The 57,933-nt window shown below is 44.4% G+C and overlaps 1 protein-coding gene across 1 annotated transcript; it reads left to right on the forward strand.

Moving 5' to 3' along the window:
* Positions 1-25,992: 25,992 nt before the first annotated feature.
* On the forward strand, positions 25,993-57,668 carry LOC104372582 (ceramide synthase 4). The gene is given in 11 exon segments (XM_086627758.1): positions 25,993-26,165; positions 33,662-33,779; positions 36,320-36,438; positions 38,412-38,469; positions 40,323-40,373; positions 46,997-47,089; positions 47,927-48,055; positions 48,336-48,442; positions 48,866-49,022; positions 57,478-57,493; positions 57,496-57,668. Coding segments are annotated over 11 exon segments (1,194 nt in total).
* Positions 57,669-57,933: the final 265 nt, after the last annotated feature.

The raw sequence follows: 57,933 nt of genomic DNA on the forward strand, positions 1-57,933 counted from the left end.
TTCTGTTCCTAAATCTTCTTCTCTTGTTTCTCTTTTTCCAATTCTTCCTTGTCCTCTTCCTCTTTCTCCTTTTCCTCCTCTTTCTCTTTTTTCCTTCTATTCCTCCTCCTCCTTTTCAACCGTCTCCTCATAATTTTTGTTCTCCTGTTCTCATCTTATTTCTTCTCCTCCTGTTATCTCTCCTCTTTTTCTCCTTCTATTAAATCTCATTTTCTTCTTCCTCCTCCCTTTCCTATTCTTTTCTTTTCCTGTTACTTCTGTTCTTCATCCACCTTTTCTTTCTCCTCCTCTTCATTCTCCTTCTGCTCCTGTTTCTCCTTCTTCTCCTCCGTCCTTTCTTTCCTGCTCCATTTTTGCCAGCTCTTCCTTCGCCTACTGTTCCTCCACCTCATATTCATCCTGTCCCTCTTGTTTGTCTTTGACTGCTCGTCCTTCTTTTCCTCCTCCTCTTCTTCCTCTTGTTTTTTCCTACTCCTATTCTAGATTTTCCTCCTGTTCCACTTCCTAGTCATCCTCCTCTTTTATGTCTTCCTTTCTTTCTTCTTCTTCCTGTTTCTCATCCTCTTTCTCTTCCTGTCCTTCTCCCTCTATTTCCTTATTCTTTTCCTTCTTTATTCTTATCCTCCTTCTCTTCCTATTACTTTTTCCTTCCTCCTTCTCTTCCTTTGCCTTTTCCTCCTGTTTGTCCTTTATTCCTTTTCCTCGATGGCAAGGAAGCTCTGAAACCTCCAACAGGATGAGTCCCAGACTTGTCTCAGCTGTGGCGGACAAATGAGATAAGCATGACTTTGCTGTTGCTACTGCTCTCAGTCACAGAGCATGGAGAGTGGTGAGGGCAGGCAGAAATCAGCAAGACAGATTGTGGTGTCAGCTGCCAGGTGGCCTTAGCGATAACATGGGATCATCGTGGAAGCACACTATAACATCATAGAGGCTTTGGGAGCATGGGTGATGTAATCTGTGCTATTGCACCACCTGGCTGATCTGGAGCAGAGGACATCCAGCAGGGATGATATTGGCACCTGGGGAGATGTACAATGGAGAGTGGAGATTGCACCTCTAACTTAAAGATTTTTTTTTCTTGAAGGTTTTCCACAGGTGTGTATATGTGACTTGAATGAGCTCCTTGCTTCTTCCTGTTCCTTCACACTGTCATGAGACCACCTCCTCCCTCCAACCCTCATACAGCTAATACACTTGAATCATCTAGAACTTGGAAAATTGTCCATTTGTTTCTAATCAAGTAATTTTTTTCCTTCTGATAAAAATATTTGTAAGGCTTTGAGAAATGCACATTAGTTCACATGAGAGTTCTATTCCTGCTATTGTCTACCCTGGGGGTGGTTAACTTTCCTGGCTATGAAGTTGCCAACTGAAATACTCCTGTGGCCAGAAATCAGAAGCCACATTCCATATGCAGTGGCAAGCTGAAACCAGGAGGTGCTCTGGACAGTCATTTGTGTTGGGAGGCAACAGCAGCTTCCACAAGGTGCTAGTGCTCCTGATGGAACAATGCTAATGCTTCATTCTTTCCACTTCCTAGCTATCACCAGTAGTTGTCCTGGTGATGTACAGTGATGCATGTCAGTAGTGATCTGTCTTTCTCTGAGAAAAGAGTCAGTCCACGAAGACAGACTGTGGACTGCTATCCAATGTCTGTGTCCTGGAGACAGACTGTTGGCTGCTTTGAGATTTTTTGATGTTGACCAATGAACCATTTTGGAAATCCCATGCAGCTTTTGGTGCTGAGCACTGAGCTGCCTTCTTCCAGTTCTTCCAGTCTTTCTATTGCAGCAGAAAGCTGAAAAAGGGTTTCCAGGGCTTGAGTTTGGATTGGTTTCTGTAGCATAAGGAAGGGTCCTACCCTGTGCTACATTCTGGAGCATTCCTTCAGCGAGAGATTTGTCTCCCTGCTGCATTCAGAAGTGTTGGCAAGCCTTCCTTTCATTTGGTGCAGGCAGCCACCCATGGTCGGACTCTTGCCTGGCTGTCCAGAGCTGCCATTCTCGGTCTTGGATTTGTTGTGCTGTAGAGCTATCCTCTTACATCCTGCTGTCTTCTCTGTGCTTGCAAGCCTGACACGTGCTTTTCATGAAAAGAGAAATCATATGATGTGAGTAAACATCGCTCAAGTAGTGCAGCCATCTGTGAGCCACGAAAACAGCTGTGAGGTTTTGGGTTTTTTTGGGAGGTCTGTGCTTGTTTTCCAGGTGTAAAAAGGTGTTTTCTCCATCCAAAAGGTTTACAATGCATCATTCCTCGAACACATTGACAGTGTGCTTGAAAAGAAATGCCAGATTACCCTGGCAGGAACGTAAGCCATGTATACAACTGCAATGCCCCTTTGTCTGCTTGGAAGGAGACATTTCACAAAGCAGAATACTCTTCTGGAAGTTATTAGTGTCTGCAGACAATAACTGTTGAGTGCAGATGTCTAAGAATAATCATTGCAATCACTGTGCCTTCTCTTTCTCCTGTGGTAGGAAGAAAGTTCTGGTGGGAAGGTAAGCACGTATTGTGCTCATAACGAGTTGATTGTGCTGAGAACAGTTTTCTGCCACTTCGGTATTGAAATTGCAAAACCAGTTTCTGGTGAAACAAAAAGATCTATTTCTATGCCTGTAGCCTCTGTTTGCCAAAGGGGTTTTCTCAGGCTGTTCCCTAAAGTATGCCAGGATAATTTTTGAGCCTTCTTGATCTCTCTTTAGGTTGTGCAATATCCTGAATATTTGGACCTTGGCGCACACATCTCAAGCAGCTGGAGAACCACTGCTGAATTCCTTGTATGCTATCTTGGTACATGAAGGTTTCAGGTTTCAGGCGTCAGGCAAGGCACTATTACTGCTTCGTGAAGGTAAACATCAACTTGGTTTCCAGCAGTGTGAAAAACAGTGATGGTGAAGAGAATCTTCCATCTGAATGTTTCTCGTAAGCCCGATTTTGGGGAAACAGTCACTGGAGGTGTTAACTTTGATTCATGTTGATGTATTCTGCTTCAGTAGATATCTGTCAGTGTTTTTGTTCAGAAACCCTGCAGTTCATCTAAGGATGTCACTGCCTTTCTTTACAGGTCAATGATGGATTTTGGTACAAGATGAACGATTCCTCTTGTGTTAGGGATTTCAGATGATGGTCCGTGTAGGGCCACAACAGAAAATTAGTAACTGAATTCAGCTGTGAGAAAATGAATTGGAAGGATTGTTATTTAACAGATACAATCACAACCTGGACTCAGCAGTGAGAACACCACTTTGAAAAAGGGAGCTGATTTCTCTGCCCATGGCAGGGGTGTTGGAACTAGATGATCTTTAAGGTTCCTTCCAAAGGAACCATTCTATGATTCTACGATTATATGATCTTGCCAGGCACAGAGGTGAGACTCTAGTTCCCTGGATCTTCCTTTTTTCGCTTTTTAAAAATGGGGGCTATGTTTCCCTTTCTCCAGTTGGTGGAACCGTCACCAAACTGCCATGACTTCTCAAATATGATGGACAGTAGCTTAGCAACTTCATCCGCCAGTTCCCTCAGGACCCGTGGTTGCACCTCCTCAGGTCCCATGGTCTTGTGTACCTTCAGGTTCCTTAGATGGTCTCAGACCTGATCTTCTCCTACAGTGGCTGGTTCTTCATTCTCCCAATCCTTGCCTTTGCCTTCGGTGACTTGGGTGATGTGGTTAGGTCACTTGCCAGTGATGACTGAGGCAAAGGAGTTGTTGAGTACTGCAGCTGTCTTTTATCACTGACATACCTATAGAAGCTTTTCTTGTTGCCCTTGATGTCCCCGACCAGATTTAATACTGTCGGGGATTTAGCTTTCCTAACCTGACCCCTGGCTACTTAGACAATTTCTCTGTATTCCTCCCAGGCTTGGTTCCCTGAGACCATATAGTGACCTATAGCACAGTGGCCAGGAGGAGATTGCTGGGGAAGAAGAGCTTGAGAAGCCAGGGTCTGTGCAAATGCTGCCGTCAGCCCACTGGCGGGAGACAAGTTATCTAGTCTTCTTGGTTGGGCTCAAAATCTGAAGCCTGAACTTCAGATCATCCTGTACTAAATGACTATTGAGTTAAAGAATCTCAACATTTTGATGCTGACTGTGATGAGACAGGCTCTTTCATGTGTCCAAACATGGATCTGACAGATCCGCAAGCAGAGTGAGGCTAGAGGTGAGTTCCCTTGCCATGAGTGCCCCCAGTCTTTAAGTAGGAAGGACTTCAAATGACATGGGATTTATGAGCTAAAACCTATGCTTTGAGTTACGCTTGAGAGTGAACTGGTAGCCAGTGCATTTTAAGACCATACTTTCCACTCTGCATAGGGCCACACAAGGCAAACGAATGCTGACATAGCACATCCTGAAACAATTAGCTTTACTAATTGTGTTCCCGTACTCAGGGGGAACACGGTATAGGAATACAATCCTGTAAATTGGGATCCACAATTTGAAAAGGATGTTAAGGCTTGAACACATCCAGAGGAAGGCAACAAAGCTGATGACAGGACTGGAAGGCATGTCCTCTGAGGACCCTGGTTTTGTCTAGTTTGGAGAGGAGGTTGAGGAGTGACCTTTTTGCTCTTTGTAGCCTCCTGAGGAGGGGACATGGAGAGGAAAGTGCTGATCTCTTCTTGCTAGGATTCAGGAACAGGATGACTGGGAATGGTTCAAAGAATCTTGTCAGATTTCAGGTGTAAATAATTTCATGCTCTTCCCTGAACTATCTATGCAGGGAGTTGGGGTTGTTCAGCCTGGAGAAAAGAAGTCTCCAGGGAGACCTTCTAGCAGCCTTCCAGTACTCAAAGGGGCCTACAAGAAAGGTAGAGAGTGACCTTTTGCAAGGACACGTAGTGATAGGATAAGAGGCAATGGAGTTAAACTGAAAGAGGGGAGATTTTGATGAGATCTAAGGAAGAAATTCTTCCCTCTGAGGGTGGTGAAGCACTGGAACAGATTGCCCAGAGAAGTTGCGTTGTGAATATCCTATCCCTGGAAGTGTTCAAGGCTGGGTCGATGAGGCTTTGAGCAACCTGATCTAGTGGAAGGTGTCCCTGCCCATGGTAGGGGGTTTGGAACTAGATGGTCCTGGAGATCCCTTCCAAACCACACCATTCTATGATTCTATGATTTCAGTTAGAAACTGTCTCACAGCATCCTGTCTTAATCTGAGGAATTGTAATATCTGCTGAAGACAGTCTCCCCATTTTTTCGTAAACTGGGTATATTTCAGGAGTAGATGAACTAATGCCATGGACATGCTGTGTTCTGGTCTTGAATTATAACAGCTTTGGAATCCTTAGGATACAGAAATGCATGAAGAAGATGGTAAGATGAAGTGTAGTGAGAGTTATGACTCAGAGCGACTTGAATTTAAACGTAAGAATCCAACTGTTTTCCACACTACAACTGATGTGGGATTCGGTGATGGAAAGATGGACTAGTAAGGCTGCAGTCCTCAGAAGCTCTGTCCGACACCTGAACCACACCACGCAGGAACGCTCACCTCGCCATCACCGACCCTGGCGCACACCCAGCTCTCCGCTCATCGGCGTTCGTTCATGTTTAGCGTTTGAGTCGGGCTGGGTGAGCAGGGACTTTCTTTTCCCACACGAGGGTGCTGTCCACATTGGCAAAGGCCACAAGTCAGGTTTTCCAGTAGAGCGCGTCATAACCCAGCATCACACCAGATAGATCACAGCCGAACTGACCGTCGGGCCCGGTCAGAGCTTTATTTGAACATGTTGAACACGATTTCAAAGGGTGACTCTTCCATAGACTATAACCGGAAGAGTTTTTTGACATCTAAACACAATATTGTCCTGCTCACAGTGGTGGATAAGTGATTAAATTTTTTAAAAATCTAGTTTTCTTACTCATTAATATATCGTAATATAAACACTAACCTGTCAGGGGTTCAGCAGCCTATGTTCTAAAATAGTAAGTGATTTTTAGGTTCCTCAGGTCCTAATTATTTGAAAACAACTTGAAGAAGCCTGATATTTAGAGACTGTGTGTCTATCTTTGTGTTTCAGACCCCTTTGGATGTCTCAAGGAACATAGCCCCAGAAGACTGGTAACTTTTATGGCTTCAAGGGAGCATGCTCCACAGTGGGAGTGAGGGGCAGTGTTCAGCACTCAGTCATAGTTCAAAATTCATCATGATTTATACAACTGACGAGGCATAGACAGGTCATATCCCTGTGCACCATTCAAGGCTCCTCACCAAAGCTTTGTGTTCTGAGTTGCGCTGCTGTGTGGAGCCCTGCAGGTTTGTGCTGTGCTTTGACGATGCTGCAGGTCTGTGTGCTGGTGATGCTCTGATGATTATGCAGAGTGCTCCTCCTGAGTGGCAGGACTCATTATACTTCTGTAACTGAGTCACAGCTAACCCAAGGAAAAAAAAAAGTCAACACCCTGAATACAGCCCTTTCCTTTGCCCCAGTAGTCTTAAAATGGTTTTCCTTCACCTTCCGCATACACCGAAACAAGCAGATTACTGGTCATGGAAGGCCCAGCCAACACCCTTTGGAAGTCAGTGGGAGTTTTTCATTGACATCAGTGATCAGACCCAGAAAAGCTGGCTTTATAAATACAGACTCTGCAAGTCAAGCAGTGTTTTGAGTTGATTTCAGTGATGCCACACAATGAATTACAGGACCACTACCTGCACACAGCAGAACGGGGGTTCCCCCAAGGGGCTATGTTACAGTCAGAGATTCCTGACATGATTGTAACTGCAGGGCCCTACTACCTCATGCAAATACATTCACTGATATCTTTGCCCAGATACTAATCTGTGTGTGGTAGCCTGGCTACTGGAGCAGAAACTGTTTTCAAGACCTCAGTCTGCTACAAGCTTGACTGTGTATTGCTTGATCGGAACAGAGTATGTGTAAGTGAGAAAACTGTAACGCGTCACTGTATTTGTTTTAAAATTGTTAACGTTTCTGTCTGCACAGGTATTTATAACTGTGTTCCTAGCTGACTACAGCTTTAGAAAAGTCTGGAAATAAAGAGCTGATGGACAGCATTTTAGTACGATGAGAGAAGTCTTAAGTGCTCCAAGAATGCATTATAGCACACTGGCAAACAATAATAGTACACATGATCTGTGCTCTCAAGACTTGAAAGCAAGAATGATGGGGTGGAATTTTTTTTGGCCTACATAACACAGGAGGACAGAATAGATCATTTTAAGGTCCTTTTTTTTGGCCTTAAAATCTACACAGCTGCACTGCAATGATTCCAAAAGTGTGGTCCACAGTATTAGCTCTTTCTCCTTGTTTTGACTGAAATAATATGTAGTATTTTAACCATTGTTTTTCCATGTAAAGAGCAGCTGCGATTTGCTGAAGGACCATATTTTTTGCCTTTTTTTCTTCACTTATGAAGAAAGCACTGGGTTAAACTAAACACATTCATTGTTGACAAAGGATGTAGTGTGGAACTGCAGAAATGGGTTCCAGCATCATCCATTCAATATAGGCTGCTATACGTTCTGCTTGATGCATGATGTTTGGGTTTTTAGAATATAATTTTATATGCATGCAATATACATGCATGCATGTATTTAACACGCATACATGTATTTAAAATTGTATTTTAACACAGGCGACGGAGCAGGTGCTCAGGCATGAAATTAGCAGGTTTGTTGTAAAGAGCTTTAGGAGAGGAACAGAGGTCAAAGAAGAGGTTACAGGAAAAAGAAAAGAGGGGAAGCAGGAGCAACAAGAGAAGGACCAGAAGCTGGTTCAGCAGGGCAGTGGCAGGATGGCTGAAGGCTGTCTCTTTCATCAGACTGCAACAGGACCAAGGGTCTCATGATGAAGATTTCCAGTACACCTTCATCTTTTTATTTGTATTCAGGAAGGTGCATATAAAATAACCATTAGGCTGGTTCATTGGCACTTCATTCTCACTTGGGCAGCTATAAATGGCACTGTGCAAATGGCAGCATTACTGCATACATGGCAGTGATATATGACAGAGAACCGTGTCTTCAGTGACGTCGTTCTGCCAGGACTCCATCTGTACTAGGGCTGCCGTGGCACCTGTCCCCTCAGACGTGTCGGAGCACGGCTGTGCGTTCGGCCCTTCTCCTCCCCGGGACAGCCGCACCCTCCGGGGAAGGCGAACAGGGGAAGTTTTCCTTCCAGGTCGGAACACTCGGGCCTTCCTGTGTGCTCCATCGCGCCCGGCAAGGCTCAGACAGGGGCACCAGCACCTGCCCATGACCCCAGACCCCCTCGGTGCCCGTCCCCACCGGCGCTGGCTGCCCTGCGTGTGGCCCATGGGCTCTGAGCGCCCATCGAAGCCCTCCCGCGCGACGACACCTTCTCCGGGGGCCCCCGGGGCCCCCGCGCCAGCGCCTCCCGGCCGGGAAGGCGGCGGGCAGGGCCGAGGGCGGAGCGGCGCGGCCCCCCGGGCGCCAGCGGCGCGCAGAGCAGCGCCGGGGCCGGCCCCGCCCCGCGGCCGCCGCCCGCTCGCTCCGCCCGGGGCGCGCAGGGCCGGGCGCGGGGCGGGTCTCTGCGCGGAGCCGGTTGGCGCCGCCCCGGCGGGGAAGGCTGGAGGGCAGCGGGCAGCCGGCGGCGGGTGAAGTACCGGGGGGAGCCCGCGGGGCTGGCGGTGCCGGGAGGGTCGGGGGCGAGTTCAGGGGCGCCGGTGGGGCGGGGGCTGCCCGAAAGGATCACGGGGCAGCGGGAGGTGGCGGGGGGCGGCAGTGCCCGAGGAGGGAGGGGGCGGCGGGACCGGCGGCTTGCGGCGCCTGGGCCGGGGGCGCTGCCGGGGGGCGCGGGCTCCCGCCCGCTCTGCAGAAGCGCCGGTGCCAAGGCGGGTGTCGGGGCTCGCCCCCCGTGCCGGTCCCGCGGGGACCCGGCTGCCGCCGCCGAGGGGAAGGGGCCGGGCGCGCTCCCGCTGGCTGCCGCCACCCGCGGAGGGGAAAAGCCCTTCGCGCCGCGCTCGGGGTGTTCGCGCCGCCGGAGCGCGTGAGATCGGGCGGGAGGGGAGGGTCGCGCCGAGCCGCCCGCGCGGCGGGAAGGTCGGAGCCGGCGGCCGGAGCGGTGCTGTTTGGAAGCCGCTCTGTCCTCCCGTGGGCAGCTCTTAGTTGAGGCGTCAGCGCTTCGCTCTTAACCCTTTGCGTGAGGAACGATGAAACTGAGGGAAGGGGGCTTTTTGCTGGCAATGAAAACACTGCCCAGAGAAGAGGATGGCAAAGCTCGTCACGAGGCTGAAAGAATATGTTTGTGATGATGATTCTTTTTAAAAATATTTGTGTAAGGGAAAAAATTCAAGTAGTATAAGAATGAAAAAAAAAATTCGTCTTAGGTTAAAGTTGCCAAAAAGCCCAAACCAAATGCTTGAGGTGAATTCCAGTTCTGAAATAATGTAAAGCCAGATCAGATGGTAGGTTTGAGGAAGCACTGGCAGTTGACTAAAGTCAGATGTCAGAGCATGAGGTGTTTCCAGGATAGATAATGGTGCTTGATGTGAAGTCAGATATCTGAATTTTAGCTAGCCAGATTTGAAGATACTTGCTATTTATCTATATCATTTATCAGCGTCTAAAGGTAATTCCTTGTTTTGCAAGTGTAATGTCAAGTTTTATGAGAAAAATTTTGCAAAAGTAACGTGGAAGATGTGTTTGAGAGGGCAGATGTGGTGCTTTGTTCTCCAGAGGAGCCAATCTCTCCTTTGGCTAACGGGGACAACTGGTTGTGAGATGCGAGACTGTGCTGGTGATTGCTGTATCTACAAGGTCAGGTTTATCAGGACACTTGCAGAGACTTAAAAATGGAGATCTTCTTCCCCATTTCTGTTTTTTTTAAAAAAAAGGAAAAAGCTTTTATGTTGTTAACCTAGGGTTGTATGTTGGAAGATAACGGACTTTGTGAGATGCTTGTGTTCGGAGCAGCAAAGAAGCTGGCAAAATTGAAAAGGGCATCTGGTATTAAGCCAAAAGTGCTTTTTACCTAGAATCAGTGCTGCTGAGTGAGGAATACCTGTTCTGGGTTATTAGCTGTTGCAAACTGGTGAAATTTGTATAAAATATTAATTTTCTTAATCTAATTCCTATCTCATGTCAGAATTACATTAAGGAGATAAAGCAGAGAGTAGAGATTTCTCAGCTTGATAGCTGCTTCTAGGCCAGAAAGAGAACAAATACCTGCAATGACAAATGAGTAATACATTATCCTACCATTATAGTCCATCTAAATCCACAGAAATTGGATTTATTTTTGCAATCTGTCACACAGGTAATTCAGAGAGACTTGGCTTTTCTGTTCACGTGTGGGAAAGACTAGATTCCTGCTGCCAATTCTACAGGCTATGCTTGTGGAGCTGATGCTGCATTTCAGTTCTCCTCAAAATAAAAATGTCTCTTCTGAGTTGGTGCCTTTATCCTGTGTTCTTAGTCAGTGTTGAGAAGACCTTCATCTACCAAGAGAGAAGAATGGTGGTGCTTGGGGATGTCTAAACTATCTGCTCTTCTTTCCCAAGTCTACTTAGGGACACTGACCCATCTAAACTCTGAAGCCCTGAGGTTGTGTACTTGTGCAGTCATCATCATAGACTTAAAGTTCATTTTTCTAGTATGCACTTTTTTGACAGAAATAGAGCTAAAGAAGGCTTCTTTTTAAAACTTCTCCACTTGAGGGAGTTCCTTTTCTTCTCTTTGTGAGATCACTAACTTGATGGAAGGCATTTTTATTGGTGTTTTGAAGGCTACTTTCAGTTTTGCGATGTCCTTTTGAGTCCAGAACTTAAATGGTGTCTGGTCTGAAGGAGAACACAAGCTCTGAAGAGTCAATATCACAACAACAGCAATTTTTTTATGGACGTAACAGTGTCCAGTAAACACAAAACCAACTGTATCAGTCATTCCTACAACTGAGAATTTTTCTGAAAGCAGCTGATGAGGATCTTTGATTATATTCATGAGCCCAAGAGGGCTCAAGAAGGAAAAAGGTATGAGGAAAGTCTTGATTGCTTTCTGCCCTTTGAAGTGTAATCAAGAAAATTAATACTGGTTTTCTAAATTTTTATCCTGTATTATAACACCGACTTCTATAATATTCTAAACTCTTCCCTACAGATGTTTTGGGGGAAGATTGCTTTTAGGTTCATAGATTTAGACAAATTTTTCATTTCTGAAATGTTTATGGCAGAGAATCATACTTCACAGGCCAGGGAAGGAACTGAAAGCCTCTGTAGATCATGCATTTTAGCATTCTCTGATTGTAGGAAGCAGCGTATATGGACTTGATACACAAAAATCGAACTGCAAACAAGTTATTTCTACTTGTGAACAGTGATTGTGGTAAATGAATGTTTTGTCAATACAGCTGCAGGTGGTAAGGCTATAGCCATCTAGGCATACTTGTGAGCTTTGCCTCGTTTTCTTCAAAGGTAGTTTACAACCATGAGATTTCTCTTTCTGGAGAGCACTGCACACAGACCTCGTATAAAAGCGTCTGGTTCGTGACCGCTGCGTAGCAGCTGGATTGCCACTTACCCAGTTTATGATGATTTGTCAAGACTTAGGAAGTTGTTTTAAATGAAAGATCTCTTAGGGACTCTTCAGATCTTAATTGATAGTCAGTTTCTCTGGAAGAGAGTAAAATGCAGCTAGAATGTTATTGCGCGCTACTTTTTCAGGTCTAAGATGAGTAGGAGAAAGTTTTATAAGCTTGTTACTCACCCGTAAGAGAAATACGGGAGAAGAACAGACATGGAGTATTTTGTGATGTGATGCTGAGGGTCCCTGAAAGTTAGTTGCGTATGTGCACTCAGAAATTGCTTGGGGCTGCATATATTTAGGCTTAATTTTGTGGTTTGGGCTTTATTTTTCAGGTTCCTTTTGCAGAGGCCAGTAAGGACTTGATGTCATGAATCCAGGTATTTCCAGGTATGGTGTAGCAGTTGGATATTTGAAGCTCCATGGAGTCATTTTCTGCAACAGTACGGTTTGATCAGCTTGAGCTGCGTTCCTGTAGAAAGAAGTAGTAAACCTTTGCCTGCCCTAAGCCACTTGTGCTTTTCTCTCATAGCTTGCATTGAGCCTGCACAGATGATGTTGAAGCCGGGTAGTGAATTACATGGAGGAGCTGGTGTGGGGTAAAATCAACCCCGACTAAAAAGAAAAAAAAGTTTTAACCCAAATCTTTTTCTTCAGCTTGGTTCTCTGTGAAGCCTTACAAATCCTTGTATTGAGTACAGGGAGGCAGTGGCAGTGAGCTGGGAGTGCGGGTCAGGAACGGGTGGAGGCCAGGGTTTGGTCTTTGATGATGGTGTTGGTTTACATTGTCTCTAAGTTACAAGGAACCTGTCTCAGCAGGGGAATCTTTTCACACTGGAAAGAGCAGCAGTTTCATTTTAAGGATTGTAGTGGATCTCTCCACCCATTGATATAATCTTAAAGGAAACACATCTGTTTCTTACCTTGCTGTGGTCACCTGTGCTCCGGTCTTTGGCTTTGTTCAGGTGAAAGCAAACTTACAAGAAATGAGATTATAGAATCTCAAAAGGCTAACGTCCACAAGTCAAAACAAATAGTCCATCTTGATTTTCTGTACTGTGGACTGTAACTAACGTGTACTTGTTCTCTGAAATGCTGAAAATTGAGTCCGTATCTCCCAGCACTATCTGGAAAATCACATTTTCTAAAATTTGGACTCTTTGGATGCATCCAAACATTGCTATGACATAACAAGTACATACTAAAATCCAATTTAAAGAGGAGAGTAGAGTTTTGAACTGATTCTAGCTGTGAATTTAGAGTCTGTTGACAAGAACAAAAGTGTAATAAGATTTCTAGGGTCAGGAGTGTCTGTTGTGCTCTGTGTTTTATCTCCTGCTTGTATTTTTAACCTCTGTTCCAGATTTCTTCCCTGTAGGAGAAAACCCATGCTTTCACCTAAAGGGAAAGGGGGAAGCCAAGAGTCTTCATCTGATACAAGAACTTACTTAAAAATAGATTACTCTTTAGAAAGCCAAAATCAGATAATTATTTCCTACTAGTAAAATTAATGATCCTCATTCTGGTTAATAGAGCAATTGAACCTTCAATGAAATGTCACAGGTTTAGAATTTTATGCCACCGTTTTCATTGCAGTGCAACGCACTGCAGGTTGTGTTGTAAAAGCTCCAGCTAACAGAATCTCTAGGTCTGGAGTGCGTCTGATAAAGAGAAGTATAGGAAACTCTGCCAAGAGCTGGGGCACTGCATCTTTGCCCAGCAGGGTATAAAGCCCCGGCATACACAATGCAGATTCTTGTTTTCTTGTATCAGGGAGATCAGTTCCAGGAGCCGTTACCCACCCCTGACTGGAGCAAAGCTACCATAAAGGGCTGAGGTGTGCAAGGCGTTGCTCTCCACCAGTTGCATCCTTGCCATCAAAGGAGTAAGATGGAGCTACTCTCCTTGGTCCCGCTATGCGCTCATGATGCGACGCGGTGGTGGTCCTGGCCTCGTACACTGACTTTCTAGCTGTAGGCTGTTTTCCACAGATTGCTGAAATGTGTTACAAGTCCTTGTTCAATGTCCTTGACTGCCCTCCAATTTCAAATAAAGGCTTTCGTTTTTCTATGGGTCTCTATTGTACGCGTGTACTAACCTTTAGTATATCTGTTTTGAAAGTTTAATATTTAGTTCGACTAGCATTCCATGACAGGTTCTTCTTAAGTAAACAGAAATCAAATGTTGTCATTTTCCCAGTTCTGAAAGTTCACTGAAGGCTGTTTGTTCTGTTTGAGGTAATTTTTGTGGTATATTCATGTTTACTGATGAGTACACCTCAGCATGTTTGTCCATAATTACACAGCAATGTCAAGAATCCAGTGCACGTTCCCCACTCTTTTTTCCAATATACTTTAATTAATTCCAGGGTAGCTTTCGTTTGAAAAAATAGGAAATATGCTCAAAGAGGACCAATTGCAGTAATTTCATTAACTTCCAAGATTAATTCAGCTTTTACCAAAATTGGTTTTGTTAACTAGTTTCTTTGTTTTAAAAGTCAGTTCCAAAAATCAAGAAATTCTTCGAATATTTTGCTTGGTAAGGTTGTTGCACAGATGGCCACAGACACAAGTATGGCATATGCCTTCCAACCCAACAAGTGCCAAGGCTTTGAATCAAAACAAATAAGGCAAAAAAAAAATCCTGAAAGTGGTAAACTACAGGCTGCGTTCAGGTTATTTTTTTTTGTAATAAGCAATGTTATTTTTACCCCTAGGGTACTATCAGAGCTTTTTTAGGCAGCTGTTTCCTTATTGTTCATCTGTCTTTCTTCATGCATATAGGAAAGATAGCCTAGAAAGATGTTATGTCAGTGTTTGTGTTTAATGTTTTCAAAGAGATTATGAGAGGAATTTTTCTGTTTAGAGATGATGCTGAAGTAAAAGCATGAAGGCAGAATTCCTAAAATAATAATTACTATGTGATTTTTCTTGTAGAGTTATTTGTGGTGAATTGAAGCAAGGAGAAAGTGACCCTTAGTATCTGCATTTTAAAAATAAACCCTGAGCTCAGCCAGCATGAGTCAGGGCTGTGCTGCGAGAGCCAGATTCTGCGCGGGGGGATCCAACTGGCTGTGGCTGTCACTCGGACCACGTGCGGGGCCGGCACGTTCCCCCTCCGCAGCTGGCGCAGGCGTGATTGTCTCAGCTCAGGCAGGGCAGAACAGCTGGCTGCAATGAAGATAAGTTAATGTATGTATTGTAGAGAGACTGGCCCAGTGTGGAATAAATGGGGTGTTTGTTATCTGTCACAGCCCGCTCACGCCTCCTCGTTAGCAGAGCAGGAGGCAGAATCTGCAGTACAAGGTGCGACATGTTAATAAGGAGAAGACCAAGAACATCACTGAGGCTAAGCAAGCTGAAACAAATGCTCCATCTGCATGTGGCAGGATCGCTCATTAAAAGGTCCCGTTGTACATGAAATTCAGAAACCGTCCTGTAACGCCAAAATTGTTGGGTAAATAACACGGTGTGGTTGCAGCCTTCAGTATCGTGACAAAAAACATGCTGTCCCATAATGGTTTGTTTACATAATAGGCAAAGCTCAGTTGGAGACAGGTTCGCTTGATGTTGGATGGTATTCCAGCAAAGAACAGAGAAGGACAGTGCCTGTTGAAAGAACTTGAGTTTTACATTCTGCTTTATAAGCTATCCATGTTACAGGGCTTTAAAGTTGTCTGTGCTAATCAGGAATAATTCATATTCAAATTTTTTTTAAATAACCATCATCATATGATAGACTGCTTTACTCATTAAGCAGTAATGATTGTGAAAAGTGAGTCACAATTCGTTTCATCTTGGAGAAAGGGAAATCTTTCTATTGGTTGCTGTTTCTTTCTCAGCGTTTTTAATGTATTTTGCTTTTGCAGTAATGTTGAGAATGTAGATGTTATTCTCAGATAAGGTTTTAAGTTTTGTATTTTGAAATTAAACATAATGAAAACACTTACTAGTTTTAGAAGTGTAAGAGTATCATTTAAAAACATCTTAAATTTAGACTAATTAAATTTCTTTTTTTTTTTTCTCTAAGCTTTGGAACAGCCTGGGGAACAAGTGGGAACAAGTACCTGGGAAACTGATGGGACTGTTGACACTGAAATTCAAAACCAGCTCATACAAAGTAATTAAAGCCTGTATGTTTCGTGAATGAGGGAGAACAAGGATTGTGTGGAAAGTCATGCTCTGCATCTTGTAGATGTACTAGTTTGTAGTATAAGATGCCTCCCTCAACTTCGTGCAAACAAATTCATCCCAACTAAAATAAGCACTTTTCTAATAGGCATTGGCATTCAAGATGATCCAATTCCACTTTGATCTTTCCTAGATCTATGGCAGAGAAGTCATATACGTCTGTCCCTTTGTCTTCCTTATTTATCACATCTGGTTCTCTCATTTTGACCTAAGATTAACAGTTCAGTGCTTCACTTAGCTGAATGTTCACAATTGCTGCTGTCTTTGGGGAAATGGCCCGTTTGTGGGAGAGAGAAGGATAACCCACTGCTGGACTCGCTGTAGGGGTTGACTGTACCGATAAGGAGCAATGGTGAAGCCTTGGACTGCAGGGAAGTAGAAACTCTAGATGAAACTAGGGACAAAGAGCTTTTGAGGGCTGCTACAAACTGTAGAATTAAGCACGTGGCCAGAGGTGGCAGAGAAAGAGCTCTCCAGGAAGGGAACAGAAAGGCTTGCCAAGGGTGATTCTTAGAGGACGGATTAGGAGAGGGCCATTAGACTGACCAGGACCGTATGACTGTGGAGGAATATTTATACTTTGAAAGGGCTGAAGAATCTGGAAGTGCAATGGACAAGCGTTGTACTGTCTCATGAGCTTGTATGAAAGAGGCTTTATCGAGAGCTGTGCGATATTGTAATGTGACTTGAGTATGGCTTGGAAACTTGAATGTACTACTTGCTTTTTATTTTTCCCAGTTTTTAAGTTAGAGTTAAACTTTTTGAGGCCTGCTATGTGATTGATGAGTAACAGGGATAGTGATAATCAGTTGAAAAAATTCAGATGGCAGTAGAAAAGATGTCCGGGTTATGTATGGAAAGGTCTGGGCAAATATTTTCTCTTTCACCAGCATCTGAACCTCCATGAATAGGACCTGGGTTATAAGGTCAAAACTTGCCTTTGGAAGAGTTTTGAGGATCTCGCAAAGTTATTGCTGGATGCTTACAGTTTTAAGCCATGTGTATTCTCACAGTGTGTGATTCCTTTTTGTCATTTTCACTTTCCAAAATCTGTGAAAATGCTTCTGTTAGTGTACAAACTGCTTATTGGTACAATCTTCGGGGATAAATAGCATTTCTGCTTAGAGGGCTTTTTGACAGTTTTTACTGTCTCTTAAACTTGATTTGAAGGAGAAGGTCTCACCAAGACTGCCTGACTCTTGCTTTGTTTGGTACTGATGAATTCAGAGAAAGGAGAGTTGAGCCGTTCAGGTGGAAGTAAACTCCCTCTTGATTTCTTTATGTGATCTTCCGGCCTGAATTCTTAGCTCACTGAGACCTGAGGCAAATAACTTGGTTTTCTTCCTGGGTTCTATCAAGTGATGTTAGCCAGTGACTGCTATTTCTACAGCGAGACTGGAGGAAACAGCAGGCGTTAGAAGAAAGAATGAAGGAAAAATCCAGAGAAATTGCTGAGTAGCTCGTTTGGATTTTATAGGTGCCTCCTTCTTGCATTTTACATTTCTACTCTCTCAAGAAACACACGTAGCTCTGGGAATACATACCTTTATGTATTTTGTGGAGGTGTTCCAGCTGGTGCTTTGGATGCCTCAGTTGCCTTACGTGGACATTAGTTGTGTATGATGTTCTTACGAAAATGTAGTATGGTGTGTAGTTTTTTACACAGTGATAGTAGAACATGGTGTTCTTCTGCCTTACCAAAACAATCGGCATGTGGTCTCCAGAGATTTTTTTGTTGAAGATTTTTTTGTTTGTAGAGCTGGTGTTCAGTAGCAGAATACTGATTGTTCCCAGGCGTCAGAACAGGGAGGTTTATGTTACCTCACCCTGACCTGGAAGTAATAAAGAAATGTTACTGCATTTAATAATGCAGCCATGGGGTAAGTGCCAGACAGTCTGCAAAGGTCTTCAGCTTTTGTCTCTGCTGCTTTTTACACTGGCAACTTAGTACAGCACTTTATTTTTGAGAGTAGTTGGACAATGGGTGCTGCAGTTCAACTCAGATTTCTTCAGCCTTAGTAGAGAAGCGTCTCCAGGTTCCTGGAGGAGGAATGTGGCAGAAACAGCCATGGTATTTCAAAACATACATGTAAGTTCTTGGGTTTTTCTTGAATTTCAGGATGGTAGGTTTTGACTTGTTCAGGAATCAGCTTGGCAGGATCTTACGGGAGACTCTCCTGGCAAGCAAAAGTGCCCAAGACAGCTGCTTGATCTTCCAGGACAGCCTCCTCCAAGCACAAGTGTAGTCCATCCGAACATGCAAGCAGGCAAACAAAAATCGTAGGAGGCCAGCAGGGATGAACATGGAACTGTTGATTGAGCTCAAACACAGAATAGAAGTATCAGAGGTGAAAGCGGGGACAGATGGCCAAGAAGGATATAGAAGTGTTGCCTCAGCGTGCAAGAATGGAGATAGGAAAGCCAAAGCTCAGCTGGAGTGAGGAGTGTGAAGGGCAACCAGAAGGCCTTCTATAAGTACATTGGCAGCAAAGGTACTCAGTGCCTTTTCTGGCCTTGTTTTTAACTGGTTAAACCAGTACTTGTTTTTTACTGAGCAAAACCAGGGAGTTGTACTCATGCCTTTCAGTAAGGGATGATCCAGTGAGGAGAGCTGTCTGATTTGCATTCTGACGTGGAGGAGTGACATCAGCCTGAAACCTGTGCTGTGGGTTATACGTGGCAGTCTGCTCAGGAGCCAAACACTCAGCGGTCAGAGCAGCCTAGCAACGAAGGAGCTGGCAAGCAGAGCACAAGGTGTGGAAGTTAGTAAGTAATTTATGCTGGGTAAGGAAGATGTTCACTGGAGACCTAGGTAAGCAAGTTTGTCTGCTTGCTGGACTTTTATTTGCAGCTTCTAATATTTATTTGGACATTTTGTTTCTTCTGGGACAGAGGTATTCCTCCAGAAAGAGAATATATATAAAAATTGTTGCCTTTGAACAGAGCAGCACGTGACCAGCCTGCACCAAAGTGTGACATAGGGTTAATGTTAGTGAAAAGCTGGAAAGTCTGGGAACTGCAGCAGAGCAACTCTCTCAGTGGGCTGAAGAGAGATTTTCTTAGTCAAGAGATTGTGGAGGTGAATTTTGCCTTTCTGCTTTTAAAGTTAGGAGTAAAGAATCAAGCTTCTGTTGGACTAGTAGTCGAAGTAAACAAATAGTGAAAAGTTCCTTGAAAAAGTTGAAAAATTGCAAAACAATTTAAATACTTTGAAGGAAGTTGAAGATAACTGGTCATTGGTGGAGAAACAAGACTACACAAATAATTTCAAATTTTCAGCCAGCTTCCAAAGAAGAGAATGTGGAGAAAAAACTCTGGATGAGGAGAGTGAGCCCAGAGAACATAGTGTCGACCATTACAAAAGAAAGGAGATTGTGGTTTTGTTTCTTTTACCACTAGTCAGAATTGAAAAACAGTCTTATTTCATGCAAAAACAAAGAGGAGATTCTGCCAGAAGTTGCAGTTTTAGGGAAAAGACAAGGACATTCAGAATCACAAGAGAAAAAGGTGAGAAACCAGGGAACAGAGGAGAAGAAAAGCAGAAATAGCTGCAGGTAAAAAGAAATTCGTAGCCAAGATTCATACCAGAATCTGTCCATGTAATTGGACATTCTGCATCAGTTGTGGCCAGAACAAGCAGGCTTATAACAATCTCCGAAAAAGGTTTAAAGAAATGGTGGTGAATGGTGGTGGTTTTTGTAGGAAAGTTGCTTTGACAGGGTGAGGAGAAGGCATGCAAAGAGAGTGAAGGTCAATAGGTGGTTCATGGACTGGCACTATAAGGAAAGATTTTTTTTATTTTTTTTTTCCCATCAGAGGGTGTTAGGCATTTTATCGTAGTTGATCAATTTCAGCAGAGTCCCTTGGACGCTGTCTATCCATGGTTACATTCTCTTGATGGTAAGAAGAACTTTAAAATGGTGAAGAATCAGCAAAGGGATAGGGAAAGAGGGATCTCGGGCAAAGCAAATGTTATGGATAAGGCAATATCAGAATGGAGGTGTGACGCTGGGATAGCTAACAGGGATGAGGAAATGGAAATGAACATATCAAAGCTGAAGTGAAATTTGAAAAGATTAATGTATTCCCTTCAGGCAGGACACTGGAACTAGCTAATCTCCATCTCAGCATGCTGAAAATAATGATACATGTAATTAAGAATTTTGGTGCAAAGATTTTATCTACAAATTTTGCCAAATCTTTAGTGAAAGTCCTTGATATATGTTATAAAACATGTATGACAAATGTTAGAAGAAATACATGAATAAGAAATTATCCCAGCAACTATAATCTCAGTATGATGATCTTTAGCGTGAAGTTTTTTTAAAAAAATAAAAGGACAAAATAAATGTAGAGACTAAGAGATTAAATATAATATGGGTGTTCAAAAGATAGCCTATGTCACATTAATTTTTGAACTTTTTTGTTAGAATTATTTATTTCTGCACAAGAGGTGCAGTAAACTTCATGTCTGAATTTGTAACTTATGTAGCTGTAACAGGTAGTTTTAGTTAAAGTGGAAGACATTAGGATTATGCAAAGTATCAAATAGGTAAGAAGCTGCCTAGTAAAGCTATCGGGAGAATTTACCCATGGAATTCTTGAATACTTGATTTCTTAGCAAAATTAGTTAAAGATTCAAAGGCATAATATGCAGTGGTAACCTAAATTCAGGAAGTATGGACTAGAGCAGGATTAGAATACAATGGATTTTCCAATCTGAAATAACGGAGAACCTTTATAAATATGCAGAGGACTCTGTTTCTTGATCCCAGCTGCTTCTCAGAAAGATAGGACAAGCCTTTCTGTTTTGGTCTCCAGCATATCAAGATTTAAGAGGCTTTTTTGGTTTTAATTGTTTCAGCCATAGCCCCATGAAAAAAATAAAGCAACTTGAATCAAGAAGTAATGTAACTGCATCCTTATGGTGATGTGCTGTCACATTAACTAATGGTTTCTCCTGTGACACTACTGTGCTGCGGTGGTTAATTAAGTCCTGGGAAAACCGACTGTACCAGGAAGTCTTGTGCAGGAATACCCGAGCTGGTTCTGGCAGCGATGTCGTTAGCGTGATGCCGCACTGAAGCTAGTAAGACTTGGCGGACCTAAGTGAATTGGCTCAGAGCCACTTCGAGCGGGGTTGTACCTGTGGTGTTGTACACCCACAAACCTGTATAATCCACCTGCAGACAATGGACCATCTCTGGTATAATCAAGAGCTGAAAGGCCTTCATAGTAAGGAATGAGGTGACCTTCAATAGCACAGTGTGCAGAGTCGTTTATTTGGGGCCTAACAGCAGAAATTTTTATTAAAAAATGCAGATGCTAATGGTAGACACTCCTCTCAGATATCCTGTTCAGAAACAGAATCTACTCAGAAACAGAGGAATGTGCAAAGGAGAGTTTTCCCTTTCTCTGACTATAGCTAGTTGTATTCCCTATGTATGATATAGAGAGGACTAGAAGCAGTGCACTTGTTTAGCCTAGACAGGGAATGATGAGAGAAAAGTATTGTTATATCAATAGTAAGAATAACTTGTTTGTGGTGAACCCCAGTGTTAATGCAAAAACAAATGGGATTGGAATTCTTTGTTGTGGTTATTTTGTACCCATTAGAGGGTTTAGGAACAGCTTTCTAGTACGAGCAATTGATGCAAAAACATCGGGACACCTCTAATGTATCTTGGTACCCTTATCGAAGGGATTATCATTGCCTGTTGTAGCAAAAAGCTGAAAGTGGGCCAGTGAAGTCTCAGCTATTCCTAAGATTAACAGCTTCCTGAGGCAGAAAGGAGGAGACAATTTAGTGAGTTGTATGTTGGAATTTGGAAAGAAGTTGGAAGTTCTGTGCTATTGGGTTCGGAATTCCTATAGCAAAGACCAAAATTACCATCACATCAGCGTGACCAGGATCTGCTGCGCCAAGGTTAAGGCAGGAGGAGAGGGGTTGGTGGAAGGAATATTGATAAGTCAAAAAGCAAATTAAAAACTCCAGTGTAAGCTTTTTTTTTTTTTTTAAAAAAAGGATCTTTTACTTGTTTTAAAGGCAAATTTAAAACTCTAGTGTAATCTTTTCTTTTATTATGAATCTTTAAGTTATCTTAACAGTACACGTAGTGAGCAGTGGCTGATGCAATATTGTCTGGCATAGCACTGTGGCTTGTACACTGCAGGGCAGATACCTGCATCTAGTCTTCTTCCAAGCGAGAGGGTAATTATCCAGTTCTTTACAAAGACTTGTAAGTCTTTTCTCTCTCCGCCACCCTTATCTCCTGTATTCACATATGTAAATTTACATGAGTATTCATGTACCTATGTATTAATGTTCAACTTGCAAATAGTAAGTGAAGCAGCAGAGTAACTCTTTGAAGATGTGAGCAACAGTTACGTTTTCTGGGTAAACCTGCTTAGCCATTTTGCCTGTGAGACAAGGAGTAACCTTTCCAGCTTGATGCTGTGCTGCTTCTCAGACATTCTACTTTGAAAGTGAAACTGTATACAAATATGTCCCTGAGGGGTTTAAGTATAGTAGTGTTCCTGATCTATGGCTCAGGGTTCAGGGCACCCTGCAGTGGTGCTCTCTGCAGCAGCCTGTGGATAGTGCAGGTGCATTCCTGCTCAGCACAGCCAGTTCTGCTTTCCTTGGAGCAGCTCAGTGCAGCCTGACAGCAGAGATCTTTGAACTTCTAAGGATTCAGATAAAACCACCCAGTTAAAAAAAAAAAAAAAAAGTCATCAGGAAAGGAAAGATTTAACATAGTAAATACAGTGGACAGAGATACTGGGCTGCACAGAGACCGGTTGCTTCCAGGCCTTCTAGTTGTGTCAACTCAAAGGAGCTGTGTTGGATTACATCTTCAGGGCCTATCTTGTTGCAGTAGAGGCGCAGTAAACTCTGAAGCCTTGTTCTCTCTATTGCCATGGCCCTTCTCTGTTCTTGATTTCATCTTTACCTGTATATTCCATGACAAACTTAATGCTGTTCTTTCAGTGTTTACTGTTTTGTTCACTGTTTGTGAAATCCCACTGTTGATCTGTTTACTGTTAAGTATGGGAGAGTGTTTTGCAGTGTTGGTTTTTTCCTTTCTGTTATGCTCGTATTCAGAGCTGGAGGGCTTCATCCTGTGTATTATTACAAAGCTACAACTAATAATGCAGGGTGCTCTGTGAGGTATAAAGAACTTCTGAGAAAGAAGTGGACCCTCTTATGCTTTTCCGTGGATGCTCAAAGGACATTTTGGACACACCATTGTCTTCAGCTTTCCAGCTGCCTTGACTCGAGAACTTGACCTTTGTAAATTGCAGAAGATAAATGTGTTGCTTTGTACTGTACCCTTCTCTATATTTTTGCAATGTGTAAAGATAGCTGCAGAGATAAAGAAATCTTCCAGGAAGACAATCCTGACTATATATGGTTTGCACATGAGAATAGATTAAGTAATAGCTGTTTACTTCCATAGCACTTTGAATCTGAGAATATCCCCCCTAAGCAAATTGGGTGACTTATTTTATGTACTCCCCACAGAGAGCCCTGGGCAGAGTTCAGCTACTGTCCTCAACCACGCGAGTGTTGCATCTTTTTGTGCTGCTGCATGTAGAGTTCTGGAGGGAGGATCCTTGGTTGTGTAATTGCAGAGCTGGCTATTATGGCAGCTTCCCCCAGCATGCCGACTGTCTCTGCACTGTGGGATAACCCTGTGGTACCCAAGAAATGTTTTCTGACAAGCTGAGGTGGGGAGGAATTGTCATTTCTCTCTGTAGTTCTACTAGGTATTGCTGTTGTCCTGATGCTTTTCTTGACTAGCGCTGAGATTTTTGAAAACAGCTGAGGAAGTTTACCAACACTTTTGAGGTTGGAGTCTTTCATGCCTTGTCAGGCTCTTTGTAATTCAGACTGCTTGCTTAGGTTGTCTGACTTTTCTAAGCTGGTATCCAGTACCTATCTGAAGTGTACAAGCTGTTATGGAACACTGTCACCATGCTTCAGAGTGTGTTGAATTCATTGTAGGCTAAGCCCATACTCATACAATTTGCTTCTACATAGATGCTTTCTACTCTATATCTGTAGAGAGTTACGTGCAGATCTCTCTGTTCACAGTCTGCAGGAGACTTGGGGACATCCTGAAAACATGATTCACTGAGGCTCTGAGGTTCAGCACAGTAGCCAGCCTGTCCCATGGACTTATGTCTATGTCACCCAGATGGAGCTGTGCTGGTTAATAGCATGTTTATTGAGCAGTCTGAAGAGCTTTCTCTAGCATGTACGTATGTGTGCTTCAGCTAGCTTCTCTCTTTTTAATGCACCGTGAGCCCTGTCACTGCTCTCCAGTGGTCCTGGCCTCAGGTGCCTTTGCTGGATCAGCAAATGCAAGACGGAAAGGTAACTCGTGCTAAAGGATCCTAGAGCCCTGCCGGAGGAAGAGGGGACAGATGGTGGGTAGCAAATGTTCCCACCTTAAAACAGCCTTGATGGGAGACGTTGGGTTAAACTCTAGGCCCCAGAGGATTGTAGAGACTCGATTTGGCAGGCAACTTAAAAACTGTTGCATCTTGATTGTCAGGCTCTTAAAACAGAATTTGAAGAGTCTATAAACTCTATTCATCTTCATTTTATGTGCCAATGACTTTTGTCCAGACATTGCACTGGAGGGAGAGCTAGCAGAAGGAATGGAGAACAGCCTGGAAGCGGGAGCAAAACCGCAGTTTCCAGAGTCCCGGAAGCTGCACCGGAAAGAAAATACTGTGATTATTGTCAAACCGAAAGCTGGTGAAAGACCTGGATGTTCTGGTGCTAGTGAAGTTGGATATTAGCCTTACTGCCACTTGTTTTGGTTGCAGTTATGCAGTGTATCAGGCTCCTGATTTTTTGGAGGATTTTTATGTTGTGGGTTTTGGTATCAAAAGTGGAAATCAGGGAATGCAGAGAGGAGGAGAATAATGCATTTTTAGTAAGACAGTTTTTCTTTGGGGAAAAGGGGGAAATGTTTTCCTGCTTTACATATCTTAAATGGTCGGAAAGTTTGCATCCATTTTGTATCAGTTACACATTGAGATGAATAATAAAGTCCAAATCAGGAAAAGAGGCCACAATAAAGATGATATCCCTCAGACTCCACAAAATTCTGGAATAAGGCAAATCTTCAGTTTAACTAACAAAGAAACTACTACTAAATTAAAGTTATCTTCAAAATCAAACATATGATTCGTTTTCGATCTGTTAGGCAGTTCTCCTTGCAGAAAGCAGGCCGGGGTTTGGGCCTGTGCTGGGTGAGTTGCTTTGTGATACTCAGGTCAGACACTTAAATTGTATAGTTACTGCTCCGGTTTCATGAGATGGCATTTCCTATGTGCTGTTTAGATTATTTCAATGGGTATCTTGTTCCCATGCTTCCCCTTTACTTCTTCTGTGTCTGTACAGAGTCTGACTCCTGTTCAGAGCTTGTATTTGGGATATTTGTTGTTACCAGCTAGAATGAGCAGCCTGTATTGGAGGGCAGTGCAGCTTATATTTCTGTGTCACGTAGAATTATCTAGCATCAGTATTTTCATGTTGAATGCTTCATTACACCCATTCCACTGTCTTTTATGCTGCTAAATTCTCTGATCATGTATGTAAATCCCACCTTCAGGCATAGTTAAGAATTCAGCTTACCACTTAGCAAAAAAAAAATCTTACCTGGAACTACTTTCCTTAATTATTTAAAGCAGAAGATAGATCTTTTTTTCTTTTTTTTTTGTTTTTCTAAAGGGGAAGTCTCGGAATACTATTAATTATAATGCACACATACACACACATGCACACAGCAGAATTGCTGTGTGTAAATAGAAACAAATAAGTATAAAAGATTGAAGACTAAAAAATAAGGATATGTACATATAAAAGGACAGCTGGCAGCCAGCCCTGGAGCAGACTTGCCCAATCCTTGTGATACCAAGCTGTCAGTCCTGTAGAAAGGAGCCTATGAGCCTGAGAAGCTGCAGTGCTAAAACTTGCCAGTATATCTTGCTGAGAATTATACTCATGTTCTATTGAATTTGGAGGCACTTATCTCCCCTTTAGCCCTTTTTTGGTTCTGTGCCAGGAGTCGGCAGTCGACAAGCACCCAATAAAAATCTGTGAGCAAGTTATCAGTTCCTTGGGCACTGATGTGTTCCACACCTCCTCTGCCTTCATGGGCAGATGCAACCTCGGTGAGGGTGTAATCCTTCCTCTGCTTCACTGACCTGTGCCGACAGGTTTGCTGCTGCATGCGAGGCTGTCCTCAGTTTCTTCTGGTCTCCCTTCCTTCCAGGATGGCACGCTCTCTGAATGAGTGGCTGTGGCAGCATGAGTTCTGGCTGCCCCCGGGAATCACCTGGGAGGACATGCAAGAGTCTGAAGACATTCATTACCCTCAACCTCGTGATCTCCTGCTCAGTATCCCTTTTGCTTTAATCTTGGTTGTCCTTCGATGTGCCTTTGAAAGGTAAGTTATTTAGTACTGTTGGGGTTTGGGGGGGAATAATACTGGCAGTTTGGGTCCAAAAAGTGGCTTCATTCTCTGTGCCAATGTATGACTGAAGGGGTCCAGAGGAGCTCCAGGTCAGAAAGTCTGCTGAGGTATGTTTTTCAGCTCTTTCTTTCCAGCCCTGTGTACTGGCTAAAGAAGTGAAGAATATAGAACACGAACCCTACCCTTAAGGTGTGAGTATAAGCAATGTGACTTACTATGCTTTCAACAGGTGGGCCCTAGATGAGGTTCACGCTTGTGTTTTAGAAGGCAAACATGCTGTTGTGTTCTGTTGCGCGTTACTTGCTGTTTGTGCGTCGAGTGCAGTGAGTCGTGTTTAGACTACCCAAGTACAGTTAAGTCTCTTTTATCTTGGCTAATGGGAGTTGGGGTGTCCACCTGACAGACAAGCCCGAATGAGATGCATTAGATTGGTCATCTGACCTCGGAATCAGCACCTCGTAGCCACTGGAACATGTGCGCTTCACTGGCCGCTGCTCTGGGATCAGGAGTGTCATTTCTGTGGAAATGTCGTGTAGAGACATTTGTAGCTGCTTGTTTCTGACCGGAGCCAGTTGAGTGCTTCCCATATTACTCTTAAGCACAGAAAGTTGGGGGTTATGGCAAAGGCATAACCAGAAATTCTGCAGGGTTCACTGACTCTGTTTTGTAAAGGTCCTGAGCTGGTTCTGTTGCTTTATGCAGTTTAGTCAATAGTTAGTGTGGTCTGCAGCACAACGTTATTTGCTGGTGGATGACTGAGGTTTACCATAGTGTCAGCCATTGTCAAGGCTGCGGAGTAGGCCCTCTTTCATGATTTCGAATACTCTTTAGAGTGCTCTTCATTGGATTGAAAAATCCCTATTCCTAGTTGCTGTTCGAAGAGGTGATCTTCTGAAGTAGTTCAGTCAAATCTACAGTGGTTTTAAGCTTATATAGAAGGGAAAAAAGACAATTAAAATGTTTTTGTAATTTTTTTTTAAAAGTGGCTGCACAAGAAAATGGAAGTAGACTTCTGTAGGCTAGAAAGATGCTTCTTCTCCAGATCGTGATACAAGGATGGTTGGAAAAGTTTGTAGAAGTTGAAATGATTCAGAGCTCTGCTCTGAGAATGTTTTTAATTTTTAAAAAATTATATCTAGTATTTTTATGTAAAAACAAATGCACGAATGATTCTTTAAATAACCATTTTATGATGACACAAAATTGGAATCCAAATCTCTTCTTTTAAACAATACATTTAGTGTGCATTCCATAAATTCCGTGGAGTTTATCCTGCACTTTCCTGGGGACGTAGGTGTCCTGGTTACCTCCAGTGATGTGGGAACCAAGGTGCTGTAGGTGACCATTAAAACACAAGCAACTCACATTTCCTCCTTGCTGATCTGCAAGATGTGGCTGGATACAGTGCTCCTTCGGGGAGGCACTGCCAGTCGGTGACTCGGATACATTTGCAGTGTGAAGCTGGAGATTAGCCCGCGTGTCCTGTGTTGACTGGGACCGTCCAGTTCTAGGCTTTTCAGTACAAAACATGAACAGGAAGAAGGAGGAGCCAAACTCTTCCCTGTGGTGCCCAGTGACAGGACAAGAGGCAGTGGGCACAAACGGAAACGTGATACTCCATCTGAACATAAGAAAAAGCATTTTTTACAGTGGTCAAACATTGGAACAGGTTCCCTAGAGGGGAAATGGAGTCTACATCTGTGGAGGTACTCTAAAGCCAACTGGACACAGCCCTCTGCAGCCTGCTGTAGCTGACCCTGCTTGAGCAGCAGCTTTGGGCTGGGTGATCTCCAGAGGTCCCTTTCAGCATCAATTCTGCGCTTCAGTGACTCTGTCCCTTTATTCCCTTTCTGCCACACCGCTCCTACTCAGTCTAAGTATCTTTTCGGTCTACTTAAAGATGCTGATGGCCAAGTAAAAAGATTTTTTTCTTTCCCATCCAAACGCTGCCTCAGCTGGGAGAGTTTCCACAGGCCTGATCCTACTCATTAATTTTAAAGGTGATTTGATTCACAAACTTCATTAAATAAAAGCTTCTTGTCACACCCTTAAAAAAGATAATATCACAAGCCTATTTTACAGGTCCAAGAAACCTATAATCATACCACTGTCTTACCTGTGCCAATTCCAAGCCAGTGTTCTGAACTGTATTCTTATTTGTCCTAATTCTCTGCAGTCATATATTTCAGCATGATGTTTTCTCAGTCTCAAACATCACTCTTTCACACTCAGTTCATCCTGGAGAAGAAAGCTTTCCCCTAGTGAATGGGAGGTATGAATCAGGTCCTCCGTGGCTCCGTTACCTTGTGTGTTCAGTGATGCTAGCCCTGTTTGAAATAATTTGCACCAAGTTTGAGAATTGCAGACCAAAAGGATGTGTGTGTTATTTCTCATTCTCCATGTAGATGGCCTTGACTTTATAACTTTGTACATCTGGTCTGTGGGTTAAAATTAGTGTATGTAACTAGTATAAAAGTTTGCTTTTGGTGGCTTTAGCTTGGCCTCTGGCAGTTTATTCTACGCTTGCTTGTTACTTGTAAGTGTGCATCAGATGGAAAGTGTTTTTTTCTTTAGATACACTCTGTGTTCCTGGGGATGCCTGCTCTGGGATTTCAGAAATGCTGTAACGTGTTCATGTCATTTATCTATGTCAGAACCCCAGGAAAATACCAAGAGGCAGGAAAAGCCCAGAGGATTTTCTACAGCCTCTCATTCAGAAACTGCATCAGCCACCGTACTTGGATAGTTCCATCTTCTTGGTTTGGAGATTAAACCTGGGAAAGACCCCGCTTCCTTAAGCATGGATTTTCCTCTCTTTGGTACCTGCTGGCTGAACTGGGAAAAACTGGGACAGCCACATCCTTTTGACAACCAGTTATTCTGTGGGTTAGGTGGTGGCTGTGGGAAGAGGACATGCAGTAGCTGGGTGGGGCCTGGGAGAGCTAAGGAGGTTGTGGGTGAAGCCCTGGGGGAGAAGAAACAGCTCACCTTTCAGAGGAGCAACTCTTCTGTGAGCCAGTTTGCTCTGGGGAGGTGGCAAAACGGGGCATTCAGTGCTGGAGAGCAGAAAGCTTGTTACTGCTGCTGTGCTCCCAGTCTTTGCCGCAATATTGAAGCAGGTGCTGGGCAGGTAATGATGTCCTGACAAAAGAGAGGACCTAGAAGTGGCGAACCTGTCCCCTTCCTGTGATGTTTGCCAGTTGTGCTTGCAAGTAGATGTGTCCTGCACCCGTAACTTGGAGCCTGGTTTTAGGCACCTGTGTACCTTAACTGAACTTTTCTCTTAACATGTGCCTGCAAGCAGAGATGTCGGCTTCGCTTCTAGTTCTATAATGTTTGAGACCCTTTTCCACAAAAAATCAAATTCTTGAAGTGTGATGATTATGACGGAGTCACAGCTTCTATTGCACAGTGTCTCTTGCCTGTGTGGTTAGGAAAATGTGGAAACTGAAGTGCTTTGGGGATAGCTAAGCAGAAAGTTGAAAATAGAATTTACATTCAATTTAGCCATCTGATCTGGGACTTTACCAGTGATTTTTGGATGTTGAGTAGATGAAAGCCAATGTCAGTGAATTTCAATCCAAATAATTCCCAAATTGCACTAGAGAGGATTTTAGTCTGAAAGATTAGGTCCCCTCTTAGGAGGTTTGTGACAGTACGTGAGCCATGTGTTGTACGTTAAAAGAAAGGGACACTGTTAATCTGCAGGCAACAGATACTTGAACACGGAACCAGAAGAAAGATAGAAGAAGACACCCTTTTCAAATATTTTGTTTTGAAATGTATCTTTCTGAAATTCTTTTTGCACAGAGACTTTTGTTGTTGATCAATAATCAGGAAGGATCTGAAAACAGCGTCCTGTTCGGTCCTACAGGCATGGTTTTTGTGCAAAGATATGGGACACATTGTATTTAAATGAAAACTGTGAACTGACTCGGTTTGGACAGCAGCACTGCAGTGACTTGAGATTGTGTGTCAAATAGAACAGTCAGTTTAACTTCGATATGAAGCATTCTCCTGTAAGCAAGAGAAGGTAGAAACTATTCCAGGAGCACAGGGATAGCCATCTGCCAAAGGAAGACATGAGACCGAAAGAGATTGTGCAGTTCAGCAGAAGTTCTGGTTGCTGCTGTCACTGGTTCTGCATTTCTTAGTACTAGAAGATATTTGCGAAGTGGCACCCTTAGAAATAGAAAAACATTTGTAGGAGGAAAAAAACCCAACACACACACACAAGTTAAATTACGCTAGCTCTGAAAGCCTCTGCAGAAGGCATGTAGCTCACTTTTGCAAGGTGGTGGAGAATCAGTTTGTGCCCCTTCATGATTAGTCCATTTAGTTTCAACTTCAGGTTGAAACTAAACTTCATTAAATAAAAGCTTCTTGTCACACCCTTAGAAAAGATAATATCTGTCACAGGACAGTTGTTCTCTGGTGATTACTGAATAAAATGCCTTAGTGTAAACTTTCCTGTGTAAGCTGTGAAGTCAGAGAAGCTCACTGATGATGAAGTAGGCTTGAGATGAGAATCATCTCACTGACCGCCTTGCCATACCTCGCTCTGGAGAGTGGTACAGTTTAGTTCTTAGACTTTCTCCTTCTGTCTTCCAGAGCTGATAAACTGCCGTAATGGGACCATCTCTGCAACTGAGATGATGAATTTGTGATGTTGAAATCAGTACAACCATCATCCTTTTAGGGTGGTGCTTGGAACAAGATTTAACTGAAAATGAGTCAGAGCATACATCCAACATGTACAAACATCCCTTAGGAAGAATTTCAGGCCTTGATTTCCCAATGATGTTCATAAAAGTAGGATTGGTCCCATAATTCCCGGTTAAACTCAAAACAAATTAATTGTAACTTTGGTTAATTAGACCCTGTCTTCATCAACTGAAACCGGCTTGTTTCTGTTATAGTGAGATTTTGTGCCATAAAGATAACAAACCAGCAGGAAAGAAAGCGAATCCAGGGATTGAACAAAAATTAAGAAATCAGTCAGAAGAATTTAAATAGTTTTTCAATAAAAAACTTGTTGGCAAGCTGCCCTGACACCTGGCAGAAACAAATTTCATACCTTTCAGTTCCCGGTGTGAACTGATGAGAAGCTGCAATAAAGTTCTTCAACAACAGGACTTGACTACATCTTCCTCTTCAGAGGAGCTTGTATCGAGTGACCTACTTTTAAAAAAGAAATATCAGGCCCACTTCAAGGAACTGATTAATATAAGAACCAAGACCTAGTGCAGAGCTTAAGGTAAATGTTTTTTCAATTTTGTTGAAGTTACAGATATTACTGAAATACTGTGTCTTTGTTCTTAGCACAGAACCTGCTGGTCCAATGTCACTGTTAACTCCTTTGATATTAAACAAATCATAAGATATAATTGAAACATTTTTTAAGAGCAATCAGAGCTAAAAAAAAATCCCAATGACGGCTATATTCCTCTGCCATCCATCAGTCTGCCAGCTGCAGCAATGCCAGGATGCTGCTGAATTTCACTGAAACTAATCAATGCTTACACATAGCTTTTGGGATAACTGTGTGCCTTGTTGGAAAGTAGCTAGCAAGCACACTTACCCCTGCCCTTCGCTCCTGGCAGAAATGTATCTTTTTCATTGTTCTTGGTACATCTTTGAGCGTTCCTGTAGCCCGTGATGACAAAGGAATTTCCCAGAGATGATGAAAAAGAACAACTGATGCAGGGTGGGCTGGCTGTGCAAAAGAAAGGTGGAAATCAGCTGTTACACGAGTGAGCAAATGTGTAACCATTCTGTGTTGTATACCTTAGTGTAATAGAAGTTACAACATTCCTTAGGTAGGTGGTCTGTTTTTAAAATTGGGTTTGATATCTGTTAATTAAATTAAGAAATGGGTTCTTGAAATAAACAAAACAAAATCAAAAAACAAACTTCCAGAAGACGCTTCTGGAAGGACACTTGATCTACAATAGTCCCTAAGCACATGCAGGTATGGATTACAGGCTACATGGCTAGAAGAGACCATAGGCAACCACATATAATCACAGTCATAAATACATCCCATACTATTTTTAAATAAAAAATCTTCAAACACCTACATAGTGAAGTACCTTCCACAGCTTTTTTTCTGCAAAATAAAAAAAAAAGAAAAATAAAAAAGAAACCGTTCTGTGCCTGAATCGTTAGGGACAACTGATCAGAGGACTTGCCTGAACAGCATGAAGACTGAACAGGCAGAGCAGACTTGGGTCTCAGCACTCTCTTCCTCTGCAGGGTATTTGTCAGCTTGTGACCACCCTCAACACTGATTCACATTTGATAACCCAATAACAGTTCAGGGACCTTAGGACCTTATTGTTAGGACCTTATTGTTAGGACCTTATTTTACTCCAAAATGCAGATACAAGGTTTTCCAGAGATTTTGCATGTTTGGTGTTCCGCAGCAGTCCTGAAGACTGCTTCCAGGCAGACAGTCTGCACTTTTCTAATGAAACACATGGCGGGCAGCGTGTAAAAGGTAGCGATTAATAAGGAACAACTAATCCTCCAGATCTTCAAGGAGAATGCAGTTAATTTGGGCCTTTTTTTTAAACATTGATTTGCCAGGTTTCCTGTTTGTGCAGTGTCTGTGCAGGACCTCACTTCACACCACTAATGAGGCTTTTTCCTATTGCAGAGAGAGAGAGGAGTATTTGTAGTGGAGAATTTGAATTGTTGAGTGCAGCAATTCCATACCCAGTTTTCTTACCTCTTGGTAACTTTTTTCTATTTATGCAGAGTTTCTTCTTTGCATTGTTTCACTGTGAAAGACTGAAGATGCATGGCTAGCATAAGCATCTGTTCTTTGTGACTAGGTTTCTAGTTGCTATGTCCCTATTTTACAAGCACTGTTTGACTTGCATTAGGAAAAACGGAAGTAAATTGCTCCAGTAAAGACCAAGTGGCCGCCTGTTTCAGCAGGACGTTTCTTCTGCGTTAATACCACACATCTGACAGAGCCGCCCTCTTGATCCCAATCCAGGTCCTTAGTTCAAGTGGATGCCATGTGTGTTCAGTATTCTAGATCGAGCAGTGAACAACATTTAGGCCTTATCATCAGTGTGGTACTCTGCATGAGCTGCAAGCAAACCAAAGACCGATGATAGGTATCATGGCTGTGTCTGCAAGCCTGAGCTTCATACCATAATCCTGGACGCCCAAGCACAGTGGATTCAGAAGCTGACAAAGCAGGATATAACACTTCCCAACCTCATGTAATTTTGGATATTACACACAGAGCTTAGGGCAGTAGAACACAAGTCTCACTGTTTTCCGCTGTAAGTTTGGGGGTTTTCTCTTCTCAGTTTCTTTATCTACCTGCTTGACATGATACTTGTGCTTAGATTCAAAATGTAGGAGGCAGCTGTTATGTACTACATTGTGTTTTAACAATCCTGCAACATCAGAAATCACTGTTCTATTTTTGACTGAACCTTTGTCTTTTACAGAGCCATAGCCCTGCCTCTCAGTAGCAAATTGGGTGTGAGAGACAAGCAGAGACCAAAACCTCAGCCCAACCCTGTGCTGGAAACGTTCTATAGCACACGCTGCAAGAACCCTGAAGAGGTGAGTCCTTTCTTCCTTTGCTTTCCTCTAAATTTAGCCCTTGTGTCTTTAGCCAAATAAAATCACATTGGCAATCCTGAAGTTTGGCAATGCCACTCATATTTGGAAGCTCAACAAAGCAGCAGGAACCACTACAGCACTGGCCACCTGGCACCAGCCAGCCATGGGGTCGTTCTGCAAATGCCATCAGTTATCAGTTCTGCTTCTGAACATATGGGAGTAGCAGCTTTTTATGGGTAGCATACCAAAAAAATTAAATTCCAAACATCTATGGACAGGAAACTTGTCCCAGAGGAAATAATGACAACTCCTCTTCCCTCTTGGATTTGCCTTATACATGGCACAAACTGAAACACAGGAGGCTCTGTCTGAACATCAGGAAACACTTTCTTACTGTGAGGGTGACCAGGCACTGGAACAGGTTGCCCAGAGAGGTTATGGAATCTCCATCCTTGGGGATACACAAAAAGCCTTCTGGACATGGTCCTGGGCAAACAACTCTACATAGCTCTACACGAGCAGGGGGAGTTGGACCAGACGACCTCCAGAGGTCCCTTCCAACCCTAGCCACTCTGATTCTGTGATGGCATCTTTTCATGTATTAGCAAATCCCTGTCGCATCAGCTGCCTTGAACTGACTCCCATGTTGCTAGTCCTTGCAGCTCAGCAACCATGAATTGCTTGATGCTCCTGCTTCTGGGATGGGTCATCCTGTTGCTGTGCAATCCGTGAGTTTGAGATTGGCCTTTCAGGAAGTCCACTAAAGTCTTGGCCATCATCATGGAAATTGTAAGGAGTGTCAGAAAACTGCAAACACGAATGGTGGTTAGTTTTCCCATGAGAGGTAAAAAGAGTGATCTTGAAGAACTTGGCAGGATAATCCAGAGTTGTAATGGCTGCTGCTGAGGGAAAAAACGTTGGCAGGATTGTGAATTGTGAGGCACTATTAGGATTTAACCTTGTCAGTGAAGTCACTGGATGTGACCTCCCTGGCAGGGAAAGGAGTCTTTCAGCTCCTTTGTGCAAGCTTTCTTGGCCTTGAAACAATAGCTAGTAACTTTTACCAAGGATATATGAGCAGAGGACTGGGTTTCCAGTCCCAAGAGGTAGTCCTGGCATGAACACTTTGCTGTCTTGATAAGGCTGTTGCAGCATGGTTTGTACTGCAGTGGAGCATGTTGAGCCCCAGGACATTCAGTATCAAGCTAAAAGTAAAAGAATGAAGGCTGAAATAAAAATACATTCGTTCATCTGGGTTGCACAGGCAGCCTTTCTCCCCAGCAGTGGGAAGGAGTATTCTCAGGAACTCTTGCCAGTATGGTGGTCTCTGACCTTCCTCTTGCCTGTCTGTCTGCGAAATCCACACATTTCTCAGTAAAACTACTTCAGTTGCAGAGACCTAAATCAAGGCCCAGCTTTTCAAGCAGGTTTTCCCCACAGCTCTCCCTGCACCCTCATTGCACTGCAGCTGGCACTTGCATCCCAGAGAATCTGTGATACCAGAGTATGTCCTCACCGCGAGACTCCTGACAGCAGTGTGATGTGGAGCAAGAGCGGTGCAGCTGTGTGCTGCCTTGCTCTCTTTGTTCACTGGTTAACTTCAGCTGGTCTTCTAGCTTCCTGCCTCTCCCGTGAGCTCTCAGACATCTGCTTATGAGTCAGCTTGTACTTGTCCAACACAAAATGAGATTTTGCTGTTCTCTGCAGCCTTCTCCTTGGGAGGAACTCCATATTATGGAGCAGCTGGAGAATATAAATCAGTGTCTCCACTTGTCTCCATCACAAGAACAGTAGTCACAAAGTAAGAGTGGAATGAAGCACATCTGAAGATTGGTAATGGACATACTTTTGTACAATGTGCTCAGACTAGGAGTTACTCTCACATGATGTTATTAAGGTAAATGCATTCCATGAAAAACTATTGCTTTACTTAAAAAAGAAGGCTATCCATGGTGACTCTTCCAGAAGGAATATAAAACATGACAAACTCTTAAGAGCCTAAGGACAAGAAGGAAGGTAATTGAAGGATTCTGTGGGTAATCTATTGAAAAATTATCCCTAGCAGGTTTACCGCAACAGGACAATATCCAGTACAAAAACGGTGTTGCCTCTGCTCGTGATGTCAGCTGGATTCGGTGCAGAACTTTAAAAAATATTTAAGCTGCAATAAATTTTTCTTGCTTGGAGTGACGGATTTAAGGGATTCAGTTCCTCAAGACAGGGTGAGGAAGACAGCAAACTCCTGTGAGGAGACAAGACCAGAGTTTGAAAGTTGAAACTGGGGAAGTTCACATAAAAAATGTAGACTTTCAATGTTTAGCATTAATAACCAGTTGCTTACAGGGGGGAATGGAAAGATTTTTAACATCTGAGGTCTTTGCACTGACAACAGACAGCTTTCTGAAAAATGCCTTAGCTCCAACAGATTTGGGCTTGCCAGGAGCTTCCAGCTGGGCTAGGTCAGACAAGATGTCCACCCATATCGCCCCTTCTGACCCTTGAACCTGGATCTCAACCCTGCTGCCTCACCTGTTTTCCAGGGGGAGCTGATCAGTTTGGCCAAACAGTGTGACCTACCGATGAGGAAGGTGGAGAGGTGGTTCCGGCGACGGAGGAACATAGACCGACCCAGCCTGTCGAAGAAGTTCTGCGAGGCCTGGTGAGTGGAAGCACAAGCCACGAGCGGTGGGGACCTTTCACTGGTGCTGAGCTCCGTGGGCAGCTCACTGCCTCCCACGTGCCCTCCACCCTGCACACAGAGCATCCTGGGTCTTCCCTACCCCACCTGGTCCTTCTGCAGCTCTCTGCTGCTTCTCTGTTACTGACACGCTCCTTGCTTTCCCCCTTTGTTTTCACTCCCAACCCTCCTTTTACTCCTGTCTCACTTTTATTCCTTATAGGGCCTCTGTTTCTGATAAGACTGGCACTCTGCTTTGAACCACAATTGTGCTTGGAAAAACTCCCTGCTGTTTTGCATCTTACTGCTTCTTGCTGCTTTGCTGCTGTTTTGGTGCCTCCAAAATAGCCAGCCTTTCTGTTGCCTTCCCCATGACTTGCCTTTGCCTCACTGCAAGCCGATTCCTTCTGCTGCATCAGTTCTGCAACCGTTGTGCACGCTGTTGCTTTCAGAAGTCACAGGCAGTGGCTGGGTGGTATTTCGCTGTCAGTTGACTTCAGTGTGCTGGAAGTCAAAAACCAGCACCCTTTAATAGTGGCAGAAAACAGGGCCTATGTGAAAGTGTGTGTTTTCCAAAGAGCAAAACTCTCCTTGGAAACAGCTGTGTGCAAATCACCCTTATTGTGTGGAGGCACAAAATAAATCTCCCATCAGCTAGTTCTGTGAATGTTAGTCCTGGCTAAGCTTTCCACAGAAAAGGAGGATTCTCCTGAGCTTGGTTGAAATGCTTTACTTGTGAGTGGCTGCTCTGCTATTCATGTAAGGAAGTAGGTTCTCCCAGGAGAGCCACAGAGAGGAAAGAAGTCATGAAATACCTGCAGTGTTATTCGTGTGTCTAAAAGTGTGTCTCCTAGGGTAGGCATTGACTCTGAGCTAATCACCTTGTGCTCCATTTAGCACTCAACCTCTAATTCAAAACCCTGCCTAAAAACACTAATTGAAAAAGAAAAAAAAGACAACAAGGATGTGTATTACTTATTTATAATATTCCAGGTAGTTGCAACCGGAAATATTTACAGAATCTGTGGACAAGGAGTTGTAAAGCAGCCATGCTTAATCTGCTTCCATCAAGATTAAATCTAAGTTTTCTCTGCACTCTGCTGACTTGCAATAAGTCATAACATTAAATAGTAAACAGTAAATCTTTTCTGACTCAACTCACCGAGGATGGTGTCCTTCCACCTGCCCTCTATTACCATTTGCAGTTGGTAGAAACAATCTTCTTTCCAATGTGGTATAGTAGCTTTGTACAGTTTATGTCTGTCTTGGAGCTCCTGGGGGTTTCATTGACAGATGGAGTCTCTCACAATGTAGTTACTTCTGATTTGTTATGGAGGTTTTTGGAAATTGAAGGACTGGTTTAGACAGTTTTAATCCTTTGAAGATTTCCTGTGGTTAGTTTATTAACAACTTGTTTATTCTGCTGGGGTGAAATTCCCCTCATTCCTTACTGTGTGTCTGTATGTTCAGTGTGACCTGCCTCTGTCCACTGAATTTAACAGTTCATAGGTACTTCTGTATGGGTTTAATGTGGGTAAATCATGACCAGCTCCTGACTGAGACCAAACATGACACTAATTCATTACTTTACATGATAATGAATTTAGCACACCTAATCTTCAACAGACTAGGAGATTGGCATCATTTGACTTTCACCTATGCATTTGCTAGTGCTGGGAAGGTTTGGGATGATTATCTGGGTGATTTTAGTCAGCAGGATTCTTGTATTTTCTGCCATCTCTAATGCAGAAGAATTGCTCTTTGTGAAGTCTGTTGAATGAGGTAGCAATATGCAAAGAGCTACTCCTGTTGTGATCTGGGCAAACCTTGACCATATTAATGTATGCATTTGCCTCAATAGTACCTTTCTTTGAATGAGTGTGATTGATACCCGGAGTTGCAGGTTGGTGGATAATGAGTGGGATCCTAACATACTTTGTTTTGTTTGTTTGTAGCTGGAGGTTTACATTTTACGTCGTTTCTTTCTTCACTGGACTTGCTGTCCTGTACGATGTGAGTATACAAGCAGTGCCACCTGCTGTTCTACCTAGCCACTGCCTGCAAGAATAGCAGATTTTGTTGTCAGACATGTCTTCTCAGACCTTCTTGTAGAAGTTTTCTCACCAGGTCAGTGTGTATCCTCTGCACAACACACTTATAAGACCACAAACATATTGGATCCTGCTTATTTTAAAAACTCCAGCTCAAAATGAAAAAGCAAAGGCAGAAGACAATTGGGAGTGTGTAAAATTACATTTCTATGGGATAGGAGGTGGAACACGTACCCTAGATGGAAGCTGCAGGGCTTGTTTAAGGTAAAAAAACTCAGGCTCCCTTTGGAGCTTGGACTGCAATTTAATAATTTTATTTAATTATTATTATTATGATTAATATTAGTCATTATTAATTTTTTTCCTCACCCAAGATGTGATTGGTTCAGACTCATGCCTCTGCCTTTTCTCTGCTTTGATAAATAATGATTTCTCTTGATACAAATTGAACTGCCTCAGTCAGCAGGAGAGGCAATAGAAGCCATGTGTATGCTCTAATCAGTGAGCTGTGGTCACTAAGCTGGAACTAGGGACACTGGTCATCCTCTGCCTGTATTTTAAAGGTTCCCCTGGCTCTTTTGCTGAATCCAGTTCCCTAGGTGAGCTTTGCCAAAGTCTTCTACACTAGCATCTTCTGAGGTGTTAAGTAATGCAAAACCTGCAGATCCCAAAACAGCAGGCACAAACTATGCCAGTAACTTCTCATTGTTGTAACAAGTGAGGAACTTTTGAACTTAAACTGACTTGCAAGTCAGAATTTAAGGTACTCTAGGAGTAGGAGGATTACAGAATGAGATAGCAGAGGAGTGAAGGTGTCTAAATCCCAACTGCAGTGTTTTGTGGATCTGTACATAGGCCAGCTGTGAAAATTTGATACAGATGACCTGCTTAGCATAGCACAAGAACCCTGTGGCAACAGAAGGGACAAAATTCTGTTTGTTCTGCATGTTATCTGTCTGTTTTCTTTATTCAGTACACATCTTCCAACTTTCACAAATAAAGGAGACTTCTGTCCCATGAACAGCACCTTTAGGTCCTGTAGCAAGTAGCATGTTATTCTCTTGTCTAAAATTTTATGAAAATGACTACATTAAAAAGAAGAACAAAGAATTAACGTGACAGGGTATATTGCATGTGACATTTTCTGCCTTTCACATGTTTACTTTGTAATCTGAGTAGTATTTTAACATGCATTTCTTTATGCGAAACACCCTTCTCTCTTAAAAAAAAAAAGTTTCAATTCTATATTAGTAGCTTTAGACTGATGGCAAAAACCTCTACTCCATGAGTCAGAGAAATAGCACGTAGCAATGGAAAATTAGCTCATAGTAGTCCACCAGAAAACAGCATTATTTGCTGAGAGCAAAGGAATGATGAAACTCAGGAGAGTAGGATCTTTAAAGAGGTTCATTACTTAACATGTTCCTGACACGTTTTCAGCCTTCTTACCACATTTCAGTGTTGTTGACCAAACCACAGAGATTCATAATGAAATAGTTTTAAGAATATTTTAATGTATTCAAAATATAACCACCACCACCACAAACTTGTAGAAGGCTGCAACTAGTTGGTAGAAATCTTTCCTGAACTACTTTATTTGGGCTAAACAGCATATGAAATTTCAGCATAATAGCAACAAATTGGTAATGTCACAAGCAATTGCAAGTTCTTGTAGTGGAAATCTCTTGGCAACTGAATTCCAGACAGTGCGACCAGTATGCCTGTAATAAAACACAACGAACGCCGTAGTAGTAAAAAACTAAAGGAGTTAGCTGGTAAGAGCATTCTCACATTCATGTTGCATTTTCATTCCAGAAGCCTTGGCTTTGGGACCATAGAGAGTGCTGGACAGGATATCCACAACAGGTGAGTCATGCAAGAGAGAAATTTGCAGTTATAAATCATGTATTATCTTTTGAAAATGAGGTTATATTAGTGATAAAAGAGAAGGCACTGAATGAAATTCAGACTCATGAGCCCTAGGAATTCAAAGCTAGATCCTCATCAAGGGAGAATGTCTTTGTATCTGGTGTAATCTACACAGAATAGAGGGTAAGTTAGGAAAGCAGGAGGAGATTGCAGAAATAAAGGAAAAATTAGAGTTCTGACCAGGTGAGCCAACAAACTGAAAAATGGGAATGCTCCAAGGTTGTTTAGTTTGTAGGAGAGACTGAGACCAGAGAAGGATATGTTGCCTGAGGAGAAACGGGGAAGACTTCAGTGGAGAGTATGTAGAGCAGAGGATGTACTCCAAATGCTATGTACTTTCAGCTATACTGAAGAATCATGTCCACAGTGCTCCCCAAGGAGTTCATTTCCCAGTGGAATTGGCAGAATGGCCAGTAGCAATACAGCATCATTCCCGTTAAATTCAGAGCATGCTCTCTTACAGTTTTGCAATGTATAATCTGAGTGTTTTCACAACAGCATAGCGAGCAGCTGTCCAGTGGGTTGGAAAGCAAACATCCCTTACTAGCCAAGACCAGAATAACCTCAATGAAAATTGCCAGCAAGGCACAAAATCTCCTCTTTGTTCATCAATACATAGGGCGAATAACCAAGAGGAGTTAGAGGTGTGTGCACGCCGGCGGGGCTGTGATCTTATTGGCATCACAGAGACGTGGTGGGATCAATCCTATGACTGGAGTGTCAGAATGGAAGGATACAGGCTTTTTAGGAAGGACAGCAGGGGAGACGAGGAGGAGGTGTCCTATGACCTCTATGTCCATGACCAGCTGGAGAGCATGGAGCTGTGCCTGGGAATGAATGAGGAGCTGACTGAGAGCTTATGGGTCAGGATTAGAGGGAGGGAAGGGACAGGGGACATTGTAGTGAAGGTCTGCTACAGACCACCTGACCAGGAAGACCAAGCAGTTGAGGCCTTCTAGAGACAGATAGGAGCAGCCTCACGTTCACGAGCCCAGGTCCTCATGGGGGACTTCAGCCACCCCGATATCTATTGGAGGGACAACACAGCAGGGCAGAAGCAATCCAGAAGGTTCCTGAAATGCATGGATGATAACTTCCTATTCCAAGTGACAGAGGAACCAACAAGGAGAGGCACTTTGCTGGGCCTTGTTCTCACCAACAAGGAGGAGCTGGTGGGAATCCGAAGCTCAAAGGCAGCCTTGGCTGTAGCGACCATGAAATGGTGGAGTTCAAGATCCTTAGGATGCCAAGGACAGTGCTCAGCAAGCTCACTACCATGAATTTCAGGAAAGCAAACTTTGACCTCTTCAGAGATCTGCTTGGTAGAGTACAATGGGAGAAAGCCCTGGACGGAAGAGCGGCCCAAGAAAGCTGTTGAATCTTTAAGGATCACCTCCTCCAAGCTCAGGAGCGGTGCATCCCAACAATGAGAATGTCAAGCAAAAACACCAGGAGGTCTGCGTGGATGAACAAGGAGCTTCTGGACCAAATCAAACACACAAAGAAGGCCTACAGAGGGTGGAAGCAAGGACAGGTGGCCTGGGAAGAATACAGAGAAATTGTCTGAGGAACCAGAGATCAGGTTAGGAAAGCTAAAGCCCTGATAGAGTTAAATCTGGCCAGAGACATCAAGGGCAACGAGAAAAACTTCTCTAGGTACATCAGTGATAGAAGGAGGACTAGGTAAATGTGGGCCCTCTCCAGAAGGAAATGAGAAACCTGGTTACCTGGGATATGGAGAAGACTGAAGTACTCAGTGCTTCAATCTTCACTGGCAAGTGCTCTGGCCTCAGTGATCAAGTGATAGAAGGCAAAGGCAGGGACTGTGAGAATGAAGAACCGCTCACTGAAGGAGAAGATGGGGTTCGAGACGATCTAAGGAACCTGAAGGTACACAAGTCCATGGGACCTGATGAGATGCATCCACGGGTCCTGAAGGAACTGGCAGATGAAGTTGCTAAGCCACTATCCATCATATTTGAGAAGTCATGGCACTCTGGTGAAGTTCCCATTGACTGGAAAAGGGGAAACATAGCCCCCATCTTTAAAAAGGGGAAAAAAGAAGACCCAGGAAACTACAGCCCAGTCAGTCTCACCTCTGTGCCCGGCAAGATCATGGAGCAGATCCTCTTGGTGACTGTGCTAAGGCACATGGAAAATAAGGGGATGACTGATGACAGCCAACACGGCTTCACTAAGGGCAAATTATGCCTGACAAGTTTGGTGGCCTTCTATGATGGGGTTACAGCGTTGGTGGACAGGGGAAGAGCAACTGACATCATCTACCTGGAGTTGTCCAAACCATCTGACAAAGTCCCACACAACATCCTTCTCTCTAAAATGGAGAGACACGGATTTGACAGATGGACCACTCGGTGGATAAGGAATTGGCTGGATGTTCACGCTCAAAGAGTTGTGGTCAACAGTTCAATGTCCACGTGCAGACCAGTGACAAGTGGTGTTCCTCAGGGATCAGTACTGGGGACGGTACTGTTTAACATCTTTGTCAGCAATATGGACAGTGGGATCAAGTGCACCCTCAGCAAGTTTGCAGATGAAACCAAGCTGTGTGGTGTGGTGGACACGCTGGAGGGAAGGGATGCCATCCAGAGGGACCTTGACAGGCTGGAGAGGGGGGCCTGTGAGAACCTCATGAAGTTCAACAAGGCCAAGTGCAAGGTCCTGCAGGTGGGTCGGGACAATCCCAAGCACAAGTACAGGCTGAGCGGAGAATGTATTGAGAGCAGCCCTGAGGAGAAGGACTTGGGAGTGTTGGTTGACAAGAAGCCCAACATGAGCCAGCAATGTGTGCTTGCAGCCCAGAAAGCCAACCGCGTCCTGGGCTGAGTCCAAAGCAGCGTTGCCAACAGGTCAAGCAATGGCATCTTCCCCTCTACTCTGCTCTCATGAGACCCCCCGCCCTGCAGTACTACATTCAACTCTGGGGCCCTCAGCATAAGAAGGACCTGGACATGTTGGGGTGGGTACAGAGAAGGGCCATGAAGATGATCCAAGGACTGGAGCACCTCTGCTATGAAGACAGGCTGAGAGAGTTGGGGCTGTTCAGCCTGGAGAAGAGAAGGCTCCGGGGAGACCTTCTAGCAGCCTTCCAGTACTTCAAGGCGGCCCACAAGAAAGCTGGAGAGGGGCTTTTGACAAGGGCATGTAGTGATAGGACAATGGGCATGGCTTTAAACTGAAAGAGGAGAGATTTAGATTATATCTAGGGAAGAAATTTTTTACAGTGAGGGTGTCACTGTAAACACTGGACCAGGTTACCCAAAGAAGTCATGGCTGCCCCATCCCTGGCAGTGTTCAAGGCCAGGCTGAATGAGGCTTTGAGCAACCTGATCTAAGGGAAGGTGTCCCTGCCTGTGGCAGGAGTTTGGAACTAGATGATCTTGAAGGTTCCTTCCAACCCAAACCATTCTGTGATTTTATAACACAAGGTGTAAAGATGGCAACCAAAAGCCAGTTACATTTTTGCCCAGCTGCCTCCCTTGCTATTCCTACTCGAATAACCTGAGAAGTTGAAAGAGTTAGAAAGGGGCTTCACCCACTGAGCACAGGAGCTATTGCCTGCTCTGCCTTTTCCCTTATGTTTTTATGTGCTCTGAATTCTCTGGAGAAGACGACTATTGCCTGTTGTATGGCAGGAGCCTTCCTATATCACACTGCTGTGGATGCCAGAGCAGACATAGCAGAGAGTGCTGCATTTCACTAAAGTGAAAAATCTGATTCCAGCTGCAGAAGAGGTTCCTCTGTCCTATGAGAGCAGCTGGTAAGTGTTTCCAGCAGGATAGTAATCTCCTGTATTATCATTCAGGGAGCTACCATACACAGGATTTTACAGTACTAGAATTTCCTGGGTAGGAAGTAAAAATCTTTCATTAATTGAAGAGAAGGCTGAAGGAAGCTTGATCCCAGTACCAAGACAAAGTGAAGACTGCCTGTGTTCCTGGGCTTTTTGGTCTGGCAGTCAAAGTTAGAGCAAGACCCTGTGACTGTACATCAAGGTTGCAAATCCATAAAGTGAAATGTAATGCACAAATTTGTGAGCCACAGGAAACATAATGGAACAGATGAGTGAAGAACGAGGTAGTATCTTTCAAGCTGAGTCTCCAAACAGTCCACTGTGGCTCAAAGGCAGAAAATTTAGGGGCACATCAGTGTAGAAGTCAGACCATACAAACAGGTGATGCCTGAATAGGAATGTAATACTAAAAGGATAACTCGAGTTCTTGTGTCGTGTTCTGTAAATTTGGACTACGTGTCTTTTCAAAAACAATCCAAGCCATCATAACAGCATGTTGGGGTGGGTTGACCCTGTCTGGCCACCATGTGCACACCAAGCTGCTCTGTCTCCCTCCTCCTCAGCTTGACAGAGGGAGGAAAATGTGATGAAAGGCTCATGAGTTGAGATAAGGATAGGGAGTTCACTTACCAATTACCATTGTAGGCAAATTAGACTTGTCTTGGGAAATAATTTATTGCTGATCAAATCAGAGTGGGATAATGAGGAATAAAAACTAAATCTTAAAACGCCTTCCCCCCACCCTTCCCTTCTTCCCATGCTCAACTTCACTCCTGACTTCTCTACCTCCTCCCCGCAAGCAGTGCAGGGGAAGAAGGAATGAGGGTTGCGGTCAGTTCATCACATGTTGTCTCTGCCGCTGCTTCTTCCTCACACTCTTCCCCTGCTCCAGTTGGCGTCCCACCCATGGGAGACAGTCCTCCACGAGCCTCTCCACCATGGGTCTTTTCCATGGGGTGCAGTCCATCAGAAACGGCCTCCCCAGTGTGGGTCCCCCATGGGGCCACAGGTCCTGCCAGGAGCCTGCTCCAGCACAGGCTCTCCACGAGGCCACAGCCTTCTTTGGACACATCCACCTGCTCCGGCATAGGGTCCTCCACGGGATGCAGGAGGATACCCTACCTCACTGGGGTCTTCACTGTGGGCTGCAGGGGAATCTACTCTGGCACCTGAAGCACCTACTCCCCCTCCTTGTTTACTGACCTTGGTGTCTGCAGGGTTTTTTCTCTCATTCTCACTACTCTTTCCCAGCTGCTGTTGCGCAGCAGTTTTTATCCCTTGTCACAGAGGTGCTGCCACCATCGCTGATGGGCTCAGCTTTGGCTAGTGGCAGGTCCGTCTTGGAGCTGTCTGGAACTGGCTCTGTCGGAGATGGGGCAGCCTCTGGCGTCTTCTCACAGAAGCCACCCCTGCAGTCCCCCTGCTGCCAAAACCTTGCCACATAAACCAAATACACATTCTTTCCAACATCTGTAACAAACAGAAAAGACCAAGACCAGAACTAGTAATGTCCCACTGGCAAACAGCTAGAAAGGTCAAGGACAAACCTGTGTATTAGCAGGAACAAAGAATGTATTAAATACAGTTCCTACTAAACAGGCCGTGCCCTGTGCTACAGCCAATGACAAAAGAAACGCCAATTCTCCCAAATAATCTTGTCTTTGGGGGAAAAAATTCCTTTCTGATCCAGAGCTCCTGTTTGGATAACCTCCAGAGTGTGAACAGCATATACCAGTGTGGCAGATGTTAATATCCCCCTTGGTAGCACAAGTGCATCCAGCTGTGCTGCTTCTTGTGGCCGATCACGGGTGCTACAAAGCAAAACAAACTAAAATCTATGAAGGTCATAAATCAACACTTTGGATAGAGAAAACCCAGTTGGTATTTGGGAGCACCATACCCCATTATTTTATGGAATGATAGAATCATAGAATTATAGAATGGTTAGGGCTGGAAGGGACCTTCAAAGGTCATCTAGTCCAACCCCCCTGCAAGGAACAGGGATATCTCCAACTAGATCAGGTTGCTCAGGGCCTTGTCCAACCTGGCCTTGAACGTCTCCAGGGATGGAGCATCCACCACCTCTCATTTTATGGAAATGCTAGTTGAAAAGCCCCTTTAGTCATAGTAATTTTTTTTTTATCAAATAGATTTAGGTTTAAGGAGGCCTTATAGTGCCACAACAGCAAAAAAATTACTTAGTAAATAGCACATACCTTGCTGAGTGGGTCCAAGCTTTTCGTTTTCCAGCTGAAAAATAACAGAAAAATTTCACACTGGGTTGCACTTTCCCCCTGTTAATTTTATTAAACTGAAAAATCTGTGATAGAGTACCAGGTGTCTGAAGCATCTGCTTGAATCCTGAAAAGGGAATGATTTATGCAGCTACTACTTACCTATTTCACTGTAGCGAAATGGTTTACATATTTAAAGCTCTATACTGACTGCTCAGGAATCTGCACAGTGCTGAAGAAAGCCTAAAAATATGCAGGATCTTCCCAGTGGTTCCCTAAACATTCCACATGGTGCAGCGAAGTGGAATTTCTCCTCCTATTTGCTTTCACCTCAGCACAGACGACATTTAGTAAGTAACCACATTGTTCAGTTGAAGTCTTTCTCCCTGAAGCTGCAACAACCAGTTTTGTTGGTTGGGTTGTCTGATATTGTTTTGCCTAGGAGGAGTCTTCACTCTCAGCCCTTGTTCTACTTCATCTCATGGGCATTTCACTGTCTCTCTCTCCCACAGCCTCTCCAGCCCTCCCTGTTCTGGTACTACCTGCTGGAGCTCTCTTTCTACTGGTCACTGGTCTTCACACTGCCCTTTGATGTGAAGAGGAAGGTGAGTGGCAGCCTCAGGGAAGAATCAAGCACAAACAGGACCCAAGCAGAACACTTGGGAGAGTGATCTCCAAGAGCACGTGTATAGTGCTAGTCTCAGGTTTCAGGGGACTCTGTCCTTGCTTATTCCTAGGAATTTCCATTGCCAGTCACTGGATTCCCACTTGAAGTGGAGAACACAAACTGTGACACAGAGAGTTGCAGACTACTGCAGAGTTCTCAATCCAAACTTAAAAATTGCTCTTCTGGGACTCTGCTAGGCTGCACTGATGGTAGAGACAGGAAGAGATGATTCTCTGCTAGTTAAGCCACGTGTGTTCCCAGGTACCAGTGCCCCGGCAGACAGAGTGTCGCGTGATTATGTAGACATATATGTGCATTGAGGCTGTGAATATGCCCTTACGAGTGAAGGTTGGTTGTGAATCTCCATCAGCGAGCCTGGGGGTATGAGATGAGTAGGATGCATGCAGCTAGGCATGCACAGGGATGGATAATGGGCACTGCTTTCTGACAGAAAGGAAGCTCTCTTTATGTTGAATTTGTCTGTACTGAATGGCTCTTCTGTCTCCTGAAATGCACCATTGGACCATTACTGGTGGAGGGAGAGAGTGTTCTTGTTGTGAGATCCTCAGTTTACACCATAAATTCATTCTTGTGTCTCTTGGTTGCCTACATTTCTAGAATGTGTTTGGTAGAAGAGTTATATGGGTAAGATCTTAGAGTGGTCTGTCTTAGTCATTGAGTAGAGAGATTTCATTGCTGCCTGCAGGAGGCATGCTGTAACCAGGACAGAAGGTGCATTATATATTTTATTCTCTGCTGTCCCTTTTCTCATCAGGACTTCAAGGAGCAGATAGTCCATCACGCTGCAACCATCTTCCTGATCAGTTTCTCGTACTGTGCCAATTACATCCGCATTGGGACACTGGTGTTGGTGATTCATGATGCTTCTGATTGCTTCCTAGAGGTGAGCTCCACAACTTACATGTCAGGCAAAGCCTAGGTAGCAATGGTGCTCTTCAGCCAAAGGGTATCTTTTGATCTATCACAGTATGGGCCAAGCATTGTGGTGTTTCATGGATAACTCAGTACTGATCTCTTGACACAGCCTAGGATGCCCTGCAGAGAGCCAGGAAGAGGCATGATTACCTGCATGCAGATTGTATCGTGTCTGGCTCATTAGCCTCCTGGAGCATGGGCAGATGCACTGTCTTGGCCTGCTGTTTTATTGTTCTTTCTCCTTCCAGCCAACTAAGATATTCAATTACATGAAGTGGAAGAAAACTTGTGACAGCCTCTTTATGATCTTCTCAGCTGTTTTCCTCATCAGCCGCCTGGTCATTTTCCCCTACACGTGAGTCTGCTGCTGTCAAGGGAAACGGAAAAGCTGCCTTTTGAGAGACAGGATAATTCAGCTGAGTGATGAATCTTTTGCTGCAGCCTTTTGCTTTTCAATCCTTGAGCGTATGTCCCTGCACTTTGCATAGGCTACAGTGCCACATGGCTGTTGCACCTGCCTTGGGGTAAACTAGGGTGGTCTGCCTTGGAGTTCATAGAATAGTCTTAAAGTCCTGCAGTGTACTGCAGAGGAGGAGTCCTCAGCCTCTGGCTCTACCCTACTTAATTCTGGTGGGGAACTGAGAGTTGGCTCACGTGTTATATAGAAGAAGGAGGTGACCGACCTGAAACTTCCTCTGTGACTAGAGCTTTCTGGGGCTTAATTATGGCCCTACTAATAACACACTTTCCCTTCACTGCAATTCACTTTCTCTTGCAGAGTGCTCTATAACACCTACTATTACTCCATGGAGATATTCCAGCCCTTCTTTGGATACTACTTCGTGAATGCTCTCCTGATAATTCTGCAGCTGCTCCATGTCTTCTGGTCCTGCCTTATTATTCACATGGTCTACAAGTTCATCCTCCAGGGCACGGTATGGATCAATTTGTAGTCCTCTGTACATCACAGGGGGAGGGAGGGTTCACTTAGACTGCTTGGGAGCACAGGGATTCATCTGGAAAGGATTCCTTCTTGCCCTAGTGAAATTACACATGTGCATTCCTAACAGTGAGGTGAAAGGAACACTCAATATTATTAGGGAAAGTTGACCAAAAAAAAAGTAAAATTTTTATGAGTCACTATAATATTGGGTCCACTTCTGATGCTTGTATTCAAGAAAAATGTGGATTGGACTCCAGGGGAGATTTCTGTGAACAAAGCCAGTGACATGAGTAAGAATCCCAACACTTGGTCCAGTATGATTTGCATTTGTAACAAAACTAAGAATCAAGGCAGTGAAAGTTGTCCTGATTGGTGAGGTAAGTGCAAAAGTGCTTCCATCATAGTACGGGATTTTTAATTACAGTGTTACTGAGATCACAGAATCACAGAATGGCTGAGGTGAAAAGGTGCCTCTGGAAGTCTCGTCCATATTCCTTGCTCAGGCAAGGTCACCAAGTAGGTTGCCCAGGACGATGTCCAGACAGCTTTTTTGTAACTCCAAGGATGGAGACTCCACAGTCTCTCTGGGCACCCTGTGCCAGTGCTTGGTCACCCTCTCAGTAAAAAAGCGTTTCCTGAGTTCAGAGGGAGCCTCCTGTGTGTCAGTTTGTGCCCATTGCCTCTTGTTCTGTCACTGGGCACCACTGAGAAGGAGCCTAGCTCCGTCTTCTTTATGCTTTCCCTTCAGATATTAATGTAACATCCCATGAGCCTTCCCTTCTCCAGGCTGAACTGTTCCAGCTCCCTCAGCCTTTCCTCATATGTGAGGTGCTCCAGTGCCCTCGTCATCTTTGAAGTCCTTTGCTGGACTTTCTCCAGTATGTCCATGTTTCTCTTGTACTGAGGAGCCCAGCACTGGACACAACACTCCAGGTGTGGCCTCACCAGTGCTGAGTAGAGGGGAAGGATGACCTCCCTTGATCTGCTTGGCAATGCTTCTCTTAATGCAGACCAGGAAGGGCAAGGGCACAGTGCTGGCTCATGTTCAACTTGGTGTCTGCTGGAACCTCCAGGTTTTTCTTAGAAAACCTGGTCAGCCCCTAGCATGTTCCTCCTCAGGTGCAGGACTTCACACTTCCCCTTGTTGAACTTCACAAAGTTCCTCTCAGCCCACTTCTTCAGCTTGTCAAGATCCCTCTGGTGCACCAGCCACTCCTCCCAGTTTTGTGTCTTCACCAAACTCGCTTATGGTGCTCTCTGCCCCGTCATCTGTATCATTAATACATGTTCATAGAATCATAGAATGGTTAGGGTTGGAAGGGACCTTAAAGATCATCTAGTTCCAACCCCCCCTGCCATGGACACGGAAACCCTCCACTACACCAGGTTGCCCAAAGCCTCATCCAACCTGGCCTTGAACACTTCCAGGGATGGGGCATCCACAACTTCTCTGGGCAACCTGTTCCAGTACCTCACCACCCTCAATGTAGAGAATTTCTTTCTTATATCTAACCTAAATCTGCCCTCTTTCAGTTTAAATCCGTTGCCCCGTGTCCTATCACTACACACCCTTGTAAAAAAGTCCTCTCCAGCTTTCCTGTAGGCCCCCCTTTAGGTACTGGAAAGCTGCTATAAGATCACCCCGGAGCCTTCTCTTCTCCAGGCTGAACAGCTCCAACTCTCTCAGCCTGTCTTCATAGCAGAGGTGCTCCAGCCCTCTGATCATCTTCATGGCCTCCTCTGGACTCGTTCCAGTGGCTCCATGTCCTTCTTGTGTTGGGGACTCCAGAGCTGAACACAATATTCCAGGTGGGGTCTCACAAGAGCAGAGTAGAGGAGCAGAATTACTTCCCTTGACCTGCTGGCCACGCTCCTTTTGATGCAGCCCAGGACACGGTTGGCTTTCTGGGCTGCCAGCGCACGGTGCCAGCTCATGTTGAGCTTCTCATCCACCAGCACTCCCAAGCCCTTCTTCTCAGGGCTGCTCTCAATACATTCTCCGCCCAGCCTGTACTTGTGCTTGGGATTGCCCCGACCCACCTGCAGGACCTTGCACTTGGCTTTGTTGAACTTCATGAGGTTCTCACAGGCCCATCTCTCCAGCCTGTCAAGGTCCCTCTGGATGGCATCCCTTCCCTCCAGCGTGTCCACCACACCACACAACTTGGTGTCATCTGCAAACTTGCTGAGGGTGCACTCAATCCCACTGTCCATGTCTCCAACAAAGATGTTAAATAACGCTGGTCCCAGTACCGACTCTTGAGGAACACCACTCGTCACAGGCCTGCACGTGGACATTGAACCGTTGACCACAACTCTTTAAGCGTGAACATCCAGCCAATTCCTTATCCACCGAGTGGTCCATCCATCAAAACCATGTCTTTCCAGTTTAGAGATAAGGATGTTGTGTGGGACAGTATCAAATGCTTTGGATAAATCCCGGTAGATGATGTCAGTTGCTCTTCCCCTGTCCATCAATGCTGTAACCTCATCATAGAAGGCCACCAAATTAGTCAGGCAGGATTTGCCCTTAGTGAAGCCATGTTGACTGTCACCAATCACCTCCTTGTTTTCTATGTGCCTTAGCACAGTCGCCAAGAGGATCTGCTCCATGATCTTGCTGGGCACAGTGGTGAGACTGACTGGCCTGTTGTTCCCTGGGTCTTCTTTTTTCCCCTTTTTAAAGATGGGGGCTATGTTTCCCCTTTTGCAGTCATTGGGAACTTCACCAGATTGCCACGACTTCTGAAATATGATGGATAGTGGCTCAGCAACTTCATCTGCCAGTTCCTTCAGGACCCGTGGATGCATCTCATCAGGTCCCATGGACTTGTGCACCTTCAGGTTCTTTAGATGGTCTCGAACCTGGTCTTCTCCTACAGTGGGCGGTTTTTCATTCTCCCAGTCCCTGCCTTTGCCATATATGGATTGTCTTTGCCAATCATATGGATTGTCTTACAGTGCTGTAGATGTCTATACATGTAGATGTCTGTACAAGGGACAGACTATTTCTGTCTAAACTAGCTGGACTCTTTTCGTAGCCGTGGAGGTAAACAGGCCTGCCCAAAGCATAATCCATTCAAGACTGGATCCAGGTATCGCTGTTCATCTCTACCAGTCATAGAGCAACCCTAAACGAATGTCTGAGATGCAGCTGTATAAACTTAAGTGCAATGCATCCCACTCTATCTGACCATAGCCTGTAGTATTTGCTGTGAGACCAAAATGCTGCTCAGCTTGAAATTCTTCCCAAATTCAAAGACATGACTTAACAGTATTAGATTGGCCGCAAGGCAGGAACACAGTCCAGGAGTAGTTGGCCTCATAGCCCAGGATGCGCTGTTCTGTTAGTATCCAGATGGGGAATTTTGTCTTATGGGAACTGAGAACAAGCATTAAAGGCTCATCTTCATCCATATTGTCTCCATTTTCTTTATCTGCCTTCCCTTAAGGTAGCGCAGAACAAACTACTTGCAATAGGAAACAGAAACTTCACAGGGCAGAAAACGAAGATGCAACAGAATACACCGTTTTATTGTTTTCCTAATTCTAGTGTGGGTGGAATTACCATTGCAGTTATTACAGTGAAAAATGATGAGGTAATAAATAGCCTTGTTAGAAAGAAATGAACCATCAAGGAAAAAATACTGAAGCATATCCAGAATTTTTCCAATTTTATCTAAAAGTCATCCACATTTGATGCAAAAATGTATTTGAGAGCTTACCATATTGGGCAGTGAATAGCAAAGAAGAATTGTCCTAAACAGGTTTGTCTCGATGATGATATTTAGTAGCCCAAAGCAGTACCAGCAAAAATACAGGACATTCTACCCCTTTTGAGAGCCGTGAAATTCTTACTCCAGTCAGAAGTTCACATTCTTCTCATGGGCCTTTCTGGTCTCCACAGTTTTCCTCTCTGGCTACAGGATTGTCTGCCCCACTTTCTCACATGATGTCCCCTAAGCCCCAGTAATTAGAACTCAGCCTAGATTTCGAAGTACAGCTTCATTCTCTCAACAGGCAACCTGAGATACATCATTTGTAATTCATGCAGGTATATAGCTCCTTTGTGAATCTTGCTAGGTTTAAGGCCTCAGCCACATTTTATGGCCAACTTAGGAATATTGATTACTATTTGTCCTTAACACTGCAGATCAAGGCTTGTGCATAGTTCCTGAACGGCCAGTTCCAGAATGGCAGGAGGTCCAGGGTGTTCGCAGAAGATAGCATCTCCTACCTGTGTTGTCCTTGGAGGCAGTTTGAATTCAGTCCTAAGTTTAGATTCTTAGAAATCCTATCTGCATTTGGGTGTAGTGGTCTCAAGAAAGAGCATCAGACCAAGTAGACTTCTTTATATGATCCAAGAGATATTCCCAGGAGGATAGAGAGAGTAAATGGAGACTACAGGTGTCTGAGCAGCAACTGACAGGCCCCTGAACAGTTTCCAAAGCTCAGGCCACAGAAGGTGGTTTGCTGCCTTCCCTCAGAGCACTCTCCAAAAACAAGCGTGACACCACATGGCACCAGGCCTACTAGCACCAGGCAGGACTTGCCTTTCTCAGAGGGGAACAAGGGTCCTTGCACAACAGCTAGCAGGGCTCATTGACAGGGCTTTAAACTAGATTTGAAGGGGAGGGGGGTAATATCAAGAATGATAAAGATATGCTGAAAGTACCTGAAGAACAGAAGAAAAGAATTCCAGCCGCTCCAGATTCATCTGGGGCCCAACTTAAATGCCTTTATGTCAATGCGCGCAGCATGGGGAACAAGCAAGAGGAGTTGGAAGTGTGTGAGCGGCCTGTTGGGATATGATCTTATTGGCATTGCAGAGACGTGGTGGGATGAATCCTATGACTGCAGTGTCAGAATAGAAGGGTACAGGCTCTTTAGGAAGGATGGGCAGGGGAGAAGAGGAGGAGGGGTTGCCCTCTGTGTGAAAGACCAGCTGGAGTGCATGGAGCTGCACCTGGGGACGAATGAGGTCCCAACTGAGAGCTTACGGGTTAGGATTAAAGGGAGAACAGGGACAGGGGACATAGTAGTAGGGGTCTGCTACAGACCACCTGACCAGGAGGACTGGGTGGATGAGGCCCTCTACAGACAGATAGGAGCTGCCTCACATTTACGAGCCCTGGTCCTCATGGGGGACTTCACCCACTCCCATATCTGTTGGAAGGACAACACAGCAGGGCATAGGCAATCCAGGAGGTTCCTGGAATGCATGGATGATAACTTCCTTCTCCAAGTAGTAGAGGAACCAAAAGGAGAGGTGCTTTGCTGGATCTTGTTCTCACCAACAAAGAAGGCTGGTGGGGAACGTGACGCTCAAGGACAGCCTTGGCTGCAGTGATCGTGAAATGGTGGAATTAAAGATACTAAGGGAAGCAAGGAGGGTGGACAGCAAGCTCACTACCCTGGATTTCAGGAGAGCAGACTTTGGCCTCTTCAGGGATCTCCTTGCTAGAGTACAATGGGATGAAGCCCTAGAGGGAAGAGGGCCCAAGAAAGCTGGTTAATATTCAAGGATCACCTCCTCCAAGCTCAGGAGTGGTGCATCCCAACGAGAAAGTCAGGTAGGAACACCAGGAGGCCTGCATGGATGAACAAGATGCTCCTGGACCAACTCGGGCACAAAAACAAGGCCTATAGGGGATGGAAGCAAGGACAGGTGGTCTGGGAAGAATACAGAGAAATTGTCCGAGGAACCAGAGATCAGGTTAGGAAAGCTAAAGCCCTGATAGAGTTAAATCTGGCCAGGGACATCAAGGGCAACGAGAAAAATTTCTATAGATATGTCAGTGATAAAAAGAGATCCAGGGAAAATATAGGCCCTCTCCGGAAGGAAACGGGAGATCTGGCTACCCAGGATATGGAGAAGGCTGAGGTTCTCAATGACTTCTTTGCCTCAGTCTTACTGGCAAGAGCCCCAGCCGCACAGCCCAAGTCCCAGAAGGCAAAGGCAGGGACCCGCCCACTGTAGGAGAAGATCAGGTTCAAGACCATCTAAAGAACCTGGAGGTGGACAAGTCCATGGGACTTGATGAGGTGCATCCGGGGTCCTGAGGGAACTGGCAGATGAAGTTGCTGAGCCACTATCCATCATATTTCAGAAGTCGTGGCAATCTGGTGAAGTTCCCATTGACTGGAAAAGGGAAACATAGCCCCCATCTTTAAAAAGGGAAAAAAAAGAAGACCCAGGGCAACAGGCCAGTCAGTCTTACCTCTGTGCCCAGCAAGATCATGGAGCAGATCCTCTTGGCGACTATGCTAAGGCACATGGAAAATAAGGAGGTGATTGGTGACAGCCAACACGGCTTCACTAAGGGCAAATCCTGCCTGACTAATTTGGTGGCCTTCTATGATGAGGTTACAGCATTGATGGACAGGGGAAGAGCAACTGACATCATCTACCGGGACTTATCCAAAGCATTTGATACTGTCCCACACGACATCCTTGTCTCTAAACTGGAGAGACATGGTTTTGATGGATGGACCACTTGGTGGATAAGGAATTGGCTGGATGATCGCACTCAAAGAAGACATGGAGCTGCTGGAGCGGGTCCAGAGGAGGCCACGAAGATGATCCGAGGGCTTTAGCACCTCTGCTATGGAGACAGGCTGAGAGAGTTGGGGCTGTTCAGCCTGGAGAAGAGAAGGCTCCGGGTGATCTTATAGCAGCTTTCCAGTACCTAAAGGGGGCCTACAGGAAAGCTGGAGAGGGCTTTTTAGAAGGGCGTGTAGTGATAGGACAAGGGGCAATGGATTTATACTGAAAGAGGGCAGATTTAGATTAGAGATAAGAAGAAATTCTTTACATTGAGGGTGGTGAGTCACTGGCACAGGTTGCCCAGAGAAGTTGTGGCTGCCCCATCCCTGGCAGTGTTCAAGGCCAGGTTGGATGAGGTTTTGGGCAACCTGGTGTAGTGGAGGTGTCCCTGCCCATGGCAGGGGGTTGGAACTAGATGATCTTTGAGGTTGCTTCCAACCCGAACCATTCTATGATTCTATGAATTTGTCCCTAATTTTAGCATCTGTATTGCAGAGTAGAAACAGCCTAGGGAGCCAGCAGGTGCTAGGCTGCTTTTTCTAAACTGTCATTTTATCACATTGTTTCTTCTTTGTCTTCCTTGTAAGGCAATGAATGAAATATTTACAAGAGCGGAATACAGGTTTCTCAGTCAACAGCAAGATGAAAAACTGAACATAAACTGAATGTAGTCAGAGTTGAGTGACTTTGTGTTGAGCTATTAGTTTGGTTAAAGCATGTGCTTTTGGACTGTCCAAAGCAGTGTGATCAGCCTGCAGCCACCCAGGCCAAGTGCAGTCAGAACCTACTGCCTTGTCCCTTCTGGAAAATGTAAAAGGGCTTGATTAATTGCCTCCTTCCATCCTTCTTCCATATGCTGATGCCCAAAGCAGCAATGTGGATCTCCTCAGTCTTATACAGTTGCCCTCAGTCCTGGGCATCTGTGGTTTGGTGCTGCTTTTCACCTGTACAGTAACTCCTAATGTTTATCAGGATCACATAGGATTGCACTGAGACTGAAATCAAAGAGGCAAAGAGAATCTGTTTCTGTCGTGGTTTGGGCTGCTCCAGCATCTAAACGCCACAAACAGCCAGTCACTCACCCTCCCCCACTCCCAGGGAATGAGGGGAAGGGAAAGGAAAAGAGGCCCATGGGTTGAGATAAGAACAATTTAATAGTACTACTACTAATATATGAATACATACATATACGTACAATGATAAACATATATGAACGAGTGATGTACGGTGTAATTGCCTCACCACCCCTTGACCGAGGCCCGTCTCATCCCAAACTAATGATCCCAAAACAGTTAAGTCCCAATACTGCAATCCCGGATGAGCGAGAGGCCTGAAAATAGGAGAGCGAGACAGAGAGAGCACTCAGAGTCCGAGAGTGAGAGCCCTGGAAGGGCAAAAAGCCCTTCTCCCGGCTGACCCTCACTTTATCCTGGGCATGACGCTGCGTGATATGGAATACTAATTGGCCAGTTTGGCCCTCAATCCTAAGTCTAAGTACAAATCATGAGGAGAGTCGTGGACCCACCCATCCCAGCCATTCTCCCCCCTATCCTGTTGTGCTCCTGCACACGGGCAAGAACACGGCAGCTGAGAAGTCCTTGAGACCTGAGTGCCAACTACAAAGCACCAGTGCGCTGCCAGCGTTCTTCTCAGAGCGAGTCTCAGACTAAAATCAAAACCGGAGCTCTTCTGGCTGTTAAAAAGAAGAGCTGACTCTGTCCCAGCTGAAACCAGGACAGTTTCCAAAGGTGATGTAAAAGTTGAAAGGACACAGTAGAATTGTGTGCCAAGGAAAAGTGGCTGAAGCAGCAGATAAATGTTTTAGCCTGTGGCTCAGCTAGCACTGCTTCTTGTGCAGACTTCTATGTTTGTATTGCTTCTTACTTACATTTTTCCGTAGATGGAAAAGGACATGAGAGTGACACAGAAGAAAGTGACAAGGATGAAGAAAGAGAAAAGATTAGGGAAAAGGAGAAAAACGGGATCACGTATTTCAGCACCATCACAAGCAACAGTTATATCCAGAGGAATGAGTCTGAGCCACTGAACAACAGAACCCATCTCACCAATGGCCATGTCAAGGAAAGATAGCTGCTGTTCACATGCTTCTGATTGGTATTGAATGAATCCATGGTCCACCGTCTTTAGAACAGTTTTGCTCATTATACAGATATAATGGAGTGCAATTGCAATATCATAGCTGAATTACTTCTTCCCCTAAACAGAAATGTTTATAGTCAGTGATATTTGAAGAAGTTTTTGGTCTTTCTTCAATAAAAAGCTTACTATAAGATTAACCTTGAAGCAAATAAAAAGGGATCAAAATGGTCTGTAGTATTATTATATTAGACTGTAC

Source organism: Tauraco erythrolophus, chromosome 28 (genome assembly GCF_009769465.1).
Source record: "Tauraco erythrolophus isolate bTauEry1 chromosome 28, bTauEry1.pri, whole genome shotgun sequence".
In the NCBI taxonomy this organism is placed as follows: domain Eukaryota; kingdom Metazoa; phylum Chordata; class Aves; order Musophagiformes; family Musophagidae; genus Tauraco; species Tauraco erythrolophus.